The 66057-nt window shown below is 46.3% G+C and overlaps 2 protein-coding genes and 1 pseudogene across 9 annotated transcripts; 2 read left to right on the top strand and 1 right to left on the bottom strand.

The window, feature by feature from the left end:
• Positions 1–5687: 5687 nt before the first annotated feature.
• LOC116363056 (uncharacterized) lies at positions 5688–46405 on the bottom strand. Of its 8 annotated transcripts, none has more exons than XM_031816978.1 (24): positions 45866–46405; positions 45008–45066; positions 44306–44496; positions 43224–43658; positions 42816–43019; positions 33113–33265; positions 32255–32313; positions 31553–31743; positions 30849–30905; positions 30471–30605; positions 30063–30266; positions 20830–20982; positions 19542–19600; positions 18827–19030; positions 14141–14223; positions 13260–13452; positions 12882–13169; positions 12616–12734; positions 12184–12220; positions 11661–11935; positions 6997–10604; positions 6499–6752; positions 6071–6158; positions 5688–5928 (listed from the first exon to the last, which is right to left on the bottom strand). In XM_031816978.1, exons 12-24 carry the CDS (start codon positions 20897–20899, stop codon positions 5753–5755), a joined length of 5454 nt encoding a protein of 1817 aa, XP_031672838.1. In that variant the 5' UTR covers positions 20900–20982; positions 30063–30266; positions 30471–30605; positions 30849–30905; positions 31553–31743; positions 32255–32313; positions 33113–33265; positions 42816–43019; positions 43224–43658; positions 44306–44496; positions 45008–45066; positions 45866–46405; the 3' UTR covers positions 5688–5752. The 8 variants fall into 8 exon arrangements, with proteins under 8 accessions (XP_031672838.1, XP_031672837.1, XP_031672836.1 ...); XM_031816977.1 differs by having other exon boundaries at positions 30471–30905; positions 43224–43358; positions 43602–43658; XM_031816976.1 differs by having other exon boundaries at positions 30471–30905.
• LOC116363059 (polysialoglycoprotein-like) lies at positions 21451–35785 on the top strand (annotated as a pseudogene).
• An 81-nt stretch (positions 46406–46486) lies between the features above and the next one.
• On the top strand, positions 46487–50611 carry LOC116363058 (polysialoglycoprotein-like). Its single transcript, XM_031816984.1, has 7 exons — positions 46487–46619; positions 46794–46859; positions 47012–47095; positions 47231–47329; positions 47468–47932; positions 48832–49390; positions 49989–50611. The coding sequence occupies exons 1-7, from the start codon at positions 46520–46522 to the stop codon at positions 50521–50523; spliced, it is 1908 nt and encodes a 635-aa protein (XP_031672844.1). The 5' UTR covers positions 46487–46519; the 3' UTR covers positions 50524–50611.
• The last annotated feature ends 15446 nt before the right edge of the window (positions 50612–66057 follow it).

The following is a 66057-nucleotide window of genomic DNA, read 5'->3' as shown; positions in this document are numbered from 1 at the left end:
CTTCTTCAGGAGACACATCTGACTGACTCTGAGCATGATAACTGAAGAGAGAGTGGGTGGGTCAAGTGTACTATTCATCTTTCACCTCTCTGGCAAAATGGGTGGCCATACTCATTAATAAGCATTGTCCCTTTCAGATACAATCTCAGATTAAAGACAAAGGGGGTAGGTTTGTGATCATTCAAGGTTTCATTAACAATGAGCCCATTACCATCGTGAATGTGTATGAGCCTAACCATGATGATCCTACATTTTACCAAGACATCTTTTTGAAGTTAACGTGCCCATCATCAGAGATTTTAATGGCAGTGGATTTTAACTTGGTACTGGACCCTTCCAGTGATAGATCTTCCTCTAATAGTATCAGCCTCACACAGGCAGCTAAAATGTTAAAAGCAGAAATGAAACACTTTGGGACTTATGGAGATTTCACAACCAAAAGGTTAAAGAATACTCATTTTACTCCCCTGTCCATGACAGTTACTCTAGAATTGATTTATTTCTTATTCCTGCAGCCAATGGAAGCTTAACTACTGGGTGTAAGTACTTACCAAGATGTATATCAGATCATTCTGCCCTGCTGGCTTCAGTGCCAGTCAGTAGAGCACAGCCACCCTCAAGAAGATGGAGGTTTGGAACATACTTACTAAATAATCCCACATTTGTAACATTTCTGAACACTCATATAGACATATATTTCTAGCACCAATAACAACTCTGCCTCCCCCCTAATTTTATGGGAAGCTCTCCTTGCATATCATATCTTTTAGTTCAGGTGCTCGTAAGATGTATACGGCTCAAGTAAATTTGTTGGAGAATGAAATCAGAGATCTGGAAAATGAACATAGTGTAACATTTTACGACTCAACTCTACAAACATTTGACTCATTGGACTCATTGGAATATAACACCCTGACGACCCATAAAGGGGAAAATGCTCTTAGGAGAACAAAACAAAACTACTACGAACATGGAGATAAAGCTCCAGTTGCTTGCTTGGCAGATAAGACGAGAGGATTCTAGTAGAGTTATTAGCTCTATTAAGATACCCAATAACACAGTTGTTCACAGTCCTGAGGAAATTAAATCTAGTCTTCAGGGAGTTTTATGAAACATTGTACAAGTCTGAAGGGGATGTCCCTGCCACAATGCATGAGTTTGTGAACAAACTCAATGTACAAACTTTAACTGATGAGGATAGAGAGTACTTGGAGAAAAAGATTAGGGAATCCATTTTCAACACTGCTGGGGGAAAATCACCAGGATTAGACGGATTCCATATCGAATTCTATTGATCCTTTTCACCCAAACTAATTGAGCCTCTTTGCAGTATGTGTAATTATGCCATAGAGACAGAAAAACTCCCAGACACACTTGAAAAGGCACTGATCACAGTTTTGTTAAAACCCGGGAAAGATCCTCTGCTTTGTGGGTCGTATAGACCAATATCTCTATTGAACACTTCATATAAGATTCTTGCGAAACTCATAGCTCTTAGACTGGATTAGGTTCTTCCGGACTTGGTTGATATGGACCAAACAGGCTTTGTAAGAAACCACTCATCTCCTGATAATATCAGAAGATTATTTAATATTATGCATTATGTAGAGAATGACCAAGAATCTGTAGTGGCGGCTTCATTAGATGCGGAAAAAGCTTTTGACCGCATAGAATGGACCTTTAAGTATTTATTGAAGACTCATCTCTGCAGTAGGTCCTATGATTGAGTGTAGTCTGGCCAGGACCCCTCCTGTCAGTATTTATGCTGCAATAGTTTATGTCGGGGGCTAGGGTCAGTCTGTTATATGTGGTGTATTTCTCCTGTCTTATCCGGTGTCCTGTGTGAATTTAAGTATGCGCTCTCTCTCTCTCTCTCTCTCTCAGGATCTGAGCCCTAGGATCATGCCTCAGGACTACCTGGCCTGATGACTCCTTGCTGTCCCCAGTCCACCTGGTCGTGCTGCTGCTCCAGTTTCAACTGTTCTGCCTGCGGCTATGGAACCCCGACCTGTTCACCGGACGTGCTACCTTGTCCCAGACCTGCTGTTTTCAACTCTCTAGAGACAGTAGGAGAAGTAGAGATACTCTGAATGATTGGCTATGAAAAGCCAACTGACATTTACTCCTGAGGTGCTGACCTGTTTCACCCTCTACAACCACTGTGATTAATATTATCTGACCCTGCTGGTCATCTATGAACATTTGAACATCTTGCCCATGTTCTGTTATAATCTCCACCCGGCACAGCCGGAAGAGGACTGGCCACCCTCATAGCCTGGTTCCTCTCTAGGTTTCTTCCTAGGTTTCGGCATTCCTAGGGAGTTTTTCCTAGCCACCGTGCTTCTACACCTGCATTGCTTGCTGTTTGGGGTTTTAGGATGGGTTTCTGTACAAAGCCTCTCTTGAACAAACTCAAGCATACAACTAGGGCTGTGACGGTCATGGGACTTCCGGTGTCGGTGATTGGCGTGCCGTACAGTGGGGCAAAAAAGTATTTAGTCAGCCACCAATTGTACAAGTTCTCCCACTTAAAAAGATGAGAGGCCTGTAATTTTCACCATAGGTACACTTCAACTGTGACAGACAAAATGAGGAAAAAAAATCCAGAAAATGACATTGTAGGATTTATAATTAATTTATTTGCAAATTGTGGTGGAAAATAAGTATTTGGTCACCTACAAACAAGCAAGATTTCTGGCTCTCACAGACCTGTAACTTCTTCTTTAAGAGGCTCCTCTGTCCTCCACTCGTTACCTGTATTAATGGCACCAGGTTTGAACTTGTTATCAGTATAAAAGACACCTGTCCACAACCTCAACAGTCACACCCCAAACACCACTATGGCCAAGACCAAAGAGCTGTCAAAGGACACCAGAAACAAAATTGTAGACCTGCACCAGGCTGGGAAGACTGAATCTGCAATAGGTAAGCAGCTTGGTTTGAAGAAATCAACTGTGGGAGCAATTATTAGGAAATGGAAGACATACAAGACCACTGATAATCTCCCTCGATCTGGGGCTCCACGCAAGATCTCACCCCGTGGGGTCAAAATTATCACAAGAACGGTGAGCAAAAATCCCAGAACCACACTGGGACCAAAGTAACAAAGCCTACCATCAGTAACACACTACGCCGCCAGGGACTCAAATCCTGCAGTGCCAGACGTGTCCCCCTGCTTAAGCCAGTACATGTCCAGGCCCATCTGAAGTTTGCTTGAGAGAATTTGGATGATCCAGAAGAAGATTGGGAGAATGTCATATGGTCAGATGAAACCAAAATATAACTAAAAAACACAACTCGTCGTGTTTGGAGGACAAAGAATGCTGAGTTGCATCCAAAGAACACCATACCTACTGTGAAGCATAGGGGTGGAAACATCATGCTTTGGGGCTGTTTTTCTGCAAAGGGACCAGGACGACTGTAAAGGAAAGAATGAATGGGGCCATGTATCGTGAGATTTTGAGTGAAAACCTCCTTCCATCAGCAAGGGCATTGAAGATGAAACGTGGCTGGGTATTTCAGCATGACAATGATCCCAAACACACCGCCCGGGCAACGAAGGAGTGGCTTCGTAAGAAGCATTTCAAGGTCCCGGAGTGGCCTAGCCAGTCTCCAGATCTCAACCCCATAGAAAATCTTTGGAGGGAGTTGAAAGTCCGTGTTGCCCAGCAACAGCCCCAAAACATCACTGCTCTAGAGGAGATCTGCATGGAGGAATGGGCCAAAATACCAGCAACAGTGTGTGAAAACCTTGTGAAGACTTTTGCCAACAAAGGGTATATAACAAAGTATTGAGATAAACTTTTGTTATTGACCAAATACTTATTTTCCACCACAATTTGCAAATAAATTCATGAAAAATCCTACAATGTGATTTTCTGGATTTTTTTCTTCTCATTTTGTCTGTCATAGTTGAAGTGTACCTATGATGAAAATAACAGGCTACTCATCTTTTTAAGTGGGAGAACTTGCACAATTGGTGGCTGACTAAATACTTTTTTGCCCCACTGTATGTACACAGTCATCGACATAACTGACAGCCGACGGACGGACGAAACATTAGCAAAGGAAAACAGTGTTTAGGCCTAACTGTCTTGCTCATAGGCGCGCGAGTCTCAAGTTAAGGGGAAGCTAATTTTCACCATAAATAACATATAAAGCATTCTATGCATCATCACATTTACAGACTTATGTAAGATAGCTATCTATTGCTAATGTGATTAGTAAATTGGATAGTCATCATTTAGACTAATAATATAACTCAATCACTGTTCGCAAAAAAACGTCTGTTCAATGCAGCGCGTGGTGGAGTAAGCCTAGGCTAGGCTATATCAGATATGTTTCTATTTACAGGAAAACAAATTGGCCTTTTAAAAATATTTTTTATCATTTTTTTTATTTATTTCACCTTTATTTAACCAGGTAGGCTAGTTGAGAACAAGTTCTCATTTGAAACTGCGACCTGGCCAAGATAAAGCATAGCAGTGTGAGCAGACAACAAAGAGTTACACATGGAGTAAACAATTAACAAGTCAATAACACAGTAGAAACCAAAGGGCCTATATACAATGTGTGCAAAAGGCATGAGGAGGTAGGCAAATAATTACAATTTTGCAGATTAACACTGGAGTGATGAATGATCAGATGGTCATGTACAAGTAGAGATATTGGTGTGCAAAAGAGCAGAAAAGTAAATAAATAAAAACAGTATGGGGATGAGGTAGGTGAAAAAGGGTGGGCTATTTACCAATAGACCATGCAATTCTACTACACTTTATATGACTATAGAGATTAGCAGAATCTTTTTCAATATGACTTTCAAGTGGCACTGACCCAGGGATAAAGAAAGTGAGTATGCACACTCACCGGGGATATAGCCAGATGCCAAAAATACTGTTCGCTCAATTAAGTTCAGAATTTTGATAACTAAAAGACAGATTAGTCTTTTCATTGTCTTCTCTTTGAAGCAATAGCCAATTGCTTTCCAAACTATGTTAGCCTGAGATGGCGTTGTCTTTCGTGAGATGCACTGTCAGGCTCATGTAAGAAGTCATATTTACACTTGACCACGTCTGTGGTCAGTGCAAAAAAATGGACGTCCTTTAGCTGTCCGAACCTCCCCCTTCACCTTGAAAAAAAAGTTTGGTAAACCCTGCTTTAACTGGCTAAAACTATTTTAAACCGGTCTTATTTTGAGACAAACCAAGTCTGCTCCAGCCTATAAGAACGAGGAGGAATGTCATAAACTAAGTAGAACCAGATCATGAACTATAGTACTGTAAAGTGACAGATACTGAACAAGGTGCCTACGGCTGATGGAAGGAGGCATCTGTTCTTAAATTGCTAGAGCACAGAAAGGATGTGTCCAAAACACATCCTACCTTTCCCAATGATAAGTAAAGGCCGTTTGGCCTACCTTTCCCAATGATGAGTAAACTTGAGTGTATGCATTATAGATATGGGCTTCATAGAAAGTGTTACAAAGTGTTCTCTGTTCATCTTATACATCCAGGTTTGGCCGGGGTAGGCCGTCATTGTAAATAATAATTTGTTCTTAACTGACTTGCCTAGTTAAATGAAGGTTAAATAAAATAAAAAATATGAAGTGCTTCACTATAAATATGTTTGACGATGTGGTTTGAAGTACCATTATCTTGCACAAACAGTAAGACGACTATAGACAGAAATCAATGCAGTAATGTTTTATTAAATAAAGGCTCTGATTAAAATAGTAATAAAATCCGGCATTTGGCTAATTCTTCTTCCCAAAAGCTTTTCTGAATGGTTTGGAGACGGCTCTGGAGATAGCTCGTAACACCCTGACTATGAGAGGGCGTTTACGGGACTGGGACTCCTGGGGAGCAGGGGCCAGTGTGGTTGTCAGGGCCTCCTTGGGTGGGGAAGTGGATAGAACCTCACACTCAGCATCTGTGATAAGAATATTTCATAATCAGAAAATGAATGTGTGTATCTGTCTGCCTGTCTGTCCGCCTGTATCTGTAGTCACCGTTTTAACAAGCTGGCCATAGGGTGATACATCAATATGACATAATCAATGCTTATCACTTACCCTGTGAAATACGAGTCTCTCTGAGACGTTTGGTAGGCAGAGAATCCTGTTCAGGGTGGCTCTTCGGTTCCCCTTTTGTCTTGAATAGCTGTTGACAAAACACATCAGGACAACTGAGCCTGTGTAAAATATATGGCATGCATCCCAAAAGGCACCCTATTGGCTACGTAAGGCACTACTTTTGACAAGGGCATATAGAGCTCTGGTCAAAAGTAGTGCACTATATAGGGAATAGGATGCAATTTGGGACACAGCCATTGACTCTATCCCATGTATATTAGGATTGTATTACAGCGGCCTCACTCAACCTCCTAAAGACAATGACAACAGCATTGTTCTAATGCAGAGACAATAGGGGTTTAGTGAATCTGTAGGGTACATTTCAGCCCTGCCTTACAGAGGTAATCTAAAGACACTGAGCCCTCTACCTTAATCCTGATCTTTGGAATCTTGATAATTTTGGGTAGGAAATGCCACTTCCTGTTCTCCTTAGTCTCTTCCCCCCTGGCAGAGGGAAGGTGGGCCATGCCGTCAGCCTTTACATCAGCTGGGCTAAGGCCCCTGGCAGGGAATTCCTCAGTAGCATTAAGGTCAGCCACAACACCATGAGTGATGTCACTTGCGGCATGGCTGGTGTCTAAGTAAGAAGAGCAAGCTGGTGTGACCGACCTGGGTACAATAACTGGGAGAAGAGGACGCAACAATGGAAATCAGTCACTGTGTCCCAAAAGGCATTCTCTTCCCTTTATAGTGCACAACTTTTGAACAGGGCCCATAGGGTCTGGCTCTGGTCAAAAGTAGTGCACTAAATATGGAAGAAGGTGCCATTTTGGACGCAAACAGCAAAGTTCACATCATAAAACGCAATGTAGTGAGCATCATGTTACAATGAAGTCCTATGCAGATGAAGAGGTACTTTCACTTACCATCCTCCATTGCAGACTTGGACAGATCAGTCAGGCTGTCCATCACCATGTCTGTCATCAACTTGATGACCTGATCCAAAACCCTGTCAGCGGTGGGTGGCATAGGCCTACCCAAACACTGTCCCAGGAGTCTGCTAACAGAAGTCTGGGCAAAGCTGTAAATGAGCTCTGACGCATCGTCCTTTGACAGCTTCCTCAGTGCTGGCTTTGGCAGCGCTGGTTGAGAGAGGCTTCTGTGGCCAGTCGTGGATTGAAGCTGGCGGCTTATGGTTATCTCCTGAATGAGACCATGGACCTTTGCGATCAGGTTGCCAGACGCATCTTGAAGGGCTTCAATTGACAGGAGCCTATCCAGATTTTCTTCTGCTGTAGTCATCTCTGGGTCGTCTGTCTTCAATGTGTCCATTATAGTTTTCACTATGATACTGGTGTCAGATATGTTTATTTCTTGTTGACTCACAAGCGCTGACTGTGAACCTGTCTTGTCCATTGCGTTAGAGGTATGGCATTCTGTCCTTGTGATCTCATTGGCAGCACTCATGTCAGGCAACAGGTCAAGGCTCTCCAGTAGAGAGTCTAACATGTTAGTGGCTATCAGACACTCCTCACTTGCATTCTGCCCAACAGATGAACTCTCAGAGTTGGCCAATCTGCACTTGATCACATTTAGGATCAAGCTGAGCGTCTTCTTTGCAGTTTTGCTAAAGCCTTCTTGGCTGACTGCCACTGTTCCGTCTTGTAGAGCCACAAGAGGTTCACAACTTGCACTCAATCCACTACCATGGAGAGGAGAGGCTCTCTTCAAACTGGTGTCGCTCACAACTGACATACTCAGAGTGACATCCTCACTGCATGTGTCAATTACATGGTGGTCTGTGGAGGAGCCACTCGAAGACACAAGGGCTTTAGACCTTTTAGTCAAACTGACTTTTGAAAATGGCTTCTCACTTCTCACAGACGGAGGGCGGCTCCTGTCCTTAACAAGAGCAGTGTCAGGGGACTTTGAGCATCTGAGTGTCTCCACAGGGGTGGAGTCCAGCACATCTTTGGCTGTGGTGACTGACACGGGTGGAAAAGACAAAAAGACGTTCAGTCTGTCCTTTACTCTGTGGTACATGGTTTGAGCAGCATCCAATAAGGTGTCAAAGACAACTCTGGGATTGAGCTGGGACTGCAGCTTTTTCTCTCCTAGTGGGAAGGAGTCTGCGTCCTCCACTGTGTACTGGGATAGACTTTCAAGGTCTTGCATGATCATATTCACTATGTCTTCAGTTGTAGAAACCACATGGTGTGAGAAGGTGCTGCTAGGCATGCTCTGTGGCAAAGAACAGTTGGCTTCGCTAGCAGCTCTGAGAATGGCCTCACGCACAATCTGTTTGGCCGTAGCTCGGAACTCAGCACTGTGAAAGCTCTGGATGGAAATGTTAGAGGTTCTGCTGGCTACACTACGAGATCGCGTGAGCGTGGCAATCTTGGATGACTCACTCGAAATGGTGAGGCTCTCCAATTTCGAAATTATAGAGTCCAACTTCTGGTTGAAGTCGAAGGATGCATTTGACATGCTCTCGCATTTGACTTCCTTTGAAGTCTCCACCCTCAGCACCGAGATCACCTGTTTGATGACCCCTTTAGTGCAGGTGTCGAGGGTGAGCTGGTGGGCTGAGGACATTGAAGAGGTATTACTGTCTGTCTTCTGTACAGGAGATACCTCCACAGTGGTCTCAGTTACAAGTAGTCCAGTGTCATAGAACTCAATTTGCACAGGAGTATTTTTTCCCTCAGTGAGAAGGTGAGAGGTGAAAAGCTTCCTCAGTTTGTCCAGGGTTTTGGTATAAATCTTCTGGGAACCTGAACTCACTTCCATCCAGAACATTTTGCGACCTGATTTCGTACGCATGGAGGTCTTATTGACCTCAGATACCTCATGCAGGTCGGAAATAATTCCACCAAATAGATCAGAGGATGCATCCTCAATATTCTCCGCGGAAACGCAGATAGACAGAACTTCCGACAGTTTCCCACAAGTGTCGGTTTTATCCAGCATGCCAGTATATGTCACAGCTGCATCCTGAATGACCTGAGTGATGCATTGCTCAGCTTTGACGATATACCCCTCCACTGGTTGACCATGGAGGATGTCAACTTTATCAACAGGGAGCACATTCTGAATATTCACATTCTCCTCTGATGGGCGTGGGCTGTTGAAGATAATGCTCTCAGTGACCATGTTAGAGGAGGCGAGAGATGAGTCGAGAAGCAGAGACCTGTATATTGTCGAGGTGGACATCTCTGGGTGCTTAATCATAGCAGCCTCCTCCAAAATGGCCGACGGGCCCTGGAGGATGTCAGAAATATCCATGTCCTCAATGCTCTCTACCAGAGACGATAGTAGGTCTCTGGCTGACAGGTTTGTAGGTCTCTGGTTCTCGAGCTCCATTTTGATTGCTTGACAGACAGTTGCTGCAGCAACAGCAGAGCTACAACACAACTGCTTCAAGGTGGAGTCAGAAATAGATGATGACAGATCTGTCATGGACATGGTGGAGAGTTGACTCTCAGAGACAAAGGGTCTGAGTTTGACAGACACCTGTCTGACCAAGTCCCCAGCAAGAGCTCTCATATCTATTGCTCCATTAGCTGAGTTGTAGGAGCAGGCACTCTGTGGCCTTGACGGGCTCCTGCTATCCAAAAATCCTGTTATCCCAAAAACCTCAAGTACAAGATCCACAACATCGGATGACACTTCTGTCATTCTGTTGTGGGACAGAAATTGACTTGGATGAACGGTGCCTGCATTCAGAGTCCAGTCGCAAACAGAGTTGTTGGACTGACTCTGGACTAGTGGAACTAGACAGGTTTCACTTGGACCTTGGCCAAAGAGTTCTGCCATTTTGAGCAGAACTGATCTTAAGACCTTTGACTTGGAAACGTTCAGCAGTGGGTCGTTGTTGGACAGTCTGGTGGACGGTCTGCTAGCCGATCTCTGAACAACTAGGCTTTGTATTTCTGCTGAGATGGCAGTGAGAAAATAGGTCAAGGGGCTGGTCGCTCGTCCCTCGTTTCTTCCGTTGGCTTTAGCCTTAAAGATGCTATCTATGATGATGACTATAACCTGTCCAGCCAGAGGACCCAATATGGCCTCAAGCTCCCTCTCTAACTCAAGGGGAGACTTGTGGCCGTGCGCAATATGCTCTATGGCATGGGAATACATCTTAGCAGACACCATGCTTAGCATTTCTTGGGCAAACTGCTGACTTGCTGAGATACTACCAGACAGCGGACCTAGAGTTCCCTGACTGAAACTTCGCATTAGCTCAGCCAATCTGGAATTGAGAAGGTTCATTACCAACTCTACAATACCCATCATAAACCTGGTGTCCGTTGGTATTTTGACAGGTCTGTATTTCTCCCGTCTACTCCAACTGGACGACAGTACGATCTCACTCTGCGACTGGCCTCTCTGGACCATGTTGAAGACAGAATCCTCAGAGATTCCAAACACAGAACTCAGTGGTGCCGAGTGGGGTCTGTGTCTCATCTCTCTATCACCACCCTCAGGTGAGGAGACATATCGCTCTTCGTCAACACTCAGCAAAGAGGTCATGGAACTGCAGAATGCACAACAGAAATTAATAGTACATGATAACAAAATACAAAATATGATCCAAGAATTTGGAAGTACCTAAGTAGTATTTCTCTCTAGGTGGATCTGGAATGGATATTTGTACTTATAACAAGGGACATGGGAATAATGTTTTTAGAAAAACCTACAAGAAGAGGAGGGGAAAGGGGTAAGTACCTATGAGAGGAGGGGATAGGGGTAAGTACCTGTGAGAGGAGGGGATAGGGGTAAGTACCTATGAGAGGAGGGGATAGGGGTAAGTACCTATGAGAGGAGGGGATAGGGGGTAAGTACCTGTGAGAGGAGGGGATAGGGGTAAGCACCTATGAGAGGAGGGGATAGGGGTAAGTACCTGTGAGAGGAGGGGATAGGGGTAGGTACCTATGAGAGGAGGGGATAGGGGTAAGCACCTATGAGAGGAGGGGATAGGGGTAAGCACCTATGAGAGGAGGGGATAGGGGTAAGCACCTATGAGAGGAGGGGATAGGGGTAAGCACCTATGAGAGGAGGGGATAGGGGTAGGTTCCTATGAGAGGAGGGGATAGGGGTAGGTACCTATGAGAGGAGGGGATAGGGGTAAGCACCTATGAGAGGAGGGGATAGTGGTAAGTACCTATGAGAGGAGGGGATAGTGGTAAGTACCTATGAGAGGAGGGGATAGGGGTAAGTACCTATGAGAGGAGGGGAAAGGGGTAGGTACCTGTGAGAGGAGGGGATAGTGGTAAGTACCTGTGAGAGGAGGGGATAGGGATAAGTACCTATGAGAGGAGGGGATAGGGGTAAGGACCTGTGAGAGGAGGGGATAGTGGTAAGTACCTATGAGAGGAGGGGATAGTGGTAAGTACCTATGAGAGGAGGGGATAGGGATAAGTACCTGTGAGAGGAGGGGATAGTGGTAAGTACCTATGAGAGGAGGGGATAGGGGTAGGTACCTGTGAGAGGAGGGGATAGGGGTAGGTACCTGTGAGAGGAGGGGATAGTGGTAAGTACCTATGAGAGGAGGGGGTAGGTACCTGTGAGAGGAGGGGATAGGGGTAGGTACCTGTGAGAGTAGGGGAAAGGCGTGGGAGTTTGTGTGCTGCAAGTAGTTCTTGAACTGGTGCGTCTACTGGGTCCACCACGAAAGCTGAATCTGACGCTGCGGCCAAGAGAGGTCACTTCTCTAGCCACATTGCTTCCTGATCCAGAAGAGCTTGACGAATCAGAGAGCCTGATCTGCATGGTGAGGTCAAGGGCGGGAACGACCACAGTGGATGTAGACTCCATTACCCAATTTGTAATATCCATGCACCTAGCACTAAACTCATCTCTGCTCATCTGAAATGTTAAAAGACCATACAGAGTTAGTTTGTTAACAGAGCTGCACTGCTGCACCATGTGTTTACTCAAGCTAGTCAATTAAAGCAGTGGTTCAGGATGTTCCACAATGCTGGAAAGGGGGGCCTGAGTGAAAAAGTTTGGAATTCCTCTGAATTAAAGGTCCTGCACGATTTCCACCAATAAGAGTTTGGAATGTTTGGTCCATCTTACCAACATGAACTACTTTAGAAGTGACTATAACTCACCCCGGAACGCATATTCTCACTCAGCAGATTCCAATGGCTGAAAAGTAAATAAAAAAAGGTACACAAATAAACTACATGATATTACCTCTATTCTCTTAGATTACGTTATGGATGGACCTCTACGGAAGTAGGCCACATCCAAACATCCCTGATTGGTCAGTTGGTCAGTTGAGTCCCTTGTATTTGCCCGAGACGAGACACCTTACCTCCTTCTCAAAACCCATTGGACGAGATGGACAAAAGGGAGGGCTTTCTCATCCAATGGGTTTTGAGAAGGAGGCGGGAAGAGAGAACTCTAGGAGAATGCAATTGAGATTGTCCCTATGGGTACGTCGCAAATGGCCCATATTCCTTAAATACGGAACTATTGTTGACCAAGGCTCTAATAGGGAACATATCTAGGGGATGCACGGGGAACCAAAGACAACTTACCCATCCTTCATGTCCTGCACAAAGGTGTGTAGGTCTGGGTAGCTTCTCTTTCCCCTGCTGAGGCTGGTCTGGGAGGCTGCAGCCTTGCGGGTCATGGTAGTGAAGGTCACCACTGCAGCCTGATGGGGACAACAGAAAGCAGACTTAGGCTGGAATTCAATCAAATTCGCCATAGCACTGTTAACGCAGTGTCTGTTTACGAACTACTGTCTGCGTGTACAAACAGACATGTACACACACACACACTGTTATCTGGAAGCATTTACCTTTGCCACTCGTTCAGTCTCCTGGGATTGAGATGGCCCGGCTGTTTCTACATCATCACTCTCCTGCATCACACTCTCTCCTTCGACCTCCAGTGTCAGAGTTGATGTGGATGTCTTCAGATCAACCTGATTCAAATCACTCTCTCCTTCGACCTCCAGTGTCAGAGTTAATGTGGATGTCTTCAGATCAACCTGATTCAACTCACTCTCTCCTTCGACCTCCAGTGTCAGAGTTGATGTGGATGTCTTCAGATCAACCTGATTCAACTCACTCTCTCCTTTGGCCTCCTGGATTAGAAGACCTTTACTAGCTCAAGCTTGGTCAATTAATTTGTCATTTTAATCTTCAATGCGTCATTAAAGCACAAAACATCATACCTCCTGTGACTGAGATGGGATGACAATGGCCTCGTCCAACTCACTCTCTCCTTCAACCTCCTGTGACTGAGATGTGCCATCTGTCTTCAGATCAGCCTCCTGCATCTCAATCTCTCCATCAGCCTCTAGTGACAGAGTTGGGATATCTGTCTCTAGAACAGCCTCTTCCAACTTGGTCTGTCTCTCAACCTCTCTGTGATACAGAAAAAGGAATCTCTCTAAGGTCACTATAATGTGAGTGTGAGGATGTGTTCCAATTATAGAAGTAGAATCATAGAAGTAGAATGAATCCTTCTAGAATTAGGATAGAATCACTGGAATTCTATGGTTCCAATACTCTGAGATGACTCGGCCTATCCAGAGTTATATATTTAGAGAATTTGGCAAACTTTTAGAAAGGACTCCATGTTAGCGCCTTTGAGCCTTTCATTTACCCTTTCATTATAAGTCAATTATAAAATAGATGTTCAGGTACATATTAGTGTTTAAAATGTCAATATTGCGCATGGGGAGCCAGCGCTCATATGGATATCTTTGATTATACTGTGTCATGTAATGTATACATTTTGATGTAAATGCAACATAATCAAATCAAATTTATTTATATAGCCCTTCGTACATCAGCTGATATGTCAAAGTGCTGTACAGAAACCCAGCCTAAAACCCCAAACAGCAAGCAATGCAGGTGTAGAAGCACGGTGGCTAGGAAAAACTCCCTAGAAAGGAACATAATGCAGATAGATGTCCCATCTCTCTAAATACATGGCTCTGGGCCTACCTCTCCGTAGGCGGTGACCTTTGACCTACTACATAATCTGTATCTGTAGGCCTATGTGATCCTGTAACCAGTCACAAATGTGTCATTAGTGTAAATCACTTACCTGTCTTCCTTCATAACATCACCGTCAATGATGGGGTCACCCAGGTCTATGAGGGTGAGGTCATTCCCACTGACCTCTGACTCCTGAAAGACAGCAAGCACAAAGTCATGTTTAGATGTCACCTACTGTGTCGCCTTTGGCCGTGTTGAAAACAACGGACTTCCGACTTCAGAGTGTTCAAGACAACCGAAAAAGAAAAAAAAACTCAGACATGGAGAAATTGTTTTCAACAGTCATCCAACTTGGATTTCCAAGTCAGAAGCAGCACGGCTTGGCGGGTCATGTTTCGGAGGACTCCTGACTCGACCTTTGAGAAGTTGCAGCGATGAGACTAGATCGTAACTACCAATTGGATATAACAAAAAAATGACAAAAACTCTGGCAACTCTTTAGAGCTCCAAATTTCCGACCTAAAGATCACGGAAGTCATGATTTGACCAAGATCACTTGCCTTGAAAGCACCATTAACCCAACACTCCAATTGTCACATCATAATGCATCATATGCATAGAAATAGAATCATCAGAACATCATGTCAGGTGTACAGTTCAGTTTACCAGTCAAATTGCCGTGATCAGAGACTCTATCCTTTCTAGTGATTCTATTTCTATGGTCACATCATAATGCATCATATCTATGCTTGTGTCCGAAATAGCACCCTATTTCCAATATAATGCACTTATTTTGGCCGGAGCCCTATAGAGTGCCACAGGAATGAGTCATAATCCCCATAAAACATCCCCATAAAACATAGTAGTCAAACAGGGACTTTTCCCATAGTGGATTTTAGAAACACTTAAAATAAGGGCTGTGTTTCAGGTAGGCTTACCCTGGTGTGACATTTTGATAACTGTACATCTCTCTAGGACAAGGTGACTTTTATCAATATATTCGCCTGTATTTACCCCCCCAAAAATGAAATGCTAATTATCTGCTAATGTGGCTATCATAAAGAACTACAAATGCCACGATGATCATGCTGATCGAGGCAAAGGTAAGAATCTCTTGATTAACTATCTAATGTTAGCTAAATGTAGTAATTAATAAATTGGCTACATTTCTTTAAATGGCCAATTCTGTGAAATGTTTAGTGCAAGTTTAAAATTGACACAAAACCTCCTAAACCCGTTTAGGAGCTTGCAGGGATTTGTAGTTTTGCATGTCTACTTTGATGCTAATTACAAATTTCGAATCTGAGAGTAAATAGAGCCAAATGTATTGCTAAAAGTCACCTTGTCCGTGAGAGATTTACATGGTTCTAAAAATGGCACACCAGGGTAAGCCTACATGAAACACAACCCTTATTTGATGTGTTTCTGAAATTGCCTATGGGAAAAATGAATGGGGGAAAAACGATTGGAACCATTTCCCTCCCTGTTTGACCGCAAGGTTTTATGGGTATTATGACACCTCCACCGTGGGGCTAAAAAGACGGGTTGGTTGTTTAGCAACAAAACTGGCATGTAACTAACTGGGTAAAATAGACAAAGTAAATAGACAGGGTTCGCTTAGAACGTTGACAACATGTAAACTATATTTAGTCTCTAAATGTTCATTGCAAACAAATACATTTGCATAATGAGCACTTGCTAGCTGAGGTTGAGTCATAACAAGATACACGCATTCCGGCCATTGATGAGCGCACGCATGTTTTTCAAGACCAGCCAACCAGTGTATGGATCTTAGTTAAAAGTAGTGCACTAGCCTACATAGGGAATAGGGTGCCATTTAGGACGTACATGTGAAGGTGGTGTCATAGCCTTTGACCCTAGACCCCCATTTGACCCACAACAGATTCTACTGTACCTTTAGCCAACTCTCATGACTCCCCGGCCATAGAATTTGTAGTTTGATATTACAGAATGAATAGCACATCATTTCATTTATTTAACAATATTTAATCCACAGTAATTAATATAAATGGGGATTTCAAAATAATTATAAACTGGTTGGATTGAGACCTGAATGCTGATTGGCTGAAAGCCGTGGTATATCAGACTGTATACCATGGGTATGACAAAACATGTATTTTTTACTGCTCTAATTAGGTTGGTAACCAGATTATAATAGCAATAAGGCACCTCGGGGATTCGTGATATATGGCCAATATACGTCGCCAGACCCACTGACTCCAGGTCATCTACAAGTCCATGCTAGGTAAAGCTCCGCCTTATCTCAGTTCACTGGTCACGATGGCAACACCCACCCGTAGCACGCTCTCCAGCAGGTGTATCTCACTGATCATCCCTAAAGCCAACACCTCATTTTGCCGCCTTTCGTTCCAGTTCTCTGCTGCCTGTGACTGGAACGAATTGCAAACATTGCTGAAGTTGGAGACTTTTATTTCCCTCACCAACTTCAAAAATCTGCTATCTGAGCAGCTAACCGATCGCTGCAGATGTACATAGTCTATCGGTAAATAGCCCACCCAAGTTTACCTACCTCATCCCCATACTGTTTATATTTATTTTATTTTATGCTCTTTTGCACACCAATATCTCTACCTGTACATGACCATCTGATCATTTATTTATCACTTCAGTGTTAATCTGCAAAATTGTAATTATTCGCCTACCTCATCATGCCTTTTGCACACAATGTATATAGACTTTTTTTCCTACTGTGTTATTGACTTGTTAATTGTTTACTCCATGTGTAACTCTGTCTGTTCACACTGCTATGCTTTATCTTGGCCAGGTCGCAGTTGCAAATGAGAACTTGTTCTCAACTAGCCTACCTGGTTAAATAAAGGTGAAATAAATCAAATAAATATACCATGGCTAAGGGCTGTGTCCTAGCACTTCGGGTTGTAAGAACAGCCCTTAGCCGTGGTATATTGACCATATACCACAACCGCTTGGGCCTTATTGCTTAAATAACATGCATACCTTGAACTCTTTCTTCTCCACGTCCTTGCAAAATCAGCACATTTCCTTGCCAAAATGAACGCTCCTCCAGCACTAGCGAGAATCAGACTGAACTGCTCCCGCGGTTTCTCATCAGTTTCAACATTTATCAGTGATGACGTAACAATGCTGTACAGATTTGACGCACTTCCGATCTCGTGCTGATGCAACGCCCTGAGCGGTTGAAAGCTCACGCATGGAAATCCTGCGAGTTGTTCACAAATGTAGGCTACTATTGCCCTTAAAAATGTAATGTTGTGGACGCAATGCAAAATAAAATAAAATATATAACCCACACCGATAACCCAGAGTTCATCATTAAATAACATGTATTACTCATAAAATATACAGCAAACTTCAGATACTGAAAGAATTCATGGGAGTTTCGAATTCAGTCACCATTTCATATGTACATGCTAGTTTCATCCGTTTAAAAGAAAGATCATCTCTTGTTGCTGATTTGGTGAACATAGCAAATGTATTGCACATATTTCCAGTTAAAATGATTTTCAAAAAGAGACAAAAACGGGGATATGAACATTCAATCACATACAATGATTGAGAGGTTTCATTTTAAAGTTAAAGCAAGCAAAACCTGTTAAAAAACATTGATTATAAGACCAAAGACAGATAATATAGATATTTATTTTCCAACAGAAGAAAATCTAAATGCTGTTGTCCTACCATTGGTGTACAGTGTTTCTCCTCTCCAAGGGAGACATGTTTTCCACCTCACATGCCTCGGGATAGTATCAGTGCTTTTCACAAACATTGTAGTACTTAGTGTGCATCATTGTTGTCGCTCATACAGGTGCCCCTACTCTCCTAACCTCCCCTCAGTAACTAACGAAGGCACAAAATGATGACATAAATATCACAAGAAAGAATACATTAATTAATCATTTACTTTCTAGAGGCCAAAGGACAGGTAGGTTTAATAATGTAATATGTCCCATCAAAAAGTCCTGTTGTTCACATACCAGCATCCTAAATGGCACTGCTTTTGACCAGAACCCTATGGACCCTGTTCAACAGTAGTGTACTATTCAGTATAGGGTTCCTTTTGGGATGCATTAAATCTTTACAATTACTCATCAGAGCAAATGCTACCATTTTTTTATTCCCACAGAGCTTAAGACATGAATGATTTTATAAAAATATTTGTTCATACAAAATGTATGATTTCCCCTCCTCCCACATGGATTACAGACAAGAGGCTAGGTGCGTTCTGACTGTCTTAGTGTGCGGATAAACATGACAATCACTCTCATGAAACTTAAATGAAACATCACTCCTTATGTCTTTTCTCAGCACAAACACTCAGCCCAATTTCTACAGTCAAAACAGGTTTTGAAAATGCTTCTTCCACATCTTTTGGTCCCTGTCTGTTTTGCTCTCAGTGAAGTGCTACTATCCCCTTGGACTACAGGTTATTGCCGTCATAAGGTGTGCGTCTGTCTGTTGGCCGGACACTTTCTACCGTTTAGGACCTTTGTGGGTAAAGGTAAAGATGGGGTATAGCAGCAGCAGTTCCTCTGAAGTGCAGTATCTGCTGGAAGGGAACCTGGTGGTATGAGAGGATGAGTGTGGGCCTGTTGTGCCTCCCCCTATCCCTCCCTCTTCTCTCTCTCTGTCTGAGGGACTCTTAAGGTTCCTGTGCGGACTGTCTCGGTTCGTGCCCTCCTGAAGCTGACTGTGGTGATTTAAGACACGCTATGTTTATGTGTGTATTTGTTTGTGGCCTCTGGCCCACTTCGCTGTCCCTCTGTCCAGTACATACCGTTGTAGCAGGCCAAGTGTAGTGGCGTGTAGCCCTGGTTGTCTGTGATGACGGGGAGGGTCCACACTGACTGGGCGGTGTGTAGGAGCCACCCCAGTATCCCGATGTGTCCGGACGCCGCCACCAGGTGGACATGGCTCCGCCCCTTACCTTCCCGAACCAGGAAGCTGGCACTGTGCTGCACTCCTCGTGAAAAGTCACCGCCTAGGAGGAAGGGAAGGGAGGGGAGACAAGAATGGATTTGAATAATTTATAATCAATTAAATAATAAGGAATCATAATAGGTATATTTGGGCATAATTTATATTCCATGCTAGATCCCACACCAAAGCCATCCCTAGTATTTCAATGGCCCCATCCCTAGATCAGAACAAGCCTCCCCCTCTCTTTCTGTGTGTGAGCGCGTACAGCCAATTACGATTAACTCAAATGGCAAAATAAGGAAATCATCCTCATCATCACTGTGTGGAATATGCATGTATTTTACACTAATCAGGAATAGATCGGAATATGGTGTGTGAGTCTGTCTGGACAGTCAACTTCCTGTGGAAAATCTACACCATGCTTGCATCCCAGATAGCACCCTATTCCCTATGTAGTGAACTACTTTTGATCAGGGCCTATAAGGATCTGATCAAACGTAGTGTACTAAATAGGGAATAGGGTGCCATTTGTCATATGGAGACCACTACAGGAGCTGGTAGGCTTTACTCACAGCGAGGTGTAGAGGGCTGATGGGAGCTCTGACATCAGATTCGTTCAGGATGTCTGTCCCTGAGGTTTCAATTAGTCGAGGAAAGAGAAGACCGGCCAGTTCAGACTTGGAAAAAGAACATCAAGAGTGACGATGCGTCCACGACAAACATGCAGCCACACCTTAAAACCTACTGTTGGGTTCTGAGAATATGAAATCTACGAATTCATGTCACTGAGGGAGAGAGCTTAATGTATAACGTTTACATTATGTCAGGATATGTTTTTGTTAGCCATCAGGCATCCTATGGGTGGGATCCTCTGGGATGAGAAGAGACACAGTCTGGTACCAATCACCATGTCAGCCTTGAGTTGGGGAGGAGTGAGCACTTTGGGGTAGCGGTCAGGTCAGATGAAGTGAGGAAGAACAGATATCACTAAGGTTCTGTCTAGCAACAGAGATGCATTGACTGTTTAGATGTGTAGGAGGAGACTCAGCATAGGAGAGAGGATTAAATATCAGTGCTTGTGTGAATATGTTTTTTGTCTAATGCAGCTGTCTTGACCCTCTGGGAAGAATAAACTTGGTTCAAGCATTCATAGTGTCCGTCGAGTTTTTACTCTGAGAATTAGAACCTAACAGTTGGCACTGCGAGCAGGGTTCACCGCGATTTGCAGTCGAACTAGAGATTCCGAATCAGTGAAACAGAAACAAGGTAGGCACAGTTCCTACACCCGTTATCACTAATTCTGGCATCTTGGGGAGATGAGAGTCGTAGGCTGAACCAATTATAGGGTACGAACCTAGAAAGCCTGAGCTTATTCAGTAGTCCCATTGTATTACGACCGGTCGAGTCCCGGAATAGGTTGAGTCCCAGAAGGTAAGCCCGAGCAGGCAGGTACCTGCAAAGGGTAAGTCCTAGGGGGTAAGACCCGGGTGGGGTTGGTTACCTGCTATACCTGTAACGAGAGGGTGAAAGTCTCAGCCGCAGTGGCCATGCGGCAGTAGAGTGGGTGTGGATGGATAAAGTGACATGCTTGTGTACTAGGATAAAATGTTGCCATTCAGGGTTAGAAGAAAAGCAATAAGATACTCGAACGCTGTTGGATTTGGGTGTATTAGCAGTAGCAATAAAGAGAGGTTGGTTTTATGCCCTGTTGGGGTGGGGAACCATGACAGATTATGTGGAAATAGGAAGACAAGTGTGAATCATTTTGGTAATGTGTGTTATCAACAACAGTGATATTTGAACAGATTGGAGATGACTATCCATAACAATAAAATCCTTCATACAGTGAGGTTAGGTTACCATGCTTGTCCTGCCCCACAGCTGTAGACACAGCCTTCTCCAGGTCCTCAGACACTAGCTGGAGATCCATTACAGGATGTCTGTCACCTCACTGAGCCCCTATTGCAGGTTAGGGGTCACATCCACTTGAATGTCCTTCATATGACGAACCTCCTACAGAGCAAATGAGGAAAACATGATATATTAGGATTTATGTTAGTAGCAATAGAATATGGGAATTTTATCTCAACGCTACCTACAGCTATCATATTTATTTATGTATGTGATCTATGTAAATAAATAAATATATCACAGCTGTAAAACTGTGAAGGACTATAGGTGGAGGCCTACCCATTTCCCAGGAGCATTGTAAAACGTGGATTTGGGTACAGTGTTTATTTCCCCCTAATATCTTTGAAGATTACACCTAAAATAATTAGGCCTACTTCTTTCTACTGCTGATCTGAGACCATTAGGGTTAATCATTACAGATATAAATGCAATATATGGAGTAGAAAAGATTGCCTGCCCACCAACTTGATAAGAATCAACATGTGTTCTACATGGTCTATTTCTATCTGAACGTAACAACTCAATCAAGCTTGTTAATTGATCGTTAAGCCATGTTTGTCAGGTAAACGGTCATTAGTGGCCTATATAAGCCTCATACAGGCCATGGGAAGACATTACCTGTTGATAACACAGACTATTTTCATGATCATGGGAGGTGTGAGAGAATTGCTGCTCGTTGTGATGACTGTGGGGGTTGTCAAAGGTTGGTTCACTAATGTTTAAGGGATTTGTTTGGTAAATATGCTTAACTTTATAAGTTGGGTATTAATATTTGACTGTCTGTATCTTCCGCGTTGGTCATCTTTTATTCTTCACTGCTATTAATATATGTAGCTATTTTGTGTGAACTCAACTTCTGTCAACACTTTCTCCTCAGTTTCTTGTTACCCTGTTGGAAAGTCCCAGAAGCAAGATCAAGTCTCTCTGCAGAGGAGACTTGGAGGTAAGTGTTTCTTTCCACAACCCTTCTAGCTATGTTCTTTGTCACTGTCTATGGTGCTGCTGTGTTTGACACTCATTCAACAGCATAGAGTAACTCAGTCTAAATAATGTTGTCAAACCTTTTGCTTGTGTACCTAAACCTAAATTTTTCAGAGCTGTCATCAAATGACGTCTCCATTGTGCATGCCCTGGCCTTGCTCCGATCCATAGGGTCTGACGCGAAACAAACCAGAGAAGGTACGGCCTGAAACATATACTTTGAAAACTGTTGGCTTCATGTTGCTCAAAATTCGATTAGCAATTTGGCCTAGACCGTGTAGAACAGATGTGTTGCTGTAGAATACCCAACTGTTCCTTTTGTTTATTCTCAAGAGTATTTAGAGACCAATGAAGTAGAATCCCAAGCTTCTCCAAACCATGGTAGCTCTCCGGCAAATGATGCCCTGTCCTCTGACGACGCCACCTCTGAAGCTGCCACCGGCCCGTCCTCTGACGACGCCACCTCTGAAGCTGCCACCGGCCCGTCCTCTGACGACGCCACCTCTGAAGCTGCCACCGGCCCGTCCTCTGACGACGCCACCTCTGAAGCTGCCACCGGCCCGTCCTCTGACGACGCCACCTCTGAAGCTGCCACCGGCCCGTCCTCTGACGACGCCACCTCTGACGCTGCCACCGGCCCGTCCTCTGACGACGCCACCTCTGACGCTGCCACCGGCCCGTCCTCTGACGACGCCACCTCTGTAGCTGCCACCGGCCCGTCCTCTGACGACGCCACCTCTGTAGCTGCCACCGGCCCGTCCTCTGACGACGCCACCTCTGACGCTGCCACCGGCCCGTCCTCTGACGACGCCACCTCTGACGCTGCCACCGGCCCGTCCTCTGACGACGCCACCTCTGAAGCTGCCACCGGCCCGTCCTCTGACGACGCCACCTCTGAAGCTGCCACCGGCCCGTCCTCTGACGACGCCACCTCTGTAGCTGCCACCGGCCCGTCCTCTGACGACGCCACCTCTGTAGCTGCCACCGGCCCGTCCTCTGACGACGCCACCTCTGAAGCTGCCACCGGCCCGTCCTCCTGACGACGCCACCCTCTGAAGCTGCCACCGCCCGTCTCTGACGACGCCACCTCTGAGCTGCACCGGCCCGTCCTCTGACGACGCCACCTCTGACGCTGCCACCGGCCCGTCCTCTGACGACGCCACCTCTGAGCTGCCACCGGCCCGTCCTCTGACGACGCCACCTCTGAGCTGCCACCGGCCCGTCCTCTGACGACGCCACCTCTGAAGCTGCCACCGCCCGTCCTCTGACGACGCCACCTCTGACGCTGCCACGGGCCCGTCCTCTGACGACGCCACCTCTGACGCTGCCACCGGCCCGTCTCTGACGACGCCACCTCTGAAGCTGCCACCGCCCGTCCGCGACGACGCCATGGATATCTGACGTGGGACATGCAATAGTTAACGGGTACTCTAGTCCAGTGTGTAACTGCATTTGCTTGTTTTGGCTCAAATAAACTTAACTGTAATACTTGTGTCCTCTGTATTGTTTTGGTGGTTCCTACTTGGAGCTGAGGTCTATGACCTGACTTGAGTAACTGGGGTGATGGCAACATTTATTTTGCATTATATCCATGCGCCAGCAATATTACTCTGACCCCTGTGTTTTAAATTACCATTTGACTTAAGCTACATTTGCTCAGTGTTGGTCCATTTATGCTAGTAGCATCACATGATACCTCACACAGCATTTTGACGCCATTTCCGGTCACAACTTGCAGACTTGTTTACGTGTTGCTGTGTTTTGTTGCCTACTTTGCTACATGACAACTTTACGGTTTTTACTTTATAATTACCGTTTATATTTTTGGTTTTTCCCCTCGTGTCAGGGTTGCGTCAATTCGAATCTGGTATCAGGAAAAATATAAAAATGAGGCACCGACGTATGCTATGTATTTTTTATTAGCTAAGCAGTAAGTGGTAAATGCAATTTTCGTATATACGGGCTCTCTGTCCCACCTCGCAGGGCAAAACAGAACTGACTTGTTCCTGACAAAGATATTTAATATACTCTGACAGAAGTAGTTCCTGCTTCCGAGCCGGCCTGTCAGAGTAGAGACTAGGCTGGGTGAGTCTAAACCACGCCCAATCGTTGATTGTTGGCGCAGAGGCTGGTCCCAGCCCTCTAAGCGCTTCAGCGGTCAGTCGTTGTAGCTGTGTAGATATGCAGTTATCAGGCACCTGGCTCCTGTTATCTAACAAGACTGTTCTCGCAACACTACGTTCTGAATGTGCCCCCCCCAACTCATTGCACAGGTCCGGCCTTCATGTTATGTATTTTTCCATCATGAGAAAGGCCCATGGCCCTGAAACTGTTAACAAGGGTTCAAGTCAGCTATGTTGCATAACACATACATACATCCACACAAGCCAACAGCAGATAATATTAAATCACATATGGTAACGGGCTATAGTGCATAACACAGAATCCTCATACTCCGGACGCTTTATCTGGACATGGTTCGTCAGGACCTCCAACAGCCGAAGCTAAGTAACATTAACATGATGCCTTCTAATTGCAGTCGCTGTACTCATACAGGAGAACGATCGCCTTACGGTGAGGATACAACTGTGCTACAAGCCCAGCTTCAGACGCAATCGTTAGGCAAGGGTAATTTCTGTGTAGGAAAGGATGAAACAGCGTCTGTGCCACCAGTAAGTACAGATAGTAACGTTAGTATAAATCCCCTCGCACGGTCCCCGCAGCCGGACAACTTTCTCACGGTTTCTGGAGGGTAATGCTGTAGGAATGCTCAACCGGTGTCGCTCATTCAGCCGACAAACTTTCAACCGGTTTTCCCCATTAAGCAACGAGTCGGAGTCAGAGGCCGAGCCTTCTCTTGTCTCTACTCCTCCCGTTACGGGGTCTGAGACGCCGAAGCTTCCCACCATTAGCTCTGACAAATTGAAAACTCTCGTCATTGGCGACTCCATTACCCGCAGTATTAGACTTAAAACGAATCATCCAGCGATCATACACTGTTTACCAGGCGGCAGGGCAACCGACGTTAAGGCTAATCTGAAGATGGTGCTGGCTAAAGCTCAAACTGGCGAGTATAGAGATATTGTTATCCACGTCGGCACCAACGATATTAGGATGAAACAGTCAGAGATCACCAAGCGCAACATAGCTTCAGCGTGTAAATCAGCTAGAAAGATGTGTCGGCATTGAGTAATTGTCTCTGGCCCCCTCCCAGTTAGGGGGAGTGATGAGCTCTACAGCAGAGTCTCACAACTCAATCGCTGGATGAAAACTGGTTTCTGCCCCTCCCAAAAGATAGAATTTTGTATATAATTGGCCCTCTTTCTGGGACTCACCCACAAACAGGACCAAGCCTGACCTGCGGAGGAGTGACGGACTCCATCCTAGCTGGAGGGGTGCTCTCATCTTATCTACCAACATAGACAGGGCTCTAACTCCTCTAGCACCACAATGAAATAGGGTGCAGGCCAGGCAGCAGGCTGTTAGCCAGTCTGCCACTAGCACAGTCAGTGTAGTCAGCTCAGCTATCTCCATTGAGACCGTGTCTGTGCCTCGACCTAGGTTGGACAAAACTAAACGTGGCGGTGTTCGCCTTAGCAATCTCACTAGGATAAAGACCTCCTCCATTCCTGTCATTATTGAAAGAGATCATGATACCTCACATCTCAAAATAGGGCTACTTAATGTCATATCCCTTACTTCAAAGGCAATTATAGTCAATGAACTGATCATAATCTTGATGTGATTGGCCTGATTGAAACATGGCTTTAGCCTGATGAATTTACTGTGTTAAATGAGGCCTCACCTCCTGGCTACACTAGTGACCATATCCCTCGTGCATCCCGCGGAGGTGTTGCTAACATTTACGATAGCAAATTGAAATGTACAAACAAACAAAAAAGACGTTTTCATCTTTTGAGCTTCTAGTCATGAAATCTATGTAGCCTACTCAATAACTTTTTTTTAGCTACTGTTTACAGGCCTCCTGGGCCATATACAGCGTTCCTCATTGAGTTCCCTGAATTCCTATCGGACCTTGTAGTCATAGCAGATAATATTCAAATTTTTGGTGACTTTAATATTCACATGAAAAAGTCCACAGACCCACTCCAAAAGGCTTTCATCATCGACTCAGTGGGTTTTGTCCAACATGTCTCTGGACCTACTCACTGTCACAGTCATACTCTGGGCCTAGTTTTGTCCCATGGGATAAATGTTGTGGATCTTAATGTTTTTCCTCATAATCCTGGACTATCGGACCACCATTTTATTACATTTGCAATTGCAACGAATAATCTGCTCAGACCGCAACCAAGGAACATCAAAAGTCGTGCTATAAATTCACAGATGACACAAAGATTCTTTGATGTCCTTCCAGACTCCCTCTGTCTACCCAAGGATGCCAGAGGACAAAAATCAGTTAACCACCTAACTGAGGAACTCAATTTAACCTTGCGCAATACCCTAGATGCAGTTGCAACCCTAAAAACTAAAAACATTTCTCATAAGAAACTAGCTCCCTGGTATACAGAAAATACCCGAGCTCTGAAGCAAGCTTCCAGAAAATTGGAACGGAAATGGCGCCACAACAAACTGGAAGTCTTCCGACTAGCTTGGAAAGACAGTACCGTGCAGTATCGAAGAGCCCTTGCTGCTGCTCGATCATCCTATTTTTCCAACTTAATTGAGGAAAATAAGAACAATCCGAAATTCCTTTTTGATACTGTCGCAAAGCTAACTACAAAGCAGCATTCCCCAAGAGAGGATGGCTTTCACCTCAGCAGTAATAAATTCATGAACTTCTTTGAGGAAAAGATGATTATTAGAAAGCAAATTACGGACTCCTCTTTAAATCTGCGTATTCCTTCAAAGCTCATTTGTCCTGAGTCTGCACAACTCTGCCAGGACCTAGGATCAAGAGAGACACTCAAGTGTTTTAGTACTATATCTCTTGACACAACGATGAAAATTATCATGGCCTCTAAACCTTCAAGATCCATACTGGACCCTATTCCAACTAAACTACTGAAAGAGCTATGTTGAACATAATAAACAGATCTCTATCCACCGGATGTGTACCAAACTCACTAAAAGTGGCAGTAATAAAGCCTCTCTTGAAAAAGCCAAACCTTGACCCAGAAAATATAAAAAACTATCGGCCTATATCGAATCTTCCATTCCTCTCAACATTTTTAGAAAAGGCTGTTGCGCAGCAACTCACTGCCTTCCTGAAGACAAACAATGTATACGAAATGCTTCAGTCTGGTTTTAGACCCCATCATAGCACTGAGACTGCACTTGTGAAGGTGGTAAATGACCTTTTAATGGCATCAGACCGGGGCTCTGCATCTGTTCTCGTGCTCCTAGACCTTAGTGCTGCTTTTGATACCATCGATCACCACATTCTTTTGGAGAGATTGGAAACCCAAATTGGTCCATACGGACAAGTTCTGGCCTGGTTTAGATCTTATCTGTCGGAAAGATATCAGTTTGTCTCTCTGAATTGTTTGTCCTCTGACAAATCAACTGTAAATTTCGATGTTCCTCAAGGTTCTGTTTTTAGGACCACGATTGATTTCACTATATATTTTACCTCTTGGGGATGTCATTCGAAAACATAATGTTAACTTTCACTGCTATGCAGATGACACACAGCTGAACATTTCAATGAAACATGGTGAAGCCCCAAAATTGCCCTCGCTAGAAGCATGTGTTTCAGACATAAGGAAACGTTCTACTTTTAAACTCGGACAAAACAGAGATGCTTGTTCTAGGTCCCAAGAAACAAAGAGATCTTCTGTTGAATCTGACAATTAATCTTAATGGCTGTACAGTCGTCTCAAATAAAACTGCGAAGGCCCTCGGCGTTACTCTGGACCCTGATCTCTCATTTGAAGAACATATCAAGACTGTTTCAAGGACAGCTTTTTTCCATCTACGTAACATTGCAAAAATCAAACTTTCTGTCCAAAAATTATGCCGAAAAATGTAGCCATGCTTTTGTCACTTCTAGGTTAGACTACTGCAATGCACTACTGCTCTACTTTCCGGCTACCCGGATAAAGCACTAAATAAACTTCAGTTAGTGCTAAATAGGATCCTGACTAGAACCCCAAAAATATATCATATTACTCCAGTGCTAGCCTCCCTACACTGGCTTCCTGCCTCTAACCCTATGAACAGGGGCTGAGTTACTGGCTTACTAGGGCTCTTTCATACCGTGCCTAGGAGGGGTGATGTGATCTTCCTGTCTGGGTTGGCGCCCTCCCTTGGGTTGTGCCGTGGCGGAGATCTTTGTGGGCTACACTCGGGCCTTGTCTCAGGATGGTAAGTTGGTGGTTGAAGATATCCCTCTAGTGGTGTGGGGGCTGTGCTTTGGCAAAGTGGGTGGGGTTATATCCTTACTGTTTGGCCCTGTCCGGGGGTGTCATCGGATGGGGCCACAGTGTCTCCTGACCCCTCCTGTCTCAGCCTCCAGTATTTATGCTGCAGTAGTTTATGTGTCGGGGGGCAAGGGTCAGTTTGTTATATCTGGAGTATTTATCCTGTCCTATCCGGTGTCCTGTGTGAATTTAAGTATGCTCTCTCTAATTTTCTCTTTCTCTCTTTCTTTCTCTCTCTCGGAGGACCTGAGCCCTAGGACCATGCTTCAGGACTACCTGGCATGATGACTCAACTGTTCTGCCTGTGATTATTATTATTTGACCATGCTGGTCATTTATGAACATCTTGGCCATGTTCTGTTATAATCTCCACACGGCACAGCCAGAAGAGGACTGGCCACCCCACATAGCCTGGTTCCACTCTAGGTTTCTTCCTAGGTTTTGGCCTTTCTAGGGAGTTTTTCCTAGCCACCGTGCTTCTACACCTGCATTGCTTGCTGTTTGGGGTTTTAGGCTGGGTTTCTGTACAGCACTTTGAGATATCAGCTGATGTACGAAGGGCTATATAAATACATTTGATGTTATTTTGATTTGACATGATGTGGAATGGGTTCTAGTTCATTTTAACTTGATGGTTGTGTAACTGAGTGTTTGGGGTTGGTACATATGAGGATGTTGCTAGAATCGGGGTATGGTGTCAGTGCTAACTAATATCACGGTTGACAACTTGCATTTCAATTACTCTGCTGGGTGTCTACTAGTCTTCTCTCCTAACTGACTTGGTTTCCTATTAGTGAATGCTTACATGTAAAACCAGCTCTCGTCACTCATACAGGTGCCCCTACTCTCCTAACCTCCCCTCAGTAACTAACGAAGGCACAAAATGATGACATAAATATCACAAAAAAGAATACATTAATGAATCATTTACTTTCTAGAGGCCAAAGGACAGGTAGGTTTAATAATGTAATATGTCCCATCAAAAAGTCCTGTTGTTCACATACCAGCATCCTAAATGGCACTGCTTTTGACCAGAACCCTATGGACCCTGTTCAACAGTAGTGTACTATTCAGTATAGGGTTCCTTTTGGGATGCATTAAATCTTTACAATTACTCATCAGAGCAAATGCTACCATTTTTTTATTCCCACAGAGCCTGTGGGAATAAAAAAAGACATGAATGATTTTATAAAAATATTTGTTCATACAGAATGTATGATTTCCCCTCCTCCCACATGGATTACAGACAAGAGGCTAGGTGCGTTCTGACTGTCTTAGTGTGCGGATAAACATGACAATCACTCTCATGAAACTTAAATGAAACATCACTCCTTATGTCTTTTCTCAGCACAAACACTCAGCCCAATTTCTACAGTCAAAACAGGTTTTGAAAATGCTTCTTCCACATCTTTTGGTCCCTGTCTGTTTTGCTCTCAGTGAAGTGCTACTATCCCCTTGGACTACAGGTTATTGCCGTCATAAGGTGTGCGTCTGTCTGTTGGCCGGACACTTTCTACCGTTTAGGACCTTTGTGGGTAAAGGTAAAGATGGGGTATAGCAGCAGCAGTTCCTCTGAAGTGCCAGTATCTGCTGGAAGGGAACCTGGTGGTATGAGAGGATGAGTGTGGGCCTGTTGTGCCTCCCCCTATCCCTCCCTCTTCTCTCTCTCTGTCTGAGGGACTCTTAAGGTTCCTGTGCGGACTGTCTCGGTTCGTGCCCTCCTGAAGCTGGCTGTGGTGATTTAAGACACGCTATGTTTATGTGTGTATTTGTTTGTGGCCTCTGGCCCACTTCGCTGTCCCTCTGTCCAGTACATACCGTTGTAGCAGGCCAAGTGTAGTGGCGTGTAGCCCTGGTTGTCTGTGATGACGGGGAGGGTCCACACTGACTGGGCGGTGTGTAGGAGCCACCCCAGTATCCCGATGTGTCCGGACGCCGCCACCAGGTGGACATGGCTCCGCCCCTTACCTTCCCGAACCAGGAAGCTGGCACTGTGCTGCACTCCTCGTGAAAAGTCACCGCCTAGGAGGAAGGGAAGGGAGGGGAGACAAGAATGGATTTGAATAATTTATAATCAATTAAATAATAAGGAATCATAATAGGTATATTTGGGCATAATTTATATTCCATGCTAGATCCCACACCAAAGCCATCCCTAGTATTTCAATGGCCCCATCCCTAGATCAGAACAAGCCTCCCCCTCTCTTTCTGTGTGTGAGCGCGTACAGCCAACTCTCCTCACAACCCTTCTGTGTAGAGCTGTTCTGTGCCATTTGTCTTTGGCTTCTACGCTTGCTCCCTTGTTGAACAGGGAGTACACACAGTCTGTGTCCGCTCAGCACCGACAGCATCAGAGGGGTTCTGATACACAAGACAACAGGTCATATTACAAACTGGTAGTAACCAGGCTGAGTCCCAAATGGCAACCTATTCCCTATATGGTACACTACTCTTGACCTGAGCCCATAGGACTTTGGTTTAAAGTACTGTACCAAGTAGGGTACAGGTTGCCATTTTGGATGCAGCCCCAGTTTCAAAATCTCTTTATTTCAGGAATTGTATCCAAAACCCAAGTGACTATTCCGTCTTGAATGTCCACTGTACTCTGGATGTCAGCATTTCCAATCAGCAAACGCAAACACTCCGAATGTCCGTTGGTTGCTAGAGGAAGATAAACAGAGAGGATATAACAATGTGAGATGATTGACCTTCAGTAGCTAGAGATGGAAAAACTGAGAAGATATAAGAATGTGAGATGATTGACCATTGGTAGCGAGAGGAGGATAAACAGAGAGAATATAAGAATGTCAGATGATTGACCATTGGTAGCTAGAGGAGGATCAACAAGAGGATATAAGAATGTCAGATGATTGACCATTGGTAGCTAGAGGAGGATCAACAGAGAGGATATGAGCAGATTGCTGGACGACTATAACCTTCACATGAACAGACAGATTTCAAGAACAGTGGTGTTGGTAGATGACATCCTCATGATGTTAACACAGCAGATAATAAAGAATTTTGGGGCTGAGGCCATTGAAGCCTGTCACTTGCTAGCTGTGTACCTGGCTCTGGATAGAAGTCTCCCCTGTGCACTGATCTAGGATCAGCTTACCCTCCCTAGATCCTCAATCATTAGTGGAGAACATGACAAAAAATGACCTTAGATCAGTGTCTCGTGGGCATTTTCACACGATACCATCCCTAGAGTGGACATAGTCGTCCTAGCAACATGACCAAACAAATGGCCATCTTGGTCAGGAAAACTTTTTAATTACAGAAGCTCTATGTGATATCCTTATGTCTACCTGCAGCGTGGATGGGGGTCCTCTTCAGAGTGAAGTCTTTAACCAGGATGGAGGCTTCCTGGTTGATGAGGACGTCAACACACTCCACAAGGCTTTTTAAGGCAGCCAGGTCCAGAGGGGTGCGCCCCTGGCTGTCCCTCACGTCTAGATCCAGCAGAGACTGAACCAGGACCTCCATAGCATGGTGGTGACTGTGGTACGCATGAATAGATATTCACTCTTAATATAATCAATGTCCTAGAGTAGACCAGTGGTACACCTGAACAGAAATACAGTGCTAGACCTCTAAAGTAGACCAGAGTCTTTCAATCGGGAGCCCATTTTTGCTCCTGCCCAGCATAAACATCGGAGGTTCCTGTCAAGCGTGGGATTGAGAAACAAACACTCTACTTCTCCTCTGAGGTTGATTAACTCAAATGGCAAAATAAGGAAATCATCCTCATCATCACTGTGTAGAATATGCATGTATTTTACACTAATCAGGAATAGATCGGAATATGGTGTGTGAGTCTGTCTGGACAGTCAACTTCCTGTGGAAAATCTACACCATGCTTGCATCCCAGATAGCACCCTATTCCCTATGTAGTGAACTACTTTTGATCAGGGCCTATAAGGATCTGATCAAACGTAGTGTACTAAATAGGGAATAGGGTGCCATTTGTCATATGGAGACCACTACAGGAGCAGGTAGGCTTTACTCACAGCGAGGTGTAGAGGGCTGATGGGAGCTCTGACATCAGATTCGTTCAGGATGTCTGTCCCTGAGGTTTCAATTAGTCGAGGAAAGAGAAGAACGGCCAGTTCAGACTTGGAAAAAGAACATCAAGAGTGACGATGCGTCCACGACAAACATGCAGCCACACCTTAAAACCTACTGTTGGGTTCTGAGAATATGAAATATACGAATTCATGTCACTGAGGGAGAGAGCTTAATGTATAACGTTTACATTATGTCAGGATATGTTTTTGTTAGCCATCAGGCATCCTATGGGTGGGATCCTCTGGGATGAGAAGAGACACAGTCTGGTACCAATCACCATGTCAGCCTTGAGTTGGGGAGGAGTGAGCACTTTGGGGTAGCGGTCAGGTCAGATGAAGTGAGGAAGAACAGATATCACTAAGGTTCTGTCTAGCAACAGAGATGCATTGACTGTTTAGATGTGTAGGAGGAGACTCAGCATAGGAGAGAGGATTAAATATCAGTGCTTGTGTGAATATGTTTTTTGTCTAATGCAGCTGTCTTGACCCTCTGGGAAGAATAAACTTGGTTCAAGCATTCATAGTGTCCGTCGAGTTTTTACTCTGAGAATTAGAACCTAACAGTTGGCACTGCGAGCAGGGTTCTCGAACGCTGTTGGATTTGGGTGTATTAGCAGTAGCAATAAAGAGAGGTTGGTTTTATGCCCTGTTGGGGTGGGGAACCATGACAGATTATGTGGAAATAGGAAGACAAGTGTGAATCATTTTGGTAATGTGTGTTATCAACAACAGTGATATTTGAACAGATTGGAGATGACTATCCATAACAATAAAATCCTTCATACAGTGAGGTTAGGTTACCATGCTTGTCCTGCCCCACAGCTGTAGACACAGCCTTCTCCAGGTCCTCAGACACTAGCTGGAGATCCATTACAGGATGTCTGTCACCTCACTGAGCCCCTATTGCAGGTTAGGGGTCACATCCACTTGAATGTCCTTCATATGACGAACCTCCTACAGAGCAAATGAGGAAAACATGATATATTAGGATTTATGTTAGTAGCAATAGAATATGGGAATTTTATCTCAACGCTACCTACAGCTATCATATTTATTTATGTATGTGATCTATGTAAATAAATAAATATATCACAGCTGTAAAACTGTGAAGGACTATAGGTGGAGGCCTACCCATTTCCCAGGAGCATTGTAAAACGTGGATTTGGGTACAGTGTTTATTTCCCCCTAATATCTTTGAAGATTACACCTAAAATAATTAGGCCTACTTCTTTCTACTGCTGATCTGAGACCATTAGGGTTAATCATTACAGATATAAATGCAATATATGGAGTAGAAAAGATTGCCTGCCCACCAACTTGATAAGAATCAACATGTGTTCTACATGGTCTATTTCTATCTGAACGTAACAACTCAATCAAGCTTGTTAATTGATCGTTAAGCCATGTTTGTCAGGTAAACGGTCATTAGTGGCCTATATAAGCCTCATACAGGCCATGGGAAGACATTACCTGTTGATAACACAGACTATTTTCATGATCATGGGAGGTGTGAGAGAATTGCTGCTCGTTGTGATGACTGTGGGGGTTGTCAAAGGTTGGTTCACTAATGTTTAAGGGATTTGTTTGGTAAATATGCTTAACTTTATAAGTTGGGTATTAATATTTGACTGTCTGTATCTTCCGCGTTGGTCATCTTTTATTCTTCACTGCTATTAATATATGTAGCTATTTTGTGTGAACTCAACTTCTGTCAACACTTTCTCCTCAGTTTCTTGTTACCCTGTTGGAAAGTCCCAGAAGCAAGATCAAGTCTCTCTGCAGAGGAGACTTGGAGGTAAGTGTTTCTTTCCACAACCCTTCTAGCTATGTTCTTTGTCACTGTCTATGGTGCTGCTGTGTTTGACACTCATTCAACAGCATAGAGTAACTCAGTCTAAATAATGTTGTCAAACCTTTTGCTTGTGTACCTAAACCTAAATTTTTCAGAGCTGTCATCAAATGACGTCTCCATTGTGCATGCCCTGGCCTTGCTCCGATCCATAGGGTCTGACGCGAAACAAACCAGAGAAGGTACGGCCTGAAACATATACTTTGAAAACTGTTGGCTTCATGTTGCTCAAAATTCGATTAGCAATTTGGCCTAGACCGTGTAGAACAGATGTGTTGCTGTAGAATACCCAACTGTTCCTTTTGTTTTTTCTCAAGAGTATTTAGAGACCAATGAAGTAGAATCCCAAGCTTCTCCAAACCATGGTAGTTCTCCGGCAAATGATGCCCTGTCCTCTGAGGAGAAGCTGAGGCACATGTCCTCTGACGACGCCACCTCTGAAGCTGCCACCGGCCCGTCCTCTGACGACCTCACCTCTGAAGCTGCCACCGGCCCGTCCTCTGACGACGCACCTCTGAAGCTGCCACCGGCCCGTCCTCTGACGACGCCACCTCTGAAGCTGCCACCGGCCCGTCCTCTGACGACGCCACCTCTGAAGCTGCCACCGGCCCGTCCTCTGACGACGCCACCTCTGAAGCTGCCACCGGCCCGTCCTCTGACGACGCCACCTCTGAAGCTGCCACCGGCCCGTCCGCTGACGACGCCACCTCTGAAGCTGCCACCGGCCCGTCCGCGACGACGCCACCTCTGAAGCTGCCACCGGCCCGTCCGGCGACGACGCCACCTCTGAAGCTGCCACCGGCCCGTCCGGCGACGACGCCACCTCTGAAGCTGCCACCGGCCCGTCCGGCGACGACGCCACCTCTGAAGCTGCCACCGGCCCGTCCGGCGACGACGCACCTCTGAAGCTGCCACCGGCCCGTCCGGCGACGACGCCACCTCTGAAGCTGCCACCGGCCCGTCCGGCGACGACGCCACCTCTGAAGCTGCCACCGGCCCGTCCGGCGACGACGCCACCTCTGAAGCTGCCACCGGCCCGTCCGGCGACGACGCCACCTCTGAAGCTGCCACCGGCCCGTCCGGCGACGACGCCACCTCTGAAGCTGCCACCGGCCCGTCCGGCGACGACGCCACCTCTGAAGCTGCCACCGGCCCGTCCGGCGACGACGCCACCTCTGAAGCTGCCACCGGCCCGTCCGGCGACGACGCCACCTCTGAAGCTGCCACCGGCCCGTCCGGCGACGACGCCACCTCTGAAGCTGCCACCGGCCCGTCCGGCGACGACGCCACCTCTGAAGCTGCCACCGGCCCGTCCGGCGACGACGCCACCTCTGAAGCTGCCACCGGCCCGTCCTGGCGACGACGCCACCTCTGAAGCTGCCACCGGCCCGTCCTGGCGACGACGCCACCTCTGAAGCTGCCACCGGCCCGTCCTGGCGACGACGCCACCTCTGAAGCTGCCACCGGCCCGTCCTCTGACGACGCCACCTCTGAAGCTGCCACCGGCCCGTCCGGCGACGACGCCATGGATATCTGACGTGGGACATGCAATAGTTAACGGGTACTCTAGTCCAGTGTGTAACTGCATTTGCTTGTTTTGGCTCAAATAAACATTAACTGTAATACTTGTGTCCTCTGTATTGTTTTGGTGGTTCCTACTTGGAGCTGAGGTCTATGACCTGACTTGAGTAACTGGGGTGATGGCAACATTTATTTTGCATTATATCCATGCGCCAGCAATATTACTCTGACCCCTGTGTTTTAAATTACCATTTGACTTAAGCTACATTTGCTCAGTGTTGGTCCATTTATGCTAGTAGCATCACATGATACCTCACACAGCATTTTGACGCCATTTCCGGTCACAACTTGCAGACTTGTTTACGTGTTGCTGTGTGTTTTGTTGCCTACTTTGCTACATGACAACTTTACGGTTTTTACTTTATAATTACCGTTTATATTTTTGGTTTTTCCCCTCGTGTCAGGGTTGCGTCAATTCGAATCTGGTATCAGGAAAAATATAAAAATGAGGCACCGACGTATGCTATGTATTTTTTATTAGCTAAGCAGTAAGTGGTAAATGCAATTTTCGTATATACGGGCTCTCTGTCCCACCTCGCAGGGCAAAACAGAACTGACTTGTTCCTGACAAAGATATTTAATATACTCTGACAGAAGTAGTTCCTGCTTCCGAGCCGGCCTGTCAGAGTAGAGACTAGGCTGGGTGAGTCTAAACCACGCCCAATCGTTGATTGTTGGCGCAGAGGCTGGTCCCAGCCCTCTAAGCGCTTCAGCGGTCAGTCGTTGTAGATATGCAGTTATCAGGCACCTGGCTCCTGTTATCTAACAAGACTGTTCTCGCAACACTACGTTCTGAATGTGCCCCCCCCAACTCATTGCACAGGTCCGGCCTTCATGTTATGTATTTTTCCATCATGAGAAAGGCCCATGGCCCTGAAACTGTTAACAAGGGTTCAAGTCAGCTATGTTGCATAACACATACATACATCCACACAAGCCAACAGCAGATAATATTAAATCACATATGGTAACGGGCTATAGTGCATAACACAGAATCCTCATACTCCGGACGCTTTATCTGGACATGGTTCGTCAGGACCTCCAACAGCCGAAGCTAAGTAACATTAACATGATGCCTTCTAATTGCAGTCGCTGTACTCATACAGGAGAACGATCGCCTTACGGTGAGGATACAACTGTGCTACAAGCCCAGCTTCAGACGCAATCGTTAGGCAAGGGTAATTTCTGTGTAGGAAAGGATGAAACAGCGTCTGTGCCACCAGTAAGTACAGATAGTAACGTTAGTATAAATCCCCTCGCACGGTCCCCGCAGCCGGACAACTTTCTCACGGTTTCTGGAGGGTAATGCTGTAGGAATGCTCAACCGGTGTCGCTCATTCAGCCGACAAACTTTCAACCGGTTTTCCCCATTAAGCAACGAGTCGGAGTCAGAGGCCGAGCCTTCTCTTGTCTCTACTCCTCCCGTTACGGGGTCTGAGACGCCGAAGCTTCCCACCATTAGCTCTGACAAATTGAAAACTCTCGTCATTGGCGACTCCATTACCCGCAGTATTAGACTTAAAACGAATCATCCAGCGATCATACACTGTTTACCAGGCGGCAGGGCAACCGACGTTAAGGCTAATCTGAAGATGGTGCTGGCTAAAGCTCAAACTGGCGAGTATAGAGATATTGTTATCCACGTCGGCACCAACGATATTAGGATGAAACAGTCAGAGATCACCAAGCGCAACATAGCTTCAGCGTGTAAATCAGCTAGAAAGATGTGTCGGCATTGAGTAATTGTCTCTGGCCCCCTCCCAGTTAGGGGGAGTGATGAGCTCTACAGCAGAGTCTCACAACTCAATCGCTGGATGAAAACTGGTTTCTGCCCCTCCCAAAAGATAGAATTTTGTATATAATTGGCCCTCTTTCTGGGACTCACCCACAAACAGGACCAAGCCTGACCTGCGGAGGAGTGACGGACTCCATCCTAGCTGGAGGGGTGCTCTCATCTTATCTACCAACATAGACAGGGCTCTAACTCCTCTAGCACCACAATGAAATAGGGTGCAGGCCAGGCAGCAGGCTGTTAGCCAGTCTGCCACTAGCACAGTCAGTGTAGTCAGCTCAGCTATCTCCATTGAGACCGTGTCTGTGCCTCGACCTAGGTTGGACAAAACTAAACGTGGCGGTGTTCGCCTTAGCAATCTCACTAGGATAAAGACCTCCTCCATTCCTGTCATTATTGAAAGAGATCATGATACCTCACATCTCAAAATAGGGCTACTTAATGTCATATCCCTTACTTCAAAGGCAATTATAGTCAATGAACTGATCATAATCTTGATGTGATTGGCCTGATTGAAACATGGCTTTAGCCTGATGAATTTACTGTGTTAAATGAGGCCTCACCTCCTGGCTACACTAGTGACCATATCCCTCGTGCATCCCGCGGAGGTGTTGCTAACATTTACGATAGCAAATTGAAATGTACAAACAAACAAAAAAGACGTTTTCATCTTTTGAGCTTCTAGTCATGAAATCTATGTAGCCTACTTCAAATTTTTGGTGACTTTAATATTGACATGGAAAAGTCCACAGACCCATTCCAAAAGGCTTTCATCATCGACTCAGTGGGTTTTGTCCAACATGTCTCTGGACCTACTCACTGTCACAGTCATACTCTGGGCCTAGTTTTGTCCCATGGGATAAATGTTGTGGATCTTAATGTTTTTCCTCACAATCCTGGACTATCGGACCACCATTTTATTACATTTGCAATTGCAACAAATAATCTGCTCAGACCGCAACCAAGGAACATCAAAAGTCATGCTATAAATTCACAGATGACACAAAGATTATTTGATGTCCTTCCAGACTCCCTCTGTCTACCCAAGGACGCCAGAGGACAAAAATCAGTTAACCACCTAACTGAGGAACTCAATTTAACCTTGCGCAATACCCTAGATGCAGTTGCAACCCTAAAAACTAAAAACATTTCTCATAAGAAACTAGCTCCCTGGCATATAGAAAATACCCGAGCTCTGAAGCAAGCTTCCAGAAAATTGGAACGGAAATGACGCCACACCAAACTGGAAGTCTTCCGACTAGCTTGGAAAGACAGTACCGTGCAGTATCGAAGAGCCCTTGCTGCTGCTCGATCATCCTATTTTTCCAACTTAATTGAGGAAAATAAGAACAATCCGAAATTCCTTTTTGATACTGTCGCAAAGCAAAGCTAACTACAAAGCAGCATTCCCCAAGAGAGGATGGCTTTCACCTCAGCAGTAATAAATTCATGAACCTCTTTGAGGAAAAGATGATTATTAGAAAGCAAATTACGGACTCCTCTTTAAATCTGCGTATTCCTTCAAAGCTCATTTGTCCTGAGTCTGCACAACTCTGCCAGGACCTAGGATCAAGAGAGACACTCAAGTGTTTTAGTACTATATCTCTTGACACAACGATGAAAATGATCATGGCCTCTAAACCTTCAAGATCCATACTGGACCCTATTCCAACTAAACTACTGAAAGAGCTGCTTCCTGTGCTTGGCCCTCCTATGTTGAACATAATAAACAGATCTCTATCCACCGGATGTGTACCAAACTCACTAAAAGTGGCAGTAATAAAGCCTCTCTTGAAAAAGCCAAACCTTGACCCAGAAAATATAAAAAACTATCGGCCTATATCGAATCTTCCATTCCTCTCAACATTTTTAGAAAAGGCTGTTGCGCAGCAACTCACTGCCTTCCTGAAGACAAACAATGTATACGAAATGCTTCAGTCTGGTTTTAGACCCCATCATAGCACTGAGACTGCACTTGTGAAGGTGGTAAATGACCTTTTAATGGCATCAGACCGGGGCTCTGCATCTGTTCTCGTGCTCCTAGACCTTAGTGCTGCTTTTGATACCATCGATCACCACATTCTTTTGGAGAGATTGGAAACCCAAATTGGTCCATACGGACAAGTTCTGGCCTGGTTTAGATCTTATCTGTCGGAAAGATATCAGTTTGTCTCTCTGAATTGTTTGTCCTCTGACAAATCAACTGTAAATTTCGATGTTCCTCAAGGTTCCGTTTTTAGGACCACGATTGATTTCACTATATATTTTACCTCTTGGGGATGTCATTCGAAAACATAATGTTAACTTTCACTGCTATGCAGATGACACACAGCTGAACATTTCAATGAAACATGGTGAAGCCACAAAATTGCCCTCGCTAGAAGCATGTGTTTCAGACATAAGGAAGTGGATGGCTGCAAACTTTCTACTTTTAAACTCGGACAAAACAGAGATGCTTGTTCTAGGTCCCAAGAAACAAAGAGATCTTCTGTTGAATCTGACAATTAATCTTAATGGCTGTACAGTCGTCTCAAATAAAACTGCGAAGGCCCTCGGCGTTACTCTGGACCCTGATCTCTCTTTTGAAGAACATATCAAGACTGTTTCAAGGACAGCTTTTTTCCATCTACGTAACATTGCAAAAATCTAACTTTCTGTCCAAAAATGATGCCGAAAAATGTATCCATGCTTTTGTCACTTCTAGGTTAGACTACTGCAATGCACTACTGCTCTACTTTCCGGCTACCCGGATAAAGCACTAAATAAACTTCAGTTAGTGCTAAATAGGATCCTGACTAGAACCCCAAAAATATATCATATTACTCCAGTGCTAGCCTCCCTACACTGGCCTCCTGTCAAGGCAAGGGCTGATTTCAAGGTTTTACTGCTATCTCTCTGATTTGGTCCTGCCATACATACCTACACGGTCACAAGACGCAGGCCTCCTAATCGTCCCTAGAATTTCTAAGCAAACAGCTGGAGGCAGGGCTTTCTCCTATAGAGCTCCATTTTTATGGAATGGTCTGCCTACCCATGTGAGAGACGCAAACCCGGTCTCAACCTTCTCTTCAGTGGGTCATATGATGGAGTGTAGTCTGGCCCAGGAGTGTGAAGGTGAACGGAAAGGCTCTGGAGCAACGAACCGCCCTTGCTGTCTCTGCCTGGCCGGCTCCCCTCTTTCCACTGGGATTCTCTGCCTCTAACCCTATTAACAGGGGCTGAGTTACTGGCTTACTAGGGCTCTTTCATACCGTGCCTAGGAGGGGTGATGTGATCTTCCTGTCTGGGTTGGCGCCCTCCCTTGGGTTGTGCCGTGGCGGAGATCTTTGTGGGCTACACTCGGGCCTTGTCTCAGGATGGTAAGTTGGTGGTTGAAGATATCCCTCTAGTGGTGTGGGGGCTGTGCTTTGGCAAAGTGGGTGGGGTTATATCCTTACTGTTTGGCCCTGTCCGGGGGTGTCATCGGATGGGGCCACAGTGTCTCCTGACCCCTCCTGTCTCAGCCTCCAGTATTTATGCTGCAGTAGTTTATGTGTCGGGGGGCAAGGGTCAGTTTGTTATATCTGGAGTACTTCTCCTGTCCTATCCGGTGTCCTGTGTGAATTTAAGTATGCTCTCTCTAATTTTCTCTTTCTCTCTTTCTTTCTCTCTCTCTCTCGGAGGACCTGAGCCCTAGGACCATGCTTCAGGACTACCTGGCATGATGACTCCTTGCTGTCCCCAGTCCACCTGGCCGTGCTGCTGCTCCAGTTTCAACTGTTCTGCCTGTGATTATTATTATTTGACCATGCTGGTCATTTATGAACATCTTGGCCATGTTCTGTTATAATCTCCACACGGCACAGCCAGAAGAGGACTGGCCACCCCACATAGCCTGGTTCCACTCTAGGTTTCTTCCTAGGTTTTGGCCTTTCTAGGGAGTTTTTCCTAGCCACCGTGCTTCTACACCTGCATTGCTTGCTGTTTGGGGTTTTAGGCTGGGTTTCTGTACAGCACTTTGAGATATCAGCTGATGTACGAAGGGCTATATAAATACATTTGATGTTATTTTGATTTGACATGATGTGGAATGGGTTCTAGTTCATTTTAACTTGATGGTTGTGTAACTGAGTGTTTGGGGTTGGTACATATGAGGATGTTGCTAGAATCGGGGTTAATGGTGTCAGTGCTAACTAATATCACGGTTGACAACTTGCATTTCAATTACTCTGCTGGGTGTCTACTAGTCTTCTCTCCTAACTGACTTGGTTTCCTATTAGTGAATACTTACATGTAAAACCAGCTCTCGTCGCTCATACAGGTGCCCCTACTCTCCTAACCTCCCCTCAGTAACTAACGAAGGCACAAAATGATGACATAAATATCACAAGAAAGAATACATTAATGAATCATTTACTTTCTAGAGGCCAAAGGACAGGTAGGTTTAATAATGTAATATGTCCCATCAAAAAGTCCTGTTGTTCACATACCAGCATCCTAAATGGCACTGCTTTTGACCAGAACCCTATGGACCCTGTTCAACAGTAGTGTACTATTCAGTATAGGGTTCCTTTTGGGATGCATTAAATCTTTACAATTACTCATCAGAGCAAATGCTACCATTTTTTTATTCCCACAGAGCCTGTGGGAATAAAAAAAGACATGAATGATTTTATAAAAATATTTGTTCATACAGAATGTATGATTTCCCCTCCTCCCACATGGATTACAGACAAGAGGCTAGGTGCGTTCTGACTGTCTTAGTGTGCGGATAAACATGACAATCACTCTCATGAAACTTAAATGAAACATCACTCCTTATGTCTTTTCTCAGCACAAACACTCAGCCCAATTTCTACAGTCAAAACAGGTTTTGAAAATGCTTCTTCCACATCTTTTGGTCCCTGTCTGTTTTGCTCTCAGTGAAGTGCTACTATCCCCTTGGACTACAGGTTATTGCCGTCATAAGGTGTGCGTCTGTCTGTTGGCCGGACACTTTCTACCGTTTAGGACCTTTGTGGGTAAAGGTAAAGATGGGGTATAGCAGCAGCAGTTCCTCTGAAGTGCAGTATCTGCTGGAAGGGAACCTGGTGGTATGAGAGGATGAGTGTGGGCCTGTTGTGCCTCCCCCTATCCCTCCCTCTTCTCTCTCTCTGTCTGAGGGACTCTTAAGGTTCCTGTGCGGACTGTCTCGGTTCGTGCCCTCCTGAAGCTGGCTGTGGTGATTTAAGACACGCTATGTTTATGTGTGTATTTGTTTGTGGCCTCTGGCCCACTTCGCTGTCCCTCTGTCCAGTACATACCGTTGTAGCAGGCCAAGTGTAGTGGCGTGTAGCCCTGGTTGTCTGTGATGACGGGGAGGGTCCACACTGACTGGGCGGTGTGTAGGAGCCACCCCAGTATCCCGATGTGTCCGGACGCCGCCACCAGGTGGACATGGCTCCGCCCCTTACCTTCCCGAACCAGGAAGCTGGCACTGTGCTGCACTCCTCGTGAAAAGTCACCGCCTAGGAGGAAGGGAAGGGAGGGGAGACAAGAATGGATTTGAATAATTTATAATCAATTAAATAATAAGGAATCATAATAGGTATATTTGGGCATAATTTATATTCCATGCTAGATCCCACACCAAAGCCATCCCTAGTATTTCAATGGCCCCATCCCTAGATCAGAACAAGCCTCCCCCTCTCTTTCTGTGTGTGAGCGCGTACAGCCAACTCTCCTCACAACCCTTCTGTGTAGAGCTGTTCTGTGCCATTTGTCTTTGGCTTCTACGCTTGCTCCCTTGTTGAACAGGGAGTACACACAGTCTGTGTCCGCTCAGCACCGACAGCATCAGAGGGGTTCTGATACACAAGACAACAGGTCATATTACAAACTGGTAGTAACCAGGCTGAGTCCCAAATGGCAACCTATTCCCTATATGGTACACTACTCTTGACCTGAGCCCATAGGACTTTGGTTTAAAGTACTGTACCAAGTAGGGTACAGGTTGCCATTTTGGATGCAGCCCCAGTTTCAAAATCTCTTTATTTCAGGAATTGTATCCAAAACCCAAGTGACTATTCCGTCTTGAATGTCCACTGTACTCTGGATGTCAGCATTTCCAATCAGCAAACGCAAACACTCCGAATGTCCGTTGGTTGCTAGAGGAAGATAAACAGAGAGGATATAACAATGTGAGATGATTGACCTTCAGTAGCTAGAGATGGAAAAACTGAGAAGATATAAGAATGTGAGATGATTGACCATTGGTAGCGAGAGGAGGATAAACAGAGAGAATATAAGAATGTCAGATGATTGACCATTGGTAGCTAGAGGAGGATCAACAAGAGGATATAAGAATGTCAGATGATTGACCATTGGTAGCTAGAGGAGGATCAACAGAGAGGATATGAGCAGATTGCTGGACGACTATAACCTTCACATGAACAGACAGATTTCAAGAACAGTGGTGTTGGTAGATGACATCCTCATGATGTTAACACAGCAGATAATAAAGAATTTTGGGGCTGAGGCCATTGAAGCCTGTCACTTGCTAGCTGTGTACCTGGCTCTGGATAGAAGTCTCCCCTGTGCACTGATCTAGGATCAGCTTACCCTCCCTAGATCCTCAATCATTAGTGGAGAACATGACAAAAAATGACCTTAGATCAGTGTCTCGTGGGCATTTTCACACGATACCATCCCTAGAGTGGACATAGTCGTCCTAGCAACATGACCAAACAAATGGCCATCTTGGTCAGGAAAACTTTTTAATTACAGAAGCTCTATGTGATATCCTTATGTCTACCTGCAGCGTGGATGGGGGTCCTCTTCAGAGTGAAGTCTTTAACCAGGATGGAGGCTTCCTGGTTGATGAGGACGTCAACACACTCCACAAGGCTTTTTAAGGCAGCCAGGTCCAGAGGGGTGCGCCCCTGGCTGTCCCTCACGTCTAGATCCAGCAGAGACTGAACCAGGACCTCCATAGCATGGTGGTGACTGTGGTACGCATGAATAGATATTCACTCTTAATATAATCAATGTCCTAGAGTAGACCAGTGGTACACCTGAACAGAAATACAGTGCTAGACCTCTAAAGTAGACCAGAGTCTTTCAATCGGGAGCCCATTTTTGCTCCTGCCCAGCATAAACATCGGAGGTTCCTGTCAAGCGTGGGATTGAGAAACAAACACTCTACTTCTCCTCTGAGGTTGATTAACTCAAATGGCAAAATAAGGAAATCATCCTCATCATCACTGTGTAGAATATGCATGTATTTTACACTAATCAGGAATAGATCGGAATATGGTGTGTGAGTCTGTCTGGACAGTCAACTTCCTGTGGAAAATCTACACCATGCTTGCATCCCAGATAGCACCCTATTCCCTATGTAGTGAACTACTTTTGATCAGGGCCTATAAGGATCTGATCAAACGTAGTGTACTAAATAGGGAATAGGGTGCCATTTGTCATATGGAGACCACTACAGGAGCAGGTAGGCTTTACTCACAGCGAGGTGTAGAGGGCTGATGGGAGCTCTGACATCAGATTCGTTCAGGATGTCTGTCCCTGAGGTTTCAATTAGTCGAGGAAAGAGAAGAACGGCCAGTTCAGACTTGGAAAAAGAACATCAAGAGTGACGATGCGTCCACGACAAACATGCAGCCACACCTTAAAACCTACTGTTGGGTTCTGAGAATATGAAATATACGAATTCATGTCACTGAGGGAGAGAGCTTAATGTATAACGTTTATATTATGTCCGGATATGTTTTTGTTAGCCATCAGGCATCCTATGGGTGGGATCCTCTGGGATGAGAAGAGACACAGTCTGGTACCAATCACCATGTCAGCCTTGAGTTGGGGAGGAGTGAGCACTTTGGGGTAGCGGTCAGGTCAGATGAAGTGAGGAAGAACAGATATCACTAAGGTTCTGTCTAGCAACAGAGATGCATTGACTGTTTAGATGTGTAGGAGGAGACTCAGCATAGGAGAGAGGATTAAATATCAGTGCTTGTGTGAATATGTTTTTTGTCTAATGCAGCTGTCTTGACCCTCTGGGAAGAATAAACTTGGTTCAAGCATTCATAGTGTCCGTCGAGTTTTTACTCTGAGAATTAGAACCTAACAGTTGGCACTGCGAGCAGGGTTCTCGAACGCTGTTGGATTTGGGTGTATTAGCAGTAGCAATAAAGAGAGGTTGGTTTTATGCCCTGTTGGGGTGGGGAACCATGACAGATTATGTGGAAATAGGAAGACAAGTGTGAATCATTTTGGTAATGTGTGTTATCAACAACAGTGATATTTGAACAGATTGGAGATGACTATCCATAACAATAAAATCCTTCATACAGTGAGGTTAGGTTACCATGCTTGTCCTGCCCCACAGCTGTAGACACAGTCTTCTCCAGGTCCTCAGACACTAGCTGGAGATCCATTACAGGATGTCTGTCACCTCACTGAGCCCCTATTGCAGGTTAGGGGTCACATCCACTTGAATGTCCTTCATATGACGAACCTCCTACAGAGCAAATGAGGAAAACATGATATATTAGGATTTATGTTAGTAGCAATAGAATATGGGAATTTTATCTCAACGCTACCTACAGCTATCATATTTATTTATGTATGTGATCTATGTAAATAAATAAATATATCACAGCTGTAAAACTGTGAAGGACTATAGGTGGAGGCCTACCCATTTCCCAGGAGCATTGTAAAACGTGGATTTGGGTACAGTGTTTATTTCCCCCTAATATCTTTGAAGATTACACCTAAAATAATTAGGCCTACTTCTTTCTACTGCTGATCTGAGACCATTAGGGTTAATCATTACAGATATAAATGCAATATATGGAGTAGAAAAGATTGCCTGCCCACCAACTTGATAAGAATCAACATGTGTTCTACATGGTCTATTTCTATCTGAACGTAACAACTCAATCAAGCTTGTTAATTGATCGTTAAGCCATGTTTGTCAGGTAAACGGTCATTAGTGGCCTATATAAGCCTCATACAGGCCATGGGAAGACATTACCTGTTGATAACACAGACTATTTTCATGATCATGGGAGGTGTGAGAGAATTGCTGCTCGTTGTGATGACTGTGGGGGTTGTCAAAGGTTGGTTCACTAATGTTTAAGGGATTTGTTTGGTAAATATGCTTAACTTTATAAGTTGGGTATTAATATTTGACTGTCTGTATCTTCCGCGTTGGTCATCTTTTATTCTTCACTGCTATTAATATATGTAGCTATTTTGTGTGAACTCAACTTCTGTCAACACTTTCTCCTCAGTTTCTTGTTACCCTGTTGGAAAGTCCCAGAAGCAAGATCAAGTGTCTCTGCAGAGGAGACTTGGAGGTAAGTGTTTCTTTCCACAACCCTTCTAGCTATGTTCTTTGTCACTGTCTATGGTGCTGCTGTGTTTGACACTCATTCAACAGCATAGAGTAACTCAGTCTAAATAATGTTGTCAAACCTTTTGCTTGTGTACCTAAACCTAAATTTTTCAGAGCTGTCATCAAATGACGTCTCCATTGTGCATGCCCTGGCCTTGCTCCGATCCATAGGGTCTGACGCGAAACAAACCAGAGAAGGTACGGCCTGAAACATATACTTTGAAAACTGTTGGCTTCATGTTGCTCAAAATTCGATTAGCAATTTGGCCTAGACCGTGTAGAACAGATGTGTTGCTGTAGAATACCCAACTGTTCCTTCTGTTTTTTCTGAAGAGTATTTAGAGACCAATGAAGTAGAATCCCAAGCTTCTCCAAACCATGGTAGCTCTCCGGCAAATGATGCCCTGTCCTCTGACGACGCCACCTCTGAAGCTGCCACCGGCCCGTCCTCTGACGACGCCACCTCTGAAGCTGCCACCGGCCCGTCCTCTGACGACGCCACCGGCCCGTCCTCTGACGACGCCACCTCTGAAGCTGCCACCGGCCCGTCCTCTGACGACGCCACCGGCCCGTCCTCTGACGACGCCACCTCTGAAGCTGCCACCGGCCCGTCCTCTGACGACGCCACCTCTGAAGCTGCCACCGGCCCGTCCTCTGACGACGCCACCTCTGAAGCTGCCACCGGCCCGTCCTCTGACGACGCCACCTCTGAAGCTGCCACCGGCCCGTCCTCTGACGACGCCACCTCTGAAGCTGCCACCGGCCCGTCCTCTGACGACGCCACCTCTGAAGCTGCCACCGGCCCGTCCTCTGACGACGCCACCTCTGAAGCTGCCACCGGCCCGTCCTCTGACGACGCCACCTCTGAAGCTGCCACCGGCCCGTCCTCTGACGACGCCACCTCTGAAGCTGCCACCGGCCCGTCCTCTGACGACGCCACCTCTGAAGCTGCCACCGGCCCGTCCTCTGACGACGCCACCTCTGAAGCTGCCACCGGCCCGTCCTCTGACGACGCCACCTCTGACGCTACCACCGGTCTGGCGACGACGCCACCTCTGACGCTGCCACCGGCCCGTCTGGCGACGACGCCACCTCTGACGCTGCCACCGGCCCGTCTGGCGACGACGCCACCTCTGACGCTGCCACCGGCCCGTCTGGCGACGACGCCACCTCTGAAGCTGCCACCGGCCCGTCCGGCGACGACGCCACCTCTGAAGCTGCCACCGGCCCGTCCGGCGACGACGCCACCTCTGAAGCTGCCACCGGCCCGTCCGGCGACGACGCCGCCACCGGCCCGTCCGGCGACGAAGCCGCCACCGGCCCGTCCGGCGACGACGCCACCTCTGAAGCTGCCACCGGCCCGTCCTCTGACGACGCCACCTCTGAAGCTGCCACCGGCCCGTCCGGCGACGACGCCACCTCTGAAGCCGCCACCGGCCCGTCCGGCGACGACGCCACCTCTGAAGCCGCCACCGGCCCGTCCGGCGACGACGCCACCTCTGAAGCCGCCACCGGCCCGTCCGGCGACGACGCCACCTCTGACGCTGCCACCGGCCCGTCTGGCGACTACGCCACCTCTGACGCTGCCACCGGCCCGTCCTCTGACGACGCCACCTCTGAAGCTGCCACCGGCCCGTCCTCTGACGACGCCACCTCTGAAGCTGCCACCGGCCCGTCCTCTGACGACGCCACCTCTGAAGCTGCCACCGGCCCGTCCTCTGACGACGCCACCTCTGAAGCTGCCACCGGCCCGTCCTCTGACGACGCCACCTCTGAACCTGCCACCGGCCCGTCCTCTGACGACGCCACCTCTGAACCTGCCACCGGCCCGTCCTCTGACGACGCCACCTCTGAACCTGCCACCGGCCCGTCCTCTGACGACGCCACCTCTGACTCTACCACCGGCCCGTCTGGCGACGACGCCACCTCTGAAGCTGCCACCGGCCCGTCTGGCGACGACGCCACCTCTGAAGCTGCCACCGGCCCGTCCTCTGACGACGCCACCTCTGAAGCTGCCACCGGCCCGTCCGGCGACGACGCCACCTCTGAAGCCGCCACCGGCCCGTCCGGCGACGACGCCACCTCTGAAGCCGCCACCGGCCCGTCCGGCGACGACGCTACCTCTGAAGCTGCCACCGGCCCGTCCGGCGACGACGCCACCTCTGAAGCTGCCACCGGCCCGTCCTCTGACGACGCCACCTCTGTAGCTGCCACCGGCCCGTCCTCTGACGACGCCACCTCTGTAGCTGCCACCGGCCCGTCCTCTGACGACGCCACCTCTGAAGCTGCCACCGGCCCGTCCGGCGACGACGCCACCTCTGAAGCTGCCACCGGCCCGTCCGGCGACGACGCCACCTCTGAAGCTGCCACCGGCCCGTCCTCTGACGACGCCACCTCTGAAGCTGCCACCGGCCCGTCCTCTGACGACGCCACCTCTGAAGCTGCCACCGGCCCGTCCTCTGACGACGCCACCTCTGAAGCTGCCACCGGCCCGTCCTCTGACGACGCCACCTCTGTAGCTGCCACCGGCCCGTCCTCTGTAGCTGCCACCGGCCCGTCCTCTGGCGACGCCACCTCTGTAGCTGCCACCGGCCCGTCCTCTGGCGACGCCACCTCTGTAGCTGCCACCGGCCCGTCCTCTGTAGCTGCCACCGGCCCGTCCTCTGGCGACGCCACCTCTGTAGCTGCCACCGGCCCGTCCTCTGGCGACGACGCCACCTCTGAAGCTGCCACCGGCCCGTCTGGCGACGACGCCACCTCTGAAGCTGCCACCGGCCCGTCTGGCGACGACGCCACCTCTGAAGCTGCCACCGGCCCGTCTGGCGACGACGCCACCTCTGAAGCTGCCACCGGCCCGTCTGGCGACGACGCCACCTCTGAAGCTGCCACCGGCCCGTCCTCTGACGACGCCACCTCTGTAGCTGCCACCGGCCCGTCCTCTGACGACGCCACCTCTGAAGCTGCCACCGGCCCGTCCGGCGACGACGCCACCTCTGAAGCTGCCATCGGCCCGTCCGGCGACGACGCCACCTCTGAAGCTGCCACCGGCCCGTCCTCTGACGACGCCACCTCTGAAGCTGCCACCGGCCCGTTCCTCTGACGACGCCACCTCTGAAGCTGCCACCGGCCCGTCCTCTGACGACGCCACCTCTGAAGCTGCCACCGGCCCGTCCTCTGACGACGCCACCTCTGAAGCTGCCACCGGCCCGTCCTCTGACGACGCCACCTCTGAAGCTGCCACCGGCCCGTCCTCTGACGACGCCACCTCTGAAGCTGCCACCGGCCCGTCCTCTGACGACGCCACCTCTGAAGCTGCCACCGGCCCGTCCTCTGACGACGCCACCTCTGAAGCTGCCACCGGCCCGTCCTCTGACGACGCCACCTCTGAAGCTGCCACCGGCCCGTCCTCTGACGACGCCACCTCTGAAGCTGCCACCGGCCCGTCCTCTGACGACGCCACCTCTGAAGCTGCCACCGGCCCGTCCTCTGACGACGCCACCTCTGAAGCTGCCACCGGCCCGTCCTCTGACGACGCCACCTCTGAAGCTGCCACCGGCCCGTCCGGTGACGACGCCACCTCTGAAGCTGCCACCGGCCCGTCCGGCGACGACGCCATGGATATCTGACGTGGGACATGCAATAGTTAACGGGTACTCTAGTCCAGTGTGTAACTGCATTTGCTTGTTTTGGCTCAAATAAACATTAACTGTAATACTTGTGTCCTCTGTATTGTTTTGGTGGTTCCTACTTGGAGCTGAGGTCTATGACCTGACTTGAGTAACTGGGGTGATGGCAACATTTATTTTGCATTATATCCATGCGCCAGCAATATTACTCTGACCCCTGTGTTTTAAATTACCATTTGACTTAAGCTACATTTGCTCAGTGTTGGTCCATTTATGCTAGTAGCATCACATGATACCTCAAACAGCATTTTGACGCCATTTCCGGTCACAACTTGCAGACTTGTTTACGTGTTGCTGTGTGTTTTGTTGCCTACTTTGCTACATGACAACTTTACGGTTTTTACTTTATAATTACCGTTTATATTTTTGGTTTTTCCCCTCGTGTCAGGGTTGCGTCAATTCGAATCTGGTATCAGGAAAAATATAAAAATGAGGCACCGACGTATGCTATGTATTTTATTAGCTAAGCAGTAAGTGGTAAATGCAATTTTCGTATATACGGGCTCTCTGTCCCACCTCGCAGGGCAAAACAGAACTGACTTGTTCCTGACAAAGATATTTAATATACTCTGACAGAAGTAGTTCCTGCTTCCGAGCCGGCCTGTCAGAGTAGAGACTAGGCTGGGTGAGTCTAAACCACGCCCAATCGTTGATTGTTGGCGCAGAGGCTGGTCCCAGCCCTCTAAGCGCTTCAGCGGTCAGTCGTTGTAGCTGTGTAGATATGCAGTGATCAGGCACCTGGCTCCTGTTATCTAACAAGACTGTTCTCGCAACACTACGTTCTGAATGTGCCCCCCCCAACTCATTGCACAGGTCCGGCCTTCATGTTATGTATTTTTCCATCATGAGAAAGGCCCATGGCCCTGAAACTGTTAACAAGGGTTCAAGTCAGCTATGTTGCATAACCCATACATCCTCACAAGCCAACAGCAGATACTATTAAATCACATATGGTAACGGGCTATAGTGCATAACACAGAATCCTCATACTCCGGACGCTTTATCTGGACATGGTTCGTCAGGACCTCCAACAGCCAAAGCTAAGTAGTAACATTAACATGATGCCTTCTAATTGCAGTTGCTGTACTCATACAGGAGAACGATCACCTTATGGTGAGGATAGCTGTGCTACAAGCCCAGCTTCAGACGCAATCGTTAGGCAAGGGTAATTTCAGTGTAGGTAAGGATGAAACAGCGTCTGTGCCACCAGTAAGTACAGATAGTAGCGTTAGTATAAATCCCCTCTCACGGTCCCCGCAGCCGGACAACTTTCTCACGGTTTCTAGGGGGGAAATGCTGTAGGAATGCTCAACCGGTTTTCCCCATTAAGCAACGAGTCGGAGTCAGAGGCCGAGCCTTCTCTTGTCTCTACTCCTCCCGTTATGGGGAGTGATGAGCTCTACAGCAGAGTCTCACAAGAAATGTACGGGTGTGATCAAATGTCTCCCAAAGAGCGTGAGAGATTCATGACGTGGTACGAGACAGTAAGACATGGCACCTTTGATTTCCATAAAGAGATGCAATCATACTGTGACAATGATGTGGTTATACTTCGTGAAGGATGCCTCAGATTCAGAGAAGAGGTAATCAAAGATGCAGGCATTGACCCCTGGAGTTGTACAACTTTTGCATCGGCATGCATGAAAACCTATCGTACACACTAGCTGCCTACATCCTCTATAGCAATCCCCTCGCCTGACAACTACCGACGCCAATTCAAGTCATAGTCTGGTGGGTCCATTCAATGGTTGGTGTATATGGCCCAGGATAAAGACATTTTTATTCAACATGCTTTGAATCGGGGGGAGAAGGCGTTTGACTCTTACCATGTAGATGGATACACCCAGATTGACGGGGTTGAGACCGTGTATGAGTACAACAGTTGTTTCTTCCACGGTTGTAAATCTTGCTTTGTGCCCCAGGCCATGTGTGTCCTAACCCAAAAGACTTTTGGGGAAATGTACCAAGAGTTTAAAGACAAATTGGATCCTTTACAGGCTACTTACGGGCTAAAAGTGGAGGTTTTGTGGGAGCACGAATGGGCCGCCCTCAAAGTCTGATCCTCATGTTCAAGCCTTCCTTTCCAGCTATGACACTGGGTGCCACGCCTTGCTGTATCAAGGGGTTCGGAAGAAGGTAAGAGTCGTAGGCTCTAGCATTGTGCGCTATAAACGTGAAGTTTCTGTACTGGAGCAGTGCACAATTGGATCCCTCTGCCGACCACTTTTCACCCTTGAAAGTCATGGTAGATACAAAAATAGGTAAATGAACCCCCGATTGCTGATTTGTCTCAAAATCATAGGACACATTTCTCTGAATGTTCATCTTCAGCCAAGGGCTGAATATAACACTCGTGTGGCACTTCTTGAACCACTTCAGCGTCTCTGCTTTTCAAAGGCCCTTTACAGATTGGACAATGTATGATTCCACACACATGCGGTTTAGGGCGATCTATTTTAAGGTTGTAATTGCAAAGACATTTTGGGCATTTCTTGTTAATGTCACAACTGCTTACAGATTTACATGCCTTGGGGTGCCATGTTTCAATTTTGTGTTTTTCGTAACAGTAGGTCGAACGACATGTGCGGTGGCAATCCTCACAGGGTGTCAAGTTTAAGGGTTGCATTGGGCAATCTGCATCCTGACATACTGAACAGTTATAACGGCACGAGTGCCCCCCCCTTTCGGGTGTAGCCGGTATGGCAGGATGGACACACATATGGTGCCCCTATGAACGCCGTGATGTTGGTAACAGCGTAGTAATGTTCGTTTTGCACTTAAAAGTACAGAATCTGAGAATGCGGTTGGGGGTTGTTTTGGAACCTCAAGAGAGCTGCATTAGCTCTACTGTGGTACAAAACCACAATCTTGATATTCAGAAGGTTTTCAAATTTGACTATGTCAGAGAAAGCCACAGCATCCTGTATACCGAGACCCATGGCCGTTTGGAGCTCTCTAGCCTTTTGCAATGCCATCAGATCAGTACATCCAGGGTTAAGTAAATGCGCTAGGCCTATTGCAAAACATAGCTTATTACCTGGATTACCTTTTATTGCTTATGATTTCTGACTGCATTAGGCTATCAAGCTTCCTTCTCTGCCCACCACCACCCTGGGGTTGACGTATTATTTGCACTACAAGCTCGAGGGTCCGATCTGCTATGATGGCTAAATTTGACTGAACAAGGCGTTCTAGCAGTGCGATAAATTGTTCAAGATCTGCTTCGCCGTTGGGTAAAATAAGAGATACTGTGTTATGCAGGCTATCTCCACAAATTTCCAACTGTAAGACATCACGTGGTTCGCCATAATCTCTTGCCGTGTCTAACAGATCGTTCAGAGTGTCCAATATCGTTCTGTCCCTAACTAGCGAAAGTACGGAATGAGTTTACAGGGCCATGGTGGCATTTCTTCGGGAGATATCATGTATGCAACACCCTGTATATTTGGTTTAGAGAACAAAGGCGGTGAATTCAAACAACAGGAGGGGATGTCGAGACATTCTGTCTACAACCGGGGTGGGGGACACCGGGCGCTGATTAGAGATATCAATGTTTAACCCCGGGGTGTCGGCAGATATCTGGACATGCCGTATGCATGATAGTGCAAACATTGGTTTCAAACGATTCTCTACAGATACAACGGGGCTACATGGTTGGGCCCTGTTGAACACACACACACACACACACACAGCCCTTTTTGTTTTTGAAACGCACACACACTCCTGCTGCTCCGTCACACGCACACTCACGCACGCACCCTGATTTTCCGTGTCTTTTTCCTTCGCGACAGAGCGGGGTGATGATGTAAAATACATTTTCCCAACGTTAAAGGGTGAGATACTGTTTTAAAACCATTTATTTATTTCCAAAATATATAGTACAACCTTTTTTAAGACATGTTAGAATTAATTACCAAATTTGACTAATATTTAAACATGCATCACGAGTGTTTTATGTAAAAACCTTGGAGGCCTGCAGTTGTACATTATTACAAACTTTATAACATACCATTGAAGGAAAGCCTATAAAATAATCCATGTTTTTTTCAGACATGACATTTCTCTGCGACAGACCCTGGCGTGAGAGAAAAGACAGCTTCCCCTTTCGTTAAAGTGTGAGATACATTTTCAAAACCAATGATTTCATTCAGAATATTTAGTACATACATTTTAACACACGTTATAATTCAACATTTGTACTATTTGTTACAGATAAAGGGGCCGGTTAGACCTGACCATTATCCGTTTCCAATTCATCATTGCATAGTCGCTTGCCCGCTCCATCGAAGCTCGGGACGTTTTCACTCCAGGGAAAGATCCTCATTTGGCCTTGTGGGTCCTGGGTATGTCTCAACCATAACCTCGGCCATCGCCGTAATTGTTCACGATTTTCGAAAAGACTCCAGCTTATTCATCAGTGTTCGGAAAATATAGTAATCACACCATTTAAAACTGAACACTGGTATAAAGAAGTTTACATCCTTGCATGCTTTGGAAAATACATATGAACTGACAGTTTTCGTCGCATTTGCACTATCGAATTGTTCACATGCTAAAATTGTCACTCTGGAGTCAGGGGTATACGCCATTGAAGCGATTCTTAGGGCCATCAGATCACTTTGTCCGCAGACCAGTTCTTCCAACGCATATCTGGGTGGACTTGAAGCACTCAGGGCCTGTTCAATTTGACACAGCGCGAGTCTTATCTTAAGCCATTCTCTCATCCTTAGCGCTGGAGAAAAACTCTCGGGTTCTGCCCGATAAAGGGGTTTTGGGCCACTGTCTGTGAATATCTTAACCGTAGATTCCTCAGGTTGGAATATGTAAGACATATGTCCCTCACTCGTACCCAAAACTACTTTAAAACATTCTGGAGCCTCACGCATAAACATCCTCCAGGCTTTTGTCATTGGGTTCATGACATGAGCTGCAGAGCATCCCGAGAATTGGCCTAGGAGACATATTCTTATGTTTAATATTCTGGGCTTTATTTAAAAAATCTTGTTTACTGTTCTGGGGTCGCATGCCTTGTTCTGGACTTGTATTTATAATGCGTCTGCCACAGCCAATACCCCGGACATTCCTGCTTCATCAGATAACAACCATAAGGGCAATACAACTGGGGGTGGGGGGCCATACACGTTCAAACACTGAACCCCCCCAGTTCAACCAGGTCCCTAGACATCAATCAGCATGACTACTTCAAAGGATGCAATATAGATATAAAATAACATACCCTCTAACACGTGACCACAGGAACAGGATGGCCTGGCCGGAGGCCCATATTTGGACATGTACACGTCATCATGGACACAGGGTCATCAATCAAAATTTTGACCCGTGCCGTCTACTTTATTCCCTCTGTTAGAGTAGGGGTGTTAACCCTGGTGTCCTGGCTAAATTCCTATTCTGGCCCTCATACCATCACGGTCACCTAATCATCCCAAGCTTACTATTGGCTCATTCACCCCCCTCCCCTGTAACTATTCCCCAGGTCATTGCTGTAGATGAGAATGTGTTCTCAGTCAACTTACCTGTTTAAATCAAATAAAACACATGCTTCTAAATAACACTTTCTGTTTGAACGGGAAGCCCGGTAATTTGTCGCAATTTCCTCACGAAGGAAAATGTGTAGATTCTCTGGAAAAGATATGTCCCTACATGACCAATGCCTACCCTCCTCCCCCAGCCATTGGGATGAACTTTGCGGGACCCCCACCCGAGTACTCCTACCAGGTACGGACAAGACATGGAGACAACTGTTCCTTGAATGTTTTGTACTTGTCTCATTAAAAATGGTTTCATACTAAAGACTAGGTCAGAATACATTTGGACTCCCTCGCTCTTTGTCTTTCCCTCTCAAATCAACTCTTCACCGTGAAATGCTTGCTTACGAGCCCACCCCAACGATGCAGAGTACAAAACTATAGAATATATACACTGCTCAAAAAAATAAAGGGAACACTTAAACAACACAATGTAACTCCAAGTCAATCACACTTCTGTGAAATCAAACTGTCCACTGAGGAAGCAACACTGATTGACAATACATTTCACATGCTGTTGTGCAAATGGAATAGACAACAGGTGGAAATTATAGGCAATTAGCAAGACACCCCCAATAAAGGAGTGGTTCTGCAGGTGGTGACCACAGACCACTTCTCAGTTCCTATGCTTCCTGGCTGATATTTTGGTCACTTTTGAATGCTGGCGGTGCTTTCACTCTAGTGGTAGCATGAGACGGAGTCTACAACCCACACAAGTGGCTCAGGTAGTGCAGCTCATCCAGAATGGCACATCAATGCGAGCTGTGGCAAGAAGGTTTGCTGTGTCTGTCAGTGTAGTGTCCAGAGCATGGAGGCGCTACCAGGAGACAGGCCAGTACATCAGGAGACATGTAGGAGGCCATAGGAGGGCAACAACCCATCAGCAGGACTGCTACCTCCGCCTTTGTGCAAGGAGGAGCAGGAGGAGCACTGCCAGAGCCCTGCAAAATGACCTCCAGCAGGCCATAAATGTGCATGTGTCTGCTCAAACGATCAGAAACAGACTCCATGAGGGTGGTATAAGGGCCCGACGTCCACAAGTGGGGGTTGTGCTTACAGCCCAACACCGTGCAGGACGTTTGGCATTTGCCAGAGAACACCAAGATTGGCATATTCGCCACTGGCGCCCTGTGCTCTTCACAGATGAAAGCAGGTTCACACTGAGCACATCTGACAGACGTGACAGAGTCTGGAGACGCCTTGGAGAACGTTCTGCTGCCTGCAACATCCTCCAGCATGACCGGTTTGGCGGTGGGTCAGTCATGGTGTGGGGTGGCATTTCTTTGGGGGGCCGCACAGTCCTCCATGTGCTCGCCAGAGGTAGCCTGACTGCCATTAGGTACCGAGATGAGATCCTCAGACCCCTTGTGAGACCGTATGCTGGTGCGGTTGGCCCTGGGTTCCTCCTAATGCAAGACAATGCTAGACCTCATGTGGCTGGAGTGTGTCAGCAGTTCCTGCAAGAGGAAGGCATTGATGCTATGGACTGGCCCGCCCGTTCCCCAGACCTGAATCAAATTGAGCACATCTGGGACATCATGTCTCGCTCCATCCACCAACGCCTCGTTGCACCACAGACTGTCCAGGAGTTGGCGGATGCTTTAGTCCAGGTCTGGGAGGAGATCCCTCAGGAGACCATCCGCCACCTCATCAGGAGCATGCCCAGGCGTTGTAGTGAGGTCATAGAGGCACGTGGAGGCCACACACACTACTGAGCCTCATTTTGACTTGTTTTAAGGACATTACAACCTGTAGTGTGTGTGGATCAGCCTGTAGTGTGGTTTTCCACTTTAATTTTGAGTGTGACTCCAAATCCAGACTTCCATGGGTTGATAAATTTGATTTCCATTGATAATTTTTGTGTGATTTTGTTGTCAGCACATTCAACTATGTAAAGAAAAAAGTATTTAATAAGAATATTTCATTAATTTAGATCTAGGATGTGTTATTTTAGTGTTCCCTTTATTTTTTTAAGCAGTGTATATATACAGTACCAAAAGTTTGAACACACCTACTCATTCAAAGGTTTTTCTTTATTTGGACTATTTTCCACATTGTAAAATAATAGTGAAGAACTCAAAACTATGAAATAACACATATGGAATCATGTAGTAACCAAAAAAGTGTTAAACATATCAAAATCTATTTTATATTTATATAGCGTCTTCAATGTAGCCACCCTTTGCCTTGTTGACAGCTTTGCACACTCTTGGCATTCTCTCAACCAGCTTCACCTGGATTGCTTTTCCAAAAGGACAGATTTCCACCGGTCTAATGTCCATTGCTCGTGTTTCTTGGCCCAAGCAAGTCTTCTTATTATTGGTGTCCTTTAGTAGTGGTTTCTTTGCAGCAATGAAGCCCTGATTCACGTAGTCTCCTCTGAACAGTTGATGTTGAGATGTGTCTGTTACTTGAACTTTACAGCAGAGGTAACTCTGGGTCTTCCTTTCCTGTGGCGGTCCTCATGAGAGACATAGCGCTTGATGGATTTTGCGACTGCACTTGAAGAAACATTCAAAGTTCTTGAGATTTTCCAGATTGACTGAACTAAATGTCTTAAAATAATAATAGACTTTTGTTTCTCTTTGGTTATTTGAGCTGTTCTTGCCATAATATGGACTTGGTATTTTCCCAGGAGGGCTATCTTCTGTATACCACCCCTACCTTGTCACAAAACAAGTGATTGGCTCAAACGCACTAAGAAGGAAATACATTCCAAAAATGAACTTTGAACAAGGCACACCTGTTAATTGAAATGCGTTCCAGGTGAGTACCTCATGAAGCTGGTTGAGAGAATGCCAATAGTGTGCAAAACTGTCATCAAGGCAAAGGGTGGCTACTTTGAAGAATCTCAAATATAAAATATATTTTGATTTGTTTAACACTTGTTTTGATTACTACAGGATTCCTTATGTGTTATTTCATACTTTGATGTTCTACAATGTAGAAAATTTTAAAAATAAAGAAACCGTGGAATGAGTAGGTGTGTCCAAACTTTTGACTGGTACTGTATATATTGTAACACGAGGAATAAAATACCTAAGAATAAAGCTATATACAAGGAGTACCACTTCCAGATCAGTGTGCAGAGGTACGAGGTATTTGAGGTAGATATGTACAAGAAGGCAGGGTGACTAGGCATCAGGATAGATGATAATAATACTAATAATAATAATAGCAAAATAAAGTGTGTGTTTGTTCGTGAGTGTGTGTGTGTATGTGTGTGTGTGGGTTGTGTCGGTTTGTGTGTGTGGTACAGTATGTATAGTATGTGAATCTGTGGGGGTTTTGTGTGGGAGTGTAAATGTAGAGTTTATGAGTGTGCATATGGTTTGTATACAGTCTAGTGACTGTGCGTAGGGTCAGTGCAAAACCCTTTAACTTTTGAGGACGCGAGTGCCCATGCCAAATTTTTCAGCCTCCTGGCGCGCCCACTTCACGACTGTGCGGGTGTGTGTGGACCATGTTAGGTCCTTAGTGATGTGGACGCCAAGGAACAGCTCTGTTGATGTGGATTGGGATGTGCTCTCCCCTCTTGCTCCTATAGTCCACGGTCATCTCCTTGGTCTTACTGACATTAAGGGAGAGGTTGTCCTGGCACCACAATGCCAAGTCTCTGACCTCTCATCGCCTTCGTGTCGTCAGCAAACTTGATGATGGTGTTGGAGTTGTGTGTGGCCACATAATCATGGGTGAACAGGGAGTACCGAAGGAGACTAAGCACGCACACCTGAGGGCCTCCCGTGTTGAAGGTCAGTGTGGCAGAGGTGTTCTTGCCTATCCTCTCCACCTGGGGTTGGCCCGTCAGAAAGTCCAGCATCCAGTTGCAGAAGGAGGTCTTCAGTCCCGAGGTCCCGAGCTTGGAGGGGACTATGGTGTTGAACGCTGGGCTGTCGTCTATGAACAGCATTCTCACATAGTTATTTCCCCTCTCAATTGAGATTGCTTCATCTGTGGATCTGTTGGGGAGCTATGCAAATTGGAGTGGGTACAGGGTGTCTGGGATGATTGTGTTGATGTGGTCATGACCAGTCTTTCAAAGCACTTCATAATTACAGATGTGAGTGCTACAGACAGGTTACCTTGGAGTTCTTGGGAACACGGACAATGGTAGTCAGCTTGAAACATGTCGGGATTACAGACTGTCTTGTGAGGATCCAAATAGGTCAGACCAGGTTTGCAATGAATGACTTCAACCAGATCCCCTCTCACCCGCAGAGGGGGAGGAGGGACCTGGTGGGGGTTAAAAACTCACGCCATTTTGGAATGTGCTTTGTTTCAAGAATACTTTTTCCAGACGAAACTCTAACACGTTCAAAAGCAACTACTGGAACAGTATATCTAACATGAAACGTGGGGAACGGTCAGAGGTGATCTAAAGAACACTAATGTTGTTTTGTTTGTTATGTAATGATGTCATAATAAATGTTATAAAGGAAATACTGTAACATGGAAAGTACACCCATTACATATATGAAGTGTCCCTCCAATGTGTTTTGCATGAAATGGAGAAGAACAACAGTAGAAGACTTGTTCGACGATGACTGTTTTAAGAATGATGATATGGGAGGGACTTCCGCCAATGGCGAAGCTCTAACAAGACGCGTCTGCGTAGTGTCCTTGAACTTTCGAACAGTTTTAAGGCATTTTGACATGGTTTAACTGTTCGTTAATAGTGAGTTGGAAGTTACAATAAATGTTTTATCGCCAAAGCAAAATATGTCCAATATTTCAAAGCCTCAGACGACGCATGGGAAAATGCCCTTCTCTGACAGCCCTTCATCGGCCTTGGCGGATGCTAGCTCGGAAGAAGCACCAGCATGGTTCAGAATGGAGATGGACATGGGTATAACAAAAATCCAAGAGACACTTTCTGAACGCCTCGGAAAAATTGATGTACTGGTCGATAAACTCCACGAAGACCAGATAGTCACAAAGGGACGAGTGACAAAGTTTGAAAAAAACCATGCTGACCACCAGGCTGCCATCCTGGACGTCCGCGAGGAAGCGGACCAAAAAAATACAAGAAGTTGGAAGACGCCATCGCTAAACTCGAGGAGAAATTTGATTATTAGGAACATTTCCAGAGGCACTCGAATTTGAGACTTCAAGGTTTCCCAGGGGTCGTGGAGAGAAGAGACGCAATCTCCTTTCTACAGGATTCCCAAAATTCTGGATCTACCCCCTCCCGCGCACCCACTGGAGATTGAGAGGGCCTATCGCACCCTACGGAGGCGGCTGCCTGGCCAGGTTGCACCCAGGGCATTTGTCATAAAATGTCTACGGTACCAGGACACTGTTCGCATCCTCTCTGCTGCCCGAGCAAGTACGGAGATGCCAGAATCATGATCTTTCCGGATTTTTCTCCAACACTAAACAAGAGGAAGATGACTTTCTCCCCACTAAAGAGACTCCTGCGTCAGGCTGGCTTGGCATACGGCCTGCCAGCCTGAGCACACATTGGTGCTCAGGACTTCCGGCGCCGACAGAGATGGCCGCCTCGCTTCGCGTTCCTAGGAAACTATGCAGTTTTTTGTTTTTGTTTTTTTACGTGTTATTTCTTACATTAGTACCCCAGGTCATCAAGAACTACTGAATATAAGATCAGCGTCAACTCACCATCAGTACGACCAAGAATATGTTTTTCGCGACGCGGATCCTGTGTTCTGCCTTACAAACAGGACAAGGGAGTGGATTCCATGCAGCGACCCAAAAAAATGACTCAGAAAAAGAGGGAAACGAGGTGTTCTTCTGGTCAGACTCCGGAGACGGGCACACCGTGCACCACTCCCTAGCATTCTTCTTGCCAATGTCCAGTCTCTTGACAACAAGGTTGATGAAATCCGAGCAAGGGTAGCATTCCAGAGGGACATCAGAGACTGCAACGTTCTTTGCTTCACGGAAACATGGCTCACGGGAGAGACGCTATCCGAGGCGGTGCAGCCAACGGGTTTCTCCACGCATCGCGCCGACAGAAACAAACATCTTTCTGGTAAGAAGAGGGGCGGGGGCGTATGCCTGATGGCTAACGTGACATGGTGTGATGAAAGAAACATACAGGAACTCAAATCCTTCTGTTCACCTGATTTAGAATTCCTCACAAACAAATGTAGACCGCATTATCTACCAAGAGAATTCTCTTCGATTATAATCACAGCCGTATATATCCCCCCTCAAGCAGACACATCCGATGGCTCTGAACGAACTTTATTTAACTCTCTGCAAACTGGAAACGATTTATCCGGAGGCTGCATTCATTGTAGCTGGGGATTTTAACAAGGCTAATCAGAAAACAAGACTCCCTAAATTTTATCAGCATATCGATTGCGCAACCAGGGGTGGAAAGACCTTGGATCATTGTTACTCTAACTTCCGCGACGCATATAAGGCCCTGCCCCGCCCCCCTTTCTGAAAAGCTGACCACGACTCCATTTTGTTGATCCCTGCCTACAGACAGAAACTAAAACAAGAGGCTCCCATGCTGAGGTCTGTCCAACGCTGGTCCGACCAAGCTGACTCCACACTCCAAGACCGCTTCCATCACGTGGACTGGGACATGTTTCGTATTGCGTCAGATAACAATATTGACGAATACGCTGATACGGTGTGCGAGTTCATTAGAACGTGCGTTGAAGATGTCGTTCCCATAGCAACGATTAAAACATTCCCTAACCAGAAACCGTGGATTGATGGCAGCATTCGTGTGGAACTGAAAGCGCAAACCACTGCTTTTAATCAGGGCAAGGTTTCTGGTAACATGACCGAATACAAACAGTGCAGCTATCAAACAAGCTAAGCGTCAGTACAGAGACAAAGTAGAATCTCAATTCAACGGCTCAGACACGAGGCATGTGGCAGGGTCTACAGTCAATCACGGACTACAGGAAGAAATCCAGCCCAGTCACGGACCAGGATGTCTTGCTCCCAGGCAGACTAAATAACTTTTTTGCCCGCTTTGAGGACAATACAGTGCCACTGACACGGCCTGCAACGAAAACATGCGGTCTCTCCTTCACTGCAGCAGAGGTGAGTAAGACATTTAAACGTGTTAACCCTCGCAAGGCTGCAGGCCCAGACGGCATCCCCAGCCGCGCCCTCAGAGCATGCGCAGACCAGCTGGCCGGTGTGTTTACGGATATATTCAATCAATCCCTATACCAGTCTGCTGTTCCCACATGCTTCAAGAGGGCCACCATTGTTCCTGTTCCCAAGAAAGCTAAGGTAACTGAGCTAAACGACTACCGCCCCGTAGCACTCACATCCGTCATCATGAAGTGCTTTGAGAGACTAGTCAAGGACCATATCACCTCCACCCTACCTGACACCCTAGACCCACTCCAATTTGCTTACCGCCCAAATAGGTCCACAGACGATGCAATCTCAACCACACTGCACACTGCCCTAATCCATCTGGACAAGAGGAATACCTATGTGAGAATGCTGTTCATCGACTACAGCTCGGCATTCAACACCATAGTACCCTCCAAGCTCGTCATCAAGCTCGAGACCCTGGGTCTCGACCCCGCCCTGTGCAACTGGGTACTGGACTTCCTGACGGGCCGCCCCCAGGTGGTGAGGGTAGGCAACAACATCTCCTCCCCGCTGATCCTCAACACTGGGGCCCCACAAGGGTGCGTTCTGAGCCCTCTCCTGTACTCTCTGTTCACCCACGACTGCGTGGCCACGCACGCCTCCAACTCAATCATCAAGTTTGCGGATGACACAACAGTGGTAGGCTTGATTACCAACAACGACGAGACGGCCTACAGGGAGGAGGTGAGGGCCCTCGGAGTGTGGTGTCAGGAAAATAACCTCACACTCAACGTCAACAAAACTAAGGAGATGATTGTGGACTTCAGGAAACAGCAGAGGGAACACCCCCCTATCCACATCGATGGAACAGTAGTGGAGAGGGTAGCAAGTTTTAAGTTCCTCGGCATACACATCACAGACAAACTGAATTGGTCCACTCACACAGACAGCATCGTGAAGAAGGCGCAGCAGCGCCTCTTCAACCTCAGGAGGCTGAAGAAATTCGGCTTGTCACCAAAAGCACTCACAAACTTCTACAGATGCACAATCGAGAGCATCCTGCCGGGCTGTATCACCGCCTGGTACGGCAACTGCTCCGCCCTCAACCGTAAGGCTCTCCAGAGGGTAGTGAGGTCTGCACAACGCATCACCGGGGGCAAACTACCTGCCCTCCAGGACACCTACACCACCCGATGTTACAGGAAGGCCATAAAGATCATCAAGGACATCAACCACCCGAGCCACTGCCTGTTCACCCCGCTATCATCCAGAAGGCGAGGTCAGTACAGGTGCATCAAAGCTGGGACCGAGAGACTGAAAAACAGCTTCTATCTCAAGGCCATCAGACTGTTAAACAGCCACCACTAACATTGAGTGGCTGCTGCCAACACACTGACAATGACACTGACTCAACTCCAGCCACTTTAATAATGGGAATTGATGGGAGATGATGTAAATATATCACTAGCCACTTTAAACAATGCTACCTTATATAATGTTACTTACCCTACATTATTCATCTCATATGCATACATATATACTGTACTCTATATCATCGACTGCATCCTTATGTAATACATGTATCACTAGCCACTTTAACTATGCCACTTTGTTTACATACTCATCTCATATGTATATACTGTACTCGATATCATCTATTGTATCTTGCCTATGCTGCTCTGTACCATCACTCATTCATATATCCTTATGTACATATTCTTTATCCCCTTACACTGTGTATAAGACAGTAGTTTTGGAATTGTTAGTTAGATTACTTGTTGGTTATTACTGCATTGTCGGAACTAGAAGCACAAGCATTTCGCTACATTCGCATTAACATCTGCTAACCATGTGTATGTGACAAATAAAATTTGATTTGATTTGATTTGAGCACACATTTGACTCTGTGAAGATGGCTGAAACATACATGAGGAAAGAACTTCCTAACTTGTTCATGTCTACTACACCCCAGGGAACTGTCTTTTGAACTTGGATACAGTGGATAGTGAACTGTTAGCACATAAGGAAACACCGAAATAACATTGAGTGGCTGCTGCCAACACACTGACAATGACACTGACTCAACTCCAGCCACTTTAATAATGGGAATTGATGGGAGATGATGTAAATATATCACTAGCCACTTTAAACAATGCTACCTTATATAATGTTACTTACCCTACATTATTCATCTCATATGCATACATATATACTGTACTCTATATCATCGACTGCATCCTTATGTAATACATGTATCACTAGCCACTTTAACTATGCCACTTTGTTTACATACTCATCTCATATGTATATACTGTACTCGATATCATCTATTGTATCTTGCCTATGCTGCTCTGTACCATCACTCATTCATATATCCTTATGTACATATTCTTTATCCCCTTACACTGTGTATAAGACAGTAGTTTTGGAATTGTTAGTTAGATTACTTGTTGGTTATTACTGCATTGTCGGAACTAGAAGCACAAGCATTTCGCTACATTCGCATTAACATCTGCTAACCATGTGTATGTGACAAATAAAATTTGATTTGATTTGATTTGAGCACACATTTGACTCTGTGAAGATGGCTGAAACATACATGAGGAAAGAACTTCCTAACTTGTTCATGTCTACTACACCCCAGGGAACTGTCTTTTGAACTTGGATACAGTGGATAGTGAACTGTTAGCACATAAGGAAACACCGAAATTACTCATATGATCGACTGGCTGGCTGGCTAGCATGATAATGACTGGCGAGGTGAAGTTGGATCATAGCTAATATGGCTGAGCAATTTAACCAGCTCGCTAAGTTTACAAGGGTGTAAACTAGCTATAGCTCCTATACATCCTCACTATGCCAGGTAGTTACATTTTTGCTGTATACTTTTATTTTA

This window comes from Oncorhynchus kisutch, unplaced genomic scaffold (assembly GCF_002021735.2).
Source record: "Oncorhynchus kisutch isolate 150728-3 unplaced genomic scaffold, Okis_V2 scaffold908, whole genome shotgun sequence".
Taxonomy (NCBI): domain Eukaryota; kingdom Metazoa; phylum Chordata; class Actinopteri; order Salmoniformes; family Salmonidae; genus Oncorhynchus; species Oncorhynchus kisutch.
Note: the sequence above shows the minus strand (reverse complement) of the source record. Positions and strands in the feature narration are given on the sequence as shown.

What these genes read in the sequence shown, in the direction of transcription:
- LOC116363056 (XM_031816976.1), bottom strand. Translation starts at nt 20,899, where the DNA reads ATGGATCTCCAGCTAGTGTCTGAGGACCTGGAGAAGGCTGTGTCTACA. An exon ending in ACACTTGGCCTGCTACAACG is followed by an intron (nt 14,224 to 18,826) that starts GTATGTACTGGA and finishes GCTGTCTTTCAG; the next exon opens with GAGTCAGAGGTCAGTGGGAA. An exon ending in TCCCATCTCAGTCACAGGAG is followed by an intron (nt 13,170 to 13,259) that starts GTATGATGTTTT and finishes CTTCTAATCCAG; the next exon opens with GAGGCCAAAGGAGAGAGTGA.
- LOC116363058 (XM_031816984.1), top strand. Translation starts at nt 46,520, where the DNA reads ATGGGAAGACATTACCTGTTGATAACACAGACTATTTTCATGATCATG. An exon ending in CGCGAAACAAACCAGAGAAG is followed by an intron (nt 47,096 to 47,230) that starts GTACGGCCTGAA and finishes TTTTTTCTGAAG; the next exon opens with AGTATTTAGAGACCAATGAA. An exon ending in CACCTCTGACGCTACCACCG is followed by an intron (nt 47,933 to 48,831) that starts GTCTGGCGACGA and finishes CCACCTCTGAAG; the next exon opens with CTGCCACCGGCCCGTCTGGC.